Consider the following 72089-nt stretch of genomic DNA (forward strand, 5'->3'; position numbering starts at 1 on the left):
CCATACTCATGAGATGACAGGGAATATCAGGCGTCAGAAGTTGCCGAATAAGAGAATATGTACAGCCTGAGAGGTATATAATTACCATCAGAGGAATCTTTCGTTACCCATGTATGCCTTTTTTGTAACTAACGTCATTAATGAGGCGGTTAGAAGAATATGCTGTAATAAAGTATCGGATAACAGATAGTGTAGAGCAACATTAAGAAAGGTTCCATTGAATGATCATGTTATCATTGAGGAATATTCTCTGACACACGGTTGTTATTCTTTGACAGATTATTGTGATTCTCTGACAATATTGTTCCCTAGATGCTTCTCGGCTGGGAGAGTTTAGCCAACCGACCACCTAATCGAGCGGCAAATCAATGTATAACAGTCACTAATTTGTGTAAGAATGCATTGTCTTGAAGACTGCTCGAGTATATGTCGTAGGATGCTTGAGACAATTGAAATAGTAGAGAAACGAGTCCCTTAGGTGCAGGCAGTTCTATAACTATACGACCATATGCAGCGATGCTTGCTTTTGGAAAGTAGGAAACTGAGCCCTTAAAAGACTCGACTAGTTATTTTAGCCAATCGTCTTTCCGTATAGAGACTGGTCTTCTGGCCACTTGGAGTGATATCTTGAGCTATAAGAATTTGGTCGAGTTTCTTAAAGTTACCTAACATGCTCAGTGAGGCTAAGGATATCGAGTTTTGTGACTAGTTACCTTTTTTACCTTGTTGACTGTATATAGGAAGGCGGGAGAACGAACAGTAAAGCCAACATGCTTGATAAGTCATACATGAAGTTGTATCCGGAGTAAGACCGAATCATGGAAATCTACTCGAGCATGTTCCCGGTCGTCTTTTAAGTCGGCCAACCTTTTTTTCTACCTAGATGGATAATGAGCGTTGGATATAGAAGGACTGACTGTCTATTGGGCTGATCCTCTTTGAATTAGGAGCCTTAAAACTAGGTGGAGGACTAGGCCCGGCTCAGGGGTGACCCTTTGACTGCAACCTTTCCTTGACTTTATTTTTTCATGTCCGCTTGGAGTCTATATCTAACACCCTATATTACCCCACCTAAGTATTTAGCTAATGAAAAATTTCCCTCAAGGTTCTTTTTTATTTTTATTTTTTGTCCTTCACTATAAATTTGAAGTAATTTGCCAAGATACTAATTCTCTAATGAAAACAATTCTTATTAAATTCTAAATTTAACTCGCTTAATACTTCACTATTGCTAAACAAAACAATTGTTAATAGATTGTCGTTATTCATGTGAAAAGGAATAATTAATAGTCATACTCCATCAACAACAATCATACATACCCGGTGCAGTGGTAAGGCGCTTGGCAGATTCTCAAGAGCACCACGATTCGATTTTCGGGTGCTTGGCGGATTCTCAAGAGCACCACGATTCGATTTTCAATTGGAGCATGCACATTCTTCATTTGGAAGAAAAAACCGTGAGACACAACACGAAGTACGATTACTTGGGTAGGGTCGAGTGGTCCTCATCTAGCGGTGCGGCTGTGTTGCAACTCATGGTTCTAGTACTCAAGTGGAGAATGACTATCTACAGCAATAGATCAACTGTAGAAGTCAGCTATCAACGATCTTTAACGCGAGCACTTCTAAATTTACCCTGATAACTAGTGAGAAACTTCGATGGGGCCACCTCAATCGCCTCCAAAATTAGTCAGTTCGAAAAATAAAACACCTGAATTACCAAATAAAAACATACGGGTATAACCAACTAATGACCATACTCATATGTTTCATTATTGGACGTAGCGCAAACAGTGGGCGCATAACATCTCTAGCATAATGGTCAAAGTTCGATTCTCATGAACTGATGACCTGGGATTTATCCCACCATACATCTAACGCCTGTGTATCTACATTTACCTCCCTCCATATCCATGGGACGGTAACGAATCTACAATTTTTTTCATATGCTTCATTACTCTATAAATGTTTCTTCCCAACATCACCACAAAAATCAAATGCATAAATCAACTGATAACCTTAATCTCTAGAGTCCACAACAACATTTCATCAATGAAATTAAATAGTGCCTAAGTCCCCTTCACTTGTAGCAAATCAGGGAAAACAAAGATCTCAATGAAATAGTGCCCAAGTTCTCTCCATCACTTGTAGTATATTAGAGCATACAGAGTTCTAGTGTGGAAGTGAACACTTGCTATTATTCTTGGCAGCAGTAGGCGAAAGGCTGAACATCCAGCTATACCTTCACAGCTACAAAAAGAACAGGCGATCTCATGGTGCTGAAAGTATCCATTAGACAACTTCATCATCTTGAGCTGTTCTTGCCAGGAAGAACATTCTCTACAAAAGGGGCACAGACGCAACAAGATACCATCTCTTCGTCATGTTCCTCAGCAGAGTCACACGTTAGGCTTTTGATTGCTGCATACTCCAATTCCTCATGCAAAAATGATTTTGCAAATCGCACATTTCTGTCTACTGGAGTCATCCCAATTAAAGTGCCCAGCGTGATGCTATGATCTTGGAAGAAGGATTTTGTTGACTGAATTCAAAATACATGAAATGATTAATAATGCAGTGGTGTCATAATCATTGAGCTTATCGTAGTATCATGTAAGAATTATTAAATAAATAAACAAAATGATAATAGGACATACGATAGTATCAAGTTCAGAAGAAGAATAGGAGGGAAAACTATCTGAATGTCTGTTAAGTGAATTTGTTGCGATTGTGGGAGCTTGTAAGCACTCCATATTCCTCAGTCTGAAGGTCAAGCTCTCAAGTCCGAAAGGCCAACCACCAAGTGCATTTTCAACCTGAAAAACATTCATCTGAATACATCAGTTTCTTTAGTTCAAAGTGAGATTTTTATTGGACAAGTGAGGCAAAATGCAGCCATCAAATCAACGTACACAACAAGGTTACAATTGCACGACATCGTTTTGTGTTACAATTGTACGACATAGTTTTGTAATTACATTGTGAGCTACGTGCAACACCTATATAAGTGCCTCCATTTGACTTGGTCTGAAGAATGCAAAATGTTATTTGAACTAGAGGAATAAATTAAGATCGGGATCAGTTGATGGTTTTATTGGAAGCTAAAGGAAGATACTGGAGTACACGACGTGTCTTGAATTTGATGATTTTATTGGAAAGCTAAAGGAAGAAACACTGGAGTACAGGACGTGTTCTTGAATGCAATGCCATGATGATTGCATGATGTTTAACTTTGCGGAAAAAGCCTCCATGAGAGTACTACCTATACTGAGGAGGCGAAGATACTATAAGACAATATGAAGGAGCATTGCTCCCATGAGAATGCTCCCAAATTCCACAAGAATAAAACCATTATCGCCACTCTAACACAAAAGAGAATGATGATGGTAAATTATTATTCTGAGTTACAGGAGTTGTGTGACATGTTAGAGAACTACTCCAATATCCCAACTTGTATATGTGAATTTGCTACCATGGTTTAAAATCTCATGAGGTACCAAGCGGCATAGATAAGACATGTTGTTCCGCTTGCTAGCCGACATAGACAGCACACCCTGTAGCCGCCGCGGAGGAGTCGTGTGAGCCCCATGACCACCGCGGAGGTGTCGCGGGCGCCCCGCAAGGCCCACGACCGCTGCGGAGGCATCGCGAGAGCCCAGTGAGCCCCTCAACCGACGCGGAGGCATTGCACGTGCCCTGCGGCCACTGTGGAGGCGTCGCAAGGCCCTCCATCGCCGTCGAGGCATCACACGATCCTCGCGACTGTCGTGGAGGTGTCGCGCGAGCCCCGCGACCACCGTGGAGGTGTACGCGAGCCCTGTGGGGCTTGCAAAGGAGTTATTTTTTCAATTTAATTTTTTTCTACAATTTTTTTCAATTTTATTTTTTTAAGTAATATTTTTTTTTATTTTTAAATGATTAATTCTTTATCCTTCTTCCCTATATTTTATTTTTTATTTAGATAAAATTGTCTTTTTGATTTTTTTTTTTCTTATTCCTTTTTCTCATTAAATATCTAGGAAACAATTTCCAAGCATTAATTAAAATAAATTAAATGCAAATTTAAATTAAATTTGATCCTAATTATTATGTCTAGATTTTAATTAATTTTTACTCAATTCTCATTTTTAAAATATTAGTTTAACCTAATAGTAAGTTGTTTTGGTCATTAGTGTAGGATCGAGTCACGGGTCGAGATCTGGATCCAGACTTGGTCATGCAACATGCAAGGGGAAGGGAGGGGGAAAAGACTCGTCCTAGACAAAGTCCAATTACTCAATTTTTCTTCCTCTCTATATTAATAATAACACTCCTTATATAAGGAGTCAAATATGACACGATTCAGAAAAAACCAACTCATAAAGGAAACAAGTAATCAAAAATAGAAAAGCTAATTAGGTCATTATTTGTTTATACTATAGCAATAGTTAAATAAAGTCATTATTTGTTTCTAGTAATTAGGCAATAACTAATTTATTTCTAATAGTATGGAGGGAAATTTCCGGGTCCATTTCCCCCCTCTTCCTCACCTTCTCTGTCATCATCAGGCACTTCAATCCAAAACATGCGCTTACACTTGTGACTCATGGAGTAACACTCATCACAATTAAAACAAAGGCCCTTGGCTCTCCGTTCTACCATCTCAGCGCGGGTCGGACGCCGGGTGAAGTCTCCTTGCTGACGTCCCCCGTTGTATTGGTCTTCACCAAAGGAAGGACTTCACTGCTGGTGTTGAGTTTGGTTGTGGTCCCTGATATGCGTAGATTATATATACTTTTATGCATGTTTGGACGCACATCTACTTATATTTCATGAGCATAATCTATGTTTATTGCACCCTATTTCATTTTAATGTCATACTTCCATTATATTCTGTTCGGAGATCTGCTCTTTACATATTTTGATTGACAGGACGCGTACTGGAGTGAAAATGGAACAAAAACGCACATGAGAACAACTTTGGAAGAAATCAAGCCAAGGTCGTGTGACCCACACGGTTGTGCTCCCCCACCAGAGGCAAATCAAGCCACGGCCGTGTGAGCCACACGACCGTGTCAATATCCTGTGGCTAAGCAGCACATGGTCGTGCCAAATGGCACGGCCGTGCCAACTTTCCAGAGGCGAAGAAGGTCACGGTCGTATGAATCCACACGATCGTGTGACTTTGGCAGAGAAGAAGGTCACGGCCGTGCCACGGAGTTGTGCCACGCCAAAACAGAGCTATGCTGAATTCTGGGCAGATTGCAAACCGATCGTAAAACGGCCATAACTTTGCGCTCGGTTGGAGTTTGGGATTGTTCTTTATACTAAAACGTAGTTAACTTCAAGGTCTACAACTTTGCTTCAGATCCAACGGAGAGATAGCATTGTCTACCCGTGCTAAATGGCATGGCCGTGCCTCCCAACCGCGGGTTCATCTGGACCTCCGCCCAGACTGTAGACCAAACTTTCAACCACTATAACTTTAAGCTCGGTTGGAACCAAGACTTGATCCAAATATCGGATTGTAGATAAGTTCAAGAGATACAACTTTGGTTCAAGGCAAATCATGAGAAAACCTGATTTAATGGGTGAAAACCCGGTTTACCGGATCCTTGTAATCCTGGTTTTTCTGGGCAATTTGGAGGAGGTATAAAAAGGTCAAGAATCTCATTCTTTGACTCATCTTGGGTTTGGGACTTCGTCCCTTTCCTTGGGGAAGGGTTCTCCCCTAAGGGGAAACCCTAGAGCTTCATTCACCTCCATCCCTTGACCATTCGTCCATCTTCGAAGCAAGGAGGCATCCCCAAGACATCGGAAACATCGGCAAGCATCTCTTCTTCCCCTTCTTCTCACATCTAGGATTGTAAGTATGCTTTACTTTATGTTTTGGGGTTGTTCTTCCTTTGCAATGGAGTAGATCTCCTTTCTAGGATTAGGGAGTATTTGTGGTGTGATGGAGATGTAAAACTATGTGGATTTGTCATGTTTTTATTTAATGACTTGTTAATGCCTTATTCATGTTTGATGAAATGTGTGTGAAGCTTATATATATCTTTTGCATGTTTTATCAAATGGTTGTGTAGAATTGTTAATCCTGTAGAGGGGATACCTTAGATCGTATGACCGAGGGGCGCTAGTGACAGATTGCCCTGCTAAAGTATGTCTAGTGTATCACCTTGAAAGGAGAAGCAAATCTCCACAAGGAAGTAGGGGATCGGGCATAATCACTATTTCTATTTCTATGTTATTGTGTTAGTGTGTTTCTGTGTTATATGACCGAGGGACGTTAGTGACAGGTTGCCCCGCTGACGGACTTCATAGGAATCACTTCCATTTAGTAGCATAGGACATGGAGTATGAGATCATTCCGGCTTATCCACTGCAGGGGAGAGTCGGTAATGCATTTGACTTCCTACAAGAGCATGAACATAGAGGATAGGAACTAAGCAATCTATGTAACATCGCCTAGTATCACAAGGAAACCAAAATCCTAGAATCACACCTTAAACTATCTCTCACATCCTCTTAGCTCAACCCTTCTCAAGATCCACCATCTCTTCTCTCTTCTCTTTCTCTCTTTTCCAATCAATCTTACGTTTGTCTAGATAATTCACCGTGCGAAGTTAACTAGTGTTTAATCAACAGTTCCTGTGGGATCGATAATCTTTTTATTATTGACGACGAAACCGTGCACTTGCGGTTACGTAACAGTCCCGCCCCAATTCGTGTGCAGTGGTCCCCTACCTCGATGGAAGCACTGCTTTCGTTCTAATACCCTAGCCATATTCATTGCAATGCCCAGGTTTCCAGGCTTCTGCAGTTCGATGTTGATACGGAGATCTTCAACTAGCTCCGCAATAAACAAGTCGCTTTGTTGTCATGGTCGGAGGTCTGAGGTCTGAGTTCTGGGCAAGGTGGGACTAGAACTACCGCTAGTAGTCTTCTACCGAGCCTGCTTCAGATTTGCTAGCTCTCTTAAAGGGTTGTTGCTCATAGGCGGCCCAAAGGGGATATGACAATGGTTTTTGAATTCCATCTGATCAAACCAAAGTTAGGCTTCCCCTACCAAGTGGAAGGCAGCAAGGCCAACCTTGCCGACTTTTATGGTCTTTTGGTTGGCAAAGAATTTTTTGTACCTTTTAACCTAGCCCAGTGGATCCCCTTCTCCAGAATAGGCAGGGAACTCCATCTTCGAGTACCACGGAACCATGATGCCACTGGTTGGCGGTTCAAGTCTGACCTCCAAGGCTTTGGAAGGGTCACATTCCACGCTGGTAGGATTGTTTACTGTGGGCACCGGCCGTCGTCTTGTCTCTTGAACAATACAAGATAACTCGACCATTTGCTCCTCTAGTCCTCGCTGGCAGGTGATCTGGTCCAAAAAAACTTGTTGTGAGGTCAATCTTTCCCTGAAGGCAACAAGTTTAGATGCGATAGGATTCGTGTCACCCATGACCGACTTTGATACCAAGTTGTTATGGTTCCAAGTGCAGGATCGAGTCACAGGTCGAGATTCGGATCCAAACTTGGTCATGCAACACACAAGGGGGAAGGGAGGGGGAAAAGACTCATCCTAGACCGAGTCCAATTACTCAATTTTTCTTCCTCTTTTTATTAATAATAACACTCCTTACATAAGAAGCCAAACATGACACGATTCAAGAAAGACTAACCCATAAAGGAAACAATCAAAAATAGAAAATCTAATTAGACCATTATATGTTTCTACTATAGCAGTAGTTAAATTAGGCAATTATTTGTTTCTACTAATTAGATATTAGCTAATTTATCTCTACTATAGCAGTAGCTAATTTGTTTTATTTACTTCCGACTATAGCAGTGCCCAACAAAGGTGTCCATCTCGGCATCCACATCATAAGTATTTATAATAATTAAGTATTATAATAATATTTTTTTAATTAAAATATTGTATATTTAAAAATTTATTGAAATCATATAGGCACAGTATGATACTATATGAAACTATGATGTGGCTCAAAATTTTAAACCATGTCTGCTACTTAGTAAGTTAAGGAGCGTGAGATGAAGTAGCTGCAACAACTTTTGATGGGTTTGAACATGGAGGCATTTAGGATAGTGTGTTCTCAAATTCTTAACTTAGATTGCAATGTATTCAAGTAGAAACACACCAAATGGAAGGGTGGAGAGGAAAGCACCATTTTAAATGTTGCCCAAGTTGTAATGTTTCAAGCAAATCTTCCAATAAAATATTGCGGAGTGTATTTGAGTAGCAACACACTTAATTACTCAAACTCTAACAAATACTTAAGTGGAAAAAGTCCCTACGAGATCCTTTTAAAAAATGCTAACATACAATCTCTTAAAGTATTTGAGTATTGGTGTTATATCCAATGCATCTAAAAAGTGGGAATAAGTTTGATAATAGGTGAAGTAAATTTGTTTTTAGGGTATCCTCGGGACCAAAAGCGATGCAAGTGCTTAGGCTTAAAAACTATGAGATCTTTGTATGTAACGGTGTTTTTAGAGAGCTTGAGTTTTATTTTGCTTAAAATAATACTTTGTTGTTGAGACACAATATGTAGATAAATAAAAATGAGGTTCAACAAGTGAAGAGGAATAAAGAATTAAATGATGAGTGGAGAGGAATATAGACACGAAGGAAGATAAGTAAGAAGAGAAGTCAATACAATTTGGAAGTGAAGGAACATAAAGTGGCAATGGAAGAGATGGTGATAAACAAGTAGGGGAATCCATGCTCTCCGTGATGAGCATGGAGACCACCTTAATATCTTAAACACTATGTACGCCACGTGACCACCCTTTCTCGGCATCCAAGTATCCATGTTTACTTTATTCTATAAGACAAATATCTCTTTTAATAAAGTAATGCCTTCTCACAAAGCTTATGTAGTTGTTATCAACTTGGATAAAAAGCCAACATCCTTTTTCGTTGTGGTCCAACATTCACAATGGAGAGAATCAATTTTGATAGAGATACAAGCCCTAGGTGGAACATGGACAATTAAAGACCTATTAATTGGAAAGAAAATTATAATCAATGGGTATAAAAAATCAAGAGGGTACAAATTTGCAAAAATATTTTGCTATACTTTCTAACATGGTTGGAATCTACACTAATTAGATGTCAACAATGCATTATTACATAGAGGATTGAACAAGGAGGCTTATATAAAGTTGTTGCTAAAATTCCAATCTATTGGTTAAAGAAAAGTATGTTGGCTGCAAAAGTCTCTGTATAGGTTGAAATAGTCTCCTCGAAATTGGTTTGAAAAATTCACTTCTACAGTGGAGTATAGCTTTAAGCAAATAGATTCTAGCTATTTGTTATTCTAGCTTTAAGCAAAAAAATTAATTAATTATTTAATTAATTATTAATCTAAATAATATATATTTTAAATAGTAAAAAATATTAATTAAACAGTAAAATAGTAAAAAATATAAAATTATCATAATATAAATCTAATTTATTAAAAAAATTAGAATTTTTTAAAATTTTTAAATGAAATTTAAATTAATAAAAAAACATCAGAATTATTATAATTTTTTTTAATTTTTAAATGGAATTTAAAACATTAAAATATAAATTTTCCGAATATTAATTAATAATTTTTATTTTTTTTATTTAAAATATATTTTTTATATATTTTATTGAGATGATTTAATTAGGGTTTACAAAAGTCTGTTCGAAATATTATACATGGGAATTGTTTAAATTAATTAAATAAAAAAATTAATTTGTTGTGCAAATCACTGCGGGGAATCGTGGGGGCGTCCAATGGCGCTGGAAGCGTTGCGGGATGTTTTCGACAGTGTCAAAAGCATCACAGGAAGCTTCCGATGCCGCTGGACACCCCGCGATCTCCCGCAATCGTCTGCGCTATGCGAACTTCAGCGCGTGAGATGTCGGTTTAGAACCACTCGGCACGGAACGACATTTCACACCATAACTGCAATCTTAAAGGTCTAAGACATATTTACTTCCCACAATTGGACAACTTCAAGAAGATAGTGCATATCCGTGTTGGCAAAGTTAAAGGAACACATGCATTAAACAGCATTGCAGTATTCATAATGAAATGGTAGTACTCAAAGAAGAGTCTCAATCCTAGTCATTCTTCAGCATGTTGGACAATTTGATAAGAAAGCTGCAAATTGTTTAACAAAATAGCTTCAATTTTTATTATGAATCTATGAATTCTTACAACAATCCATATCAACCTACTTTCTAGAATCTTCTATATTAAACTACAGTAAAACGGAAGAGTTTGCAACCCTATTTGTGCTTTGTCAGGTAGGCAAAAGGTTGCCAATTTTTTTAATTAAATGTTTTTTTCCACGACTAGTTGCTTTTCATAGTTGATTTCAATTTCACACTGCTTCCCCTTCTATAATTTTACAAACAAGCCACTTAGGGTTCATGGTCACCACTAACTGTGGTCACTCCTGCCATATCTCCAATACAGCATTTCTTTAGCGTGCATGTGTTTTCTTTAGCATCAGCACAAGAAAGTACAGAAGAGGAAGCAATAGAATCATATTCATGAACACATAGATGCTCTTCACTACAAGCAAGGACAACTGCCTCCTAATTTCCTCCTCCCACAATTGTCGATGCCATCTCACCCTGAGCAATGCTGCTGGTGGACTCAATTCTGCTCCATTGTGTTAATGGTTACTGTCTGTTTTCTCAAACGGTGAGTGATTTTTGGAGAAATATTGGTTCCTTCTCAAGCACCAGAAGACAGACCTCATCAGAACACTGAGCAACCATGGATTTCCATAGCATGGCAAGGGACAACTTCAAGCCCTTTGTAGTAGAATTATATCATCAAAGAAATTTCCAGCCATGATTCCCCTAATCTTCTCTTCTCATGGTGTCTCTTCTCACCTCTGAGCATTGATACCAGCAATGGATCCTCTTATAGTGGAATCAAAGAGAAATCCAACTGTGTTATAATATGTTTAGCTGGTTAATCAAGCACAGCTTGATGACAATGATACAGTCAGAGATTGTAACATAAAAAAGTACTTCCAATATACTTTCTCTCAAGGGTAAACTTATTGCTTTGTGCATTCAGAACAATATCTCATTAAAGCTGCTAAAAAAACTCCTAGCAGCTTGAACTACACAAAGTGGAACAGAGATGGGAAAGTGATGGAATGTGGTGATGACCAGGGATGGGACAGATCTGTGTGCTTCTATTTGTGATCCTGATGTTGCGTGCCTCGTTAGATCATCTCGCGGGAAGAAAATGACTGGGGAAATCAAAACTTTTAGAAATGGAATGACTGGCACAAGACGTTGAGACTCTCTTTTATAGAAACAAGAATGGCTCAAGTTGCCTAAAAACATGATCCAGTCTTTACTAGGTTTGGTAGGTCTGGTTGATAGGATCTTTTTATGAGATTTTTTCCCAAAAAAAAAATAGTAATAATCTTATTCATTTTAATTTCAATCTGCATCATTCTCCTTCATTAAGAACTTAAATGAATTGTTGTTATCTTTCTTAGGTTGTTCCATCCAATAAGAAAAGGTTGAATCGTCATCTTATATGTGGTCTTTCAAAATCAAAACAAGGTTTCGTTATTTGCTTCATTCACTGTTTTTCAGATGGACAAGTAAAAGCTGCATCTTCATCTTCATTGTGATCTTCATGAAATTGAGCATTGACTTTATCATTAGCTTCTTCACTGTTTCTTCCAATAAGTTAGGAAATGCAACAAGTTGCTACAAGGCAGAAACATTATCTATGTCCCATAGTGTCCTCAATGACAGACGAGAACAATAACACAGGCTGGGTGGGTGCGACCAATGAAGAGACCTAATAACATGGATGGAGGTTTCAATGCCTCCCAGTAAGGTAGTAAAAATAAATAAATAAATAAAAGGTTTTAGAGGAAGTATAAAGGCATAATATGTATTATGCACTTGTCTATAAGGTGCACCGACACGTAATCATCACCCAGTGCAAATTCAGTACTAATATCAACACATGAATCTCTTACCTATTTAGTATAACTCTCAATCGGGTGAAAACAACACTACACTAAAAGATCAATCTGCCAATGCAATCCTTGAGTTTTATAGTGTCGATCGCACAGCCAGATTTGTCAGTTTTTCTGATGCAGAGTTGCCAACTCATCTGCCACATCAATTAAATTTCCACAGCTAGATGGTTATTATAACTTCCATCAATTGTGTGGGTGATCATCTCTGCCAGTTTCCGCATGTTTGCTCCAGTTAGCACTTTGATTGCAGCTCCTGATCTCTGTTGAATCTCATTCCATCTCCGCTCTTAGCTGTGACTACCAAACTCCAACTCAAAATTGAAAGGAGAGAAACTCCTCGTCAAATTGATTCTTTGAAGACCTAATCGCAACATAGATCTCTTTGAAGCCCTAATTGTAGTTTTCTATCTTCCTAGGCTTCCAATTGATCATCTTTGAAGCTCTAATCAACGGACTTTACCTTGCTGCATCTCTTCCCTCAACTGCTGCACCTTATTTGCTGAACAGTTATGTGATAGTGTTGAGATATATATAATTAGGAATTGGGATTTTTGACGTCTGCAAATTTAATTAATTTGCTCATGCAGGTAAGAAGAAAAAAAAAGACTAATATCTCAATAATAATAATAATAATGTTATTCTCAAAACATTGAACTTGGTGAATTTCGTGGTGAATGTAACCTCCTAAAACATATAACTTGCATCAACAGACTCTCAAGTTGCAGTAAAATCTTTCTTGAACCTCTTTCTATTGATGTAAAATTTTGATATCTAGGAGGTATATAAATGCAACATATTTTGTCTTCTGAATGAAAAAAGATCCTCATTCCTCACATCCTCAATCTCTTCAAAAGTTATATCTGTAAGTCTTTGTATCTTTGAGCTCAAATCGTCCATGCATATTCTTATTTACCACACTCATAATTCAGGTTACCTCACCTATAATTTTTGGAGATCCGATCGCCTAGCTAGAGGTAAATAACGGACATCCCTGTTTCTACAGATTTCACATGCTCGTTTGAAGACTAGTTTGGTTAGTTGAGAAAAACATAGAGGAAATGAAGAAATTAAATTCAACAAATCAAATACCTACTTGATTCACAGCCCTCCACGAGTTGCCATGTCCACAGCCTATATCATCGAATCAGTCACTAAACTTTTCTCCTTCTCAGTGAAGTCAATGGTTGCTCGATGGCCATCAATTGAATGTCAAGTTTCTATCAATCGGCAGATCTGATCCTTGTTGTTACATCATTGGCTTATGACAATCTAAGGGGGGTGTTTGGTTGATAGGTTTGGGAATGGGGGACTAGAATGATAGAAAAAGATAGTGTTTGGATTGTGGGTTTGAAAATGACAATTTAGGAATTATTTCCAAATTTATTGGAATCAATGAAACTCATATAACTAGGTGGGTTTCATTTCCATTCTTATTCTCATTCTACATTACTATCAAATTCATACTCATAGTCATTCCCATCATTTAAACAAACGCCACCTAAATATTATAGTAGCAGTCGATGGAAATTTTCTAGCAGTTGAGCAATCCATGATCAATTGACTCACCAGTTGACTCGCCCGTGAATAGAAACATTTTGTTCACTTGTCATCCAGCCCCAATGGACTACATCAGTCAATTGGACAAGTAATCGACTGATAAATCCTTATTAGTTGATTGGAATACTACAAATCCACCTTAACCTCAAAGCTTCCTCATTTGGGATTTGGATTTTATCAATCCACTAAATCTAGTCCCATCAATCATCTAAACCAAACTACCACAAGCATAGAAGTTGTTCTATTTAACCGTTGTGCACCCAACTCAACCTTTAGTCAACATGTATATGATGAGCGTATTTCATATAGGATTTTTATCGTAGTTTGACGCACATCTTGTCCCATTTTATATGCATGTATTTCATGTTTTCCTATCTTTATGTTTCATTTCGTTACTTTTACTCTTTTAGTTCGGAGAACTGCTTTTTACTTGTTTTCATTGATAGGACATGATTTCTGGAGCATAAATCCCTTCGAATGTGAAGTTGGAGCAAGGAACATGCTCTGCCCGTGTCCCATGACATGGGTGTGCTCCTATGGCCAAGAAAGATGAAGAATTAGGTGGAAAAAGGCTCAACACAGGCTAACCATACCTCATCATCGAGTCTCATTATCATTTCGAACACACGAAGCATCCACAAAGAAAAAAGATTAAAAAGACCATCAAAATGAAGTTTTAATCAAGGAACATGCTCCGGCAATGTCCCATAACACAAGTGTGTTCGTACAGATGAAATTAGGGGCAAATCAGTACTGAAATGACCATAAACACCTTCCACTACAATCACTCGTGTTTGTGGGCACCACCCGTATCAATTTTGGCCATTTTCGTGAGACTAACATGGGCACCCGTGCCAACTAGTATGGGTCATGTCAGCCTCTAACCCAAACTGCAGACCAAACTTCGAATAGTCATAACTTTAAACTCGGTTATAGTTACAGGTCAAACCACCTATCAAAATATAGATAATCTCATGCTCTACAAGTTTGCTTCAGGGCCCAACTAGAGAAAAATCCATTTTGGCGGAGCCTTGTAAATCCGTCAGATCTTTGACAGTTTGGGGAGGATATAAAAAAGTCAAGGAAACCCTTCTTTGGATAATCTTGGACTAGGGGCTCCATCCCCTTCCTTTGGAGAGAGTTTTCCTCTCTCGGGGAAACCCTAGAGCAACCATCTTCATCTGTTTTGATGATTCGTCCACCTCCAGAGTAAGGAACCATACCGAAGACACTGACAATCTTCTCGCTAAGCATTTCTTCCTCTATTCTCTGTTTTGGATTGCATGAATGTTTCTCTCAGTGTTATTGGTTTGCAATTCCCTTGCTATGGAGTAGTTCTCTTGATTCGAGAATTAGGAATTAGCCCTTTGATATGTAAACACTATTTTGTTTAATCTATTAATTTTGCATGTTTCTTGTTGGATGAAATGTGTATTTATGGTCCGAGCCTACTATGTACACACGATCTCGATGCCAAAAGCACGAGATTCATATCCCACGAGGATTTGGGGATGAACTGAAAGGAGAACTCAATCCTCTGACCCGTAGAAACCCGAGACGTGGAGAGTCGACTACGAAAGCAGATCGATATGTCACGATAAGCAATAGATTATCATAGAACTTAATGGATTTGTACCAATTCGTCGCCACCCAATAGGAGTAGGTATCTCAGGGGTTGTGGGTGTTAGGATCTTTGTTGCGTAAAACAACACAAGCATAACGGAATATATACAAGGTCCATGCGAAGGAAACCATATACTAATTGTGATGAGAGTTATACCTTTGTTGCGTAAACAAGAACTCCCGACAGCAACTTTATCCTCGTTGGATCTCAACACGATCAAGTGTTTGCGCTTCTTTTGGTATCCACACGAACACGTTCCGTCCGTCTCATGAACTCACAAACTCAGAGAAGAAAAACAACCTAAGGTTGTAAAGAGAGAAGAAGAAGAAGAAGAGCAAGAACACACGTGTATTTATGAAATGAATCAAAACCCCTTTTGTACTCATTCGATCGAATGCCTTAATATCAATTGTCTTAATTGACATTAATATTTATCTTCATCCAATGCATGATCAATTCGAAATTGACCACCTTTTTGCTCTTCATCCAATGCATGATCAATTCTAAATTGAACACTCCTCTAAATCAATGAGTATAACTCATTAATCCTCATCAATCCGAATTGACTCAATGAGTCTAATTCGAATTAAACTCAATCCAATAGTTGGATTTAATTGAGTCTAACTCAATGAGTCTAATTCGGATTAGACTTAATCCAACGATCCATCATATGAAATCATCTCTAAATTAACATGTTCTTTGTGTGTGAGATCTCGTAACGTTGGCCATGTCTCTAAAACCATTTTAGATACATAAGCAATGAGTGATATATAGCAAGACATCACTAATACTCAAGTGATGAGAATGTCGATATCTGACCTAATCTTTCTGTGTCTATTATCTTGTATGACTCAATCCTTCTATCCTTGATATCTTAATTGATCAATGAGGCATAGACCGTGTCATCCTCTTATCAATTTTGTGTTTCTTGATATCTAAATAGACACACTCAATCAAATAAGCTCAATATTGCATATTGACTCATAATCAAGGGGCTCACAGATATCGCTTTCGTCATATGGAAGAGATAAATCTCATCTACATCACTCACATCCTTTCGCATAACTTATTGCATACCTAGTGATCGACTTTATAGTCCACCTTATTACAGGTGACGTTTGCCGATACCAAAATACACATCTCCTTATGTAGGGAACTGTAATGACTTCAGGTCTAAGGACTATTCATACTAATAGTCAAGAATGTTTATGACACTCATATAACGATCCGTGAAGCATTTTCATGGCGGGTCATTCAGTACATATTCTCTAATATATACCCATGTATCAACCTGATATCTCATATCTATGACTTGTGAGATTAAGTCATCCGTTGACCTACATGCTAGTTTCAACGCATTAATATTGTCCTTGTATATTAATGCTTGACTAGGAATAGTTAAGAGTAGCATTTTATATATATCTACAATATCCTACTATCAATTCAACCAATTGATATGTTGTAGACCAGAACCTACTACCCTAGGACATTATTGAACTTATTCATTCGGCACTAAAATGAAGAAATATAATAACCAACTTTGCCTTTTATTAATTAATGAAATATGATTCAAAAAATATTATTGTCAATCATCTTATAATTGGTACTAGGGCTAATACTAACAATGGGATCACGTGACAGAGATCTCCTTAGTAAAGCAATCCCCAAGCTCTATCGCTCTGGAAGTAGACGATGAATTAGAACGGATACACCGGTGTAGTCTTAAAAGTTCACATCGGATATATAAAATAGTCTACCTACAAAAATAACCAGAGGATGGGAAACCGAATATAGATTAGGTGCTTATAATCATTTGGGTGAAACCGAAGTCCGAGAATCGCTTTCCCCCTTCGATCACTTCCTCTCTCTCTCTCAATTGCTCTCAACCTCACAACTCTCTCTCTCTCTCTCTCTCTCAATTCTCTCTCGCTCTCAGCTCACCCTTGTTCTATTAAGTTCTCTTGTTAACTCAACCCCCCCCTTGATTCTCTAGATAACCTATTTTGCCATTTTGATTAGTACTTGATTTATAGTGTTCGTGGGATCGATATCTTTTTATAACTTGACGACATTTCCGTGCACTTGCGGATTTATCACCATCAATATACTAGTCGATTGGTGCATTTGACTTAACCACTCTAAGATTGAGTCCACCTATATTAGATATTACCCTCGCCCTAGTATATAATCTCTCAAAACCCAACTCCCTCAGGTTTACCTTAACCTCGAACTCATCTTCCTTCGGCCCCACGTCCTTCAGATGCACCTGAGGCCACAACCCTTCTCTGTGTCATCCTTCACGTCTTTGCTTTGAATTCTACTTCCCTAGCTCTACTCCAATACTCTTTATCCTTCAATCTCTCAAATGTTGTACGTTATCGTTTACTGATCTACACAGCACCACCAGATATCCAACCAACTTGACCGTGTTGAGTCATCTCCGTGTATATTCTAACAAATCCTGCAAGACTCAAATACATACTACCAAAGTAGTAGGCAAATTTAACTTAAACTCTTTTCTAACACATCAAAACCTATGATCATACTCAATCATCAAGGAGGTTGACAGCACTAATAATCTCCTATTTTTTGATGTGTACAAACACATTTAAGTTAGGAGAAAAACATAATGATCCTTTTATGTCTACGCAAGCAACTAGAGGTATATCAAAAAAAAAAAAAAAAGTCTTATCTCACATTTATATATTACATTAAATGCCCATTTGTTGTTTAGATGTAGAATGGTTATAAGATAGTAAAATTGCTTAATAGCATTAATTGGTTTGTCTATAAATTAATTTTATATAAAATTATTAAAATAGTTTGAATTTGTTATAAATGATATTTTTCCCATGTAGAGGATTTTAAATTATTTGTGAACCTTTAAGATTTTGATGTGGACGCTATAATCGGAAGCAAATTACCAACTTGGAATAAATCTACTTTACCTAATTAGCTACTGGGATAAATCTGCTACTACCTAAATTGTCAGTTTAGAATAAATCTGCTACAACCTAATTAGCTGCTGGAATAAATTTGCTACTGCCCAAATTCTGCTACTGCCAAAATTTACTATTGCTATAAGTAGAAATAAATAAAGGGTCTTTCTATTTTTGATTCCTTGTTTCCTTTAGCGATTGGTCTTTTCCTTTTTTCGTTGAATAGTCCATGTAATTGACTCCTTATATAAGGAGTATTATTATCAATGAAGAGAGGAAGAAAAATTGAGTAATTTGGACTCTGTCTAGGACGAGTCTTTTCCCTTCGAGTAATTTAGGCTCTGTCTAGAACGAGTATTTCCCCCCCATTCCCCCTTACGTATTGCATGACCAAGTACAGATCCTGATCTCGACTTCGATCTTGCACTCAGATCAACTTGGCATTAGAGTCGATCATAGGTGACACGGATCCTATCACATCCAAACTCGATGCCTTCATGGAAAGATTGATCTCGCAACAGCAAGTTTTCATGGAGCAAATCACCTTCCGCGGACTAGAGAAGCAAATGACCGAGTTATCCTATACTGTTCAAGAGACAAGACAGCAGTCGGTGCCCATCGCAAACAGCCCTACTAGCGTGGAGTGTGGCCCTTCCAAAGCCTCGGAGGTCAGACTTGAACCACTAATTAGTGGCACCCTGGTTCCACGGTACTCGAAGATGGAGTTCCCCACCTATTCTAGAGAAGAGGATCCACTAGGCTAGATTAAAAGGTGCGAAAAATTCGTTGTCAACCAAAGGACCACAGAAACCGACAAGGTTGGCATTGCTGCCTTCCACTTGGTAGGGGAAGCCCAACTTTGGTTTGATCAAATGGAACAGGAAGAACCTAATATGACTTGGAAGCAATTCAAAAACATTGTCATATCCGCTTTGGGGCGCCTATGAGCAACAATCCTCTGGGAGAGCTAACAAATCTGAAGCAGACAGTCTTAGACCACTAGCAGCAATTCCAGTCCCACCTCGCTCGGACCTCGGACCTCGGACCACAGTAACAAGGTTGACTTATTTACTGCAGGGCTAGTCAAAGATCTCCGTATCGACATCGAACTGCAGAAGCCTGAAAACCTAGGCATTACAATGAATATGGTCAGGGCATTAGAACGGAAGTAGTACTTCCATCAAGGCGAGTGGCTGCTGCGCACGAATTGGGATAGGACCACAACCAAGCTCAACACCAGCAGTGGAGGCCCTCCTTTAGCGAAGACCAAGACAACAGAGGACATCAGCAAGGATACTCCACCTGCTTCATTCTTCAAGCATTTGACCCGTGTCGAGATGGCAAAACGGAGAGCCAAGGACCTCTGTTTTAACTGTGATGAGTCCTATTCCACGGGTCACAAGTGTAAACGTTTGTTTTGGATTAAAGTGTCTGATGATGATAGGGAAGGTGAGGAAGAGGTGGAAGTGGATTCGGAAATTTCCCTCCATGCTATTAGTGGCGTTATACCCCGCTTTCCAGCTTGAGGACAAGCTCAGCATCGAGGAGGGGAGTGATGATGTGGACGTCGTTATTGGATGCCACTATAATCGGAAGCAAATTATCAACTTGGAATAAATCTGCTAATACCTAATTAGCTACTGAAATAAATCTGTTACTACCTAAATTGTCAGTTTGGAATAAATCTACTACTACCTAATTTGCTGCTGGAATAAATTTGCTACTGCCCAAATTCTACTACTGCCAAAATTTACTACTGCTATAAGTAGAAATAAATAAAGGGTCTTTCTATTTTTTTATTCCTTGTTTCCTTTAGCGATTGGTCTTTTACTTTTTTCCTTGAATAGTCCATGTAATTGACTTCTTATATTAGGAGTATTATTATCAATGAAGAGAGGAAGAAAAATTAAGTAATTTGGATTCTGTCTAGAACGAGTCTTTTCCCCTGAGTAATTTGGACTCTGTCTAGGACGAGGCCCCCCCCCCCCCCCCCCCTTCCCTTTCTCCTTACATGTTGCATGACCAAGTACGGATTCGGATCTCGACCTGTGACTCGATCCTGCACTCAGGACCATAACAGATTTATGAAGTTCATTGAATTTTTATGTATTTCCAAATTTAAAATTTAAAATTCAATTTTGTCAATGCTAGGCTACTAGAAGTGAACTAGGCAACTTAATTTAACACACAACAAAGTATCAACCTTCACAAAATCCTAGTTTTAGGCGCTTACTCATAATCTAGTCAACTAAATAAACAAACAAAAAGTTAAAACTAATCAACTAGATCTCCACTTAGCGACTAGAGTTTGCACAAATTAATCAGGAGTAAAACTTAGGCAACTAATGCTTCATTAGTTAATTAAAACTTAGGTTGACTAGGTGAGTAAAAGTTTCACTACGCAACTAATTCAACGTTAACTATAAATTCAAACATACAATTAGTCAATTTATTGTCCGCCAATTTAACTCCTATTTTGGTCTTCTATATTTCTCTTCTACTCCAAATTATTTCTCTAATATTCCAAAAGATATGACACTATTGTTTCTTGAATTTTAACAAAGTTTGAAATCTCAAGTTGTACCAATATTTCAATTTTTTATTGGAACGATACTATTTCGGGCATTTTATGTATGATGCTGGTGATAAATTGGAGGTGGAAGGAGGAAAAAGATGAAGAAGAAAAAGATATGAAAATTATAGTTAAGCTCAATCTTTACTTTCCATTTAGAATGCTACAATTTGGATATCATCTTGTGTGGAGACAAACTATAAAAAAAAAAAAAAACATATCAATTTTAACATGCCAAGGGATCTCAAGGGTTAACATGGAATTATAACTTGTTGACACGATTGACACAACGACACATGAAATATTCATAGCAAAAGGTGAAACCGTCACCTCCGCGGCCCCCCAAGGGAGGTAAATCGTAAGAGCTTTTGCCCAACAACAGCAGTGCATGCAAGAAGGAGTTAAGGCAACCAACGGGGCATTCCGCACCACTAGGAATCAGCTCTAGGCCTATTAGCAGTAACACCTTGCATGAACCAACTACGTCAACCAATGAGGGCAATGACACATGAAATATTGTCTCAATGCCAAGTAGTATCGAGTTTCGTTAATTTATCGGAATATACACTTTGACTGTTTCATTCGACACAGTACGAGATTCCAAACCATGATTTTAACCATAAGGGGGCATGGTATCTCTTTTATCTCCTAAAACTCTAAAAAAACATAAATTGATATTTTGTTTCTTTCTAACTTGAGTATTTTTTTTTAACTTTATTACAACTTATATAACATGCGGCTAATTCATCTCATACATATGCCATTGAAATCTCACAAAAATCATATTTTTGTTACATATACTAGATTCCTAAAATAAGGTGAAAATTTTTCTATTAAAAGGGAGTTAAGCCATATTTCTCAAAGTTATATTTCTCTAACTAGGTCTACCATCAAATCTAGATATAAGATATCCACATTCATCTCATTGTAGCCAAGTTATATGTCATATAGATTATTTTTTCATTAGATGTTATGCTAACTATGCCCTCAAATCATTGAATAGATTAGCATATTGTGATAGTTTGTTTCTTAGCAAGAGGAGTGAAGATCCTTTATCGTCATCTAGAACCCAAGGAGAACAATGAAGCCACTATCTACATGCTAAGGAAGGATATCACTATCTTACCTTCAATTCTAAATAAATTCCTTGGAACCCTAAATTCTGAGAAAAAATTGAGTATCCTAAGTTCAACATGAGCAACTCCCTTGCTCCAATGGTTACACTAAATAAGATGTTCAAATAATTCTATAAAAACACCCTTGTGTACATATAGTAGATCTATGACATAAACATAGATTGCTGTCGTACGAGTGCATGGTTGTATATTGAAAACCACTTCAAGCAAGTTTTTATGTTGTAGTGTTGTATCATCAAGCAAGCTTTTTATGTTGTACTAATATATCATCACAACATTTCTTTATATCCACAAAAACACCTACCAGAGTGATACAAAGGAAAGCTTGGAGTGGTAAACATAAACCTCAAGGGCATATTGTGTCTATAAACTCCATAATCTGGAAAGATAACGTGCCCCAACCAATTGGAGAAGAGAGGGGCAGAGGATGAACAAGGAGAAGCATTAGCAGAAGAAAAAGAGGAACCGCATGGACCGCCAAGAAGCTTAGATGAGAAAATAACATATTAACCACTTAATTTCAAGAATTTGACAAGCACATAGATAGGCAATTTTACACAAATAAGCCAACCAAGCAAAATTGAGAGTAAAATATCAAGAAATCTTTAAATATTTTTGTATGTGGAACAAGGAAGGTCCTTTCTTATAAGAAGACTCGTTTTATTTTAGTAGCATTTGAATATTTAGCACATGCTGAGATTATCACATAACTCAGGAAACATTTAGCTTTCATAATTGTACATTAGATATTTATGCACATAGTCTACTTGACTTGATTATGTATTTTTGGCATTTATGAACTTAATGAATTTAATGTGATTGTTTATCTATTTAAAATGTTTTGGAAACTTAATGCTACTCATGCGATATGTGTGAAATATCTTATTTATTTTGTGTATAGTTCCATAAAATTTTCTATTTTCTGCATACAACAACAACTAAGTCTACTAGATGGGATCAACTATATGGATCCTCCTATATCATTGAGTTATATTCCCTTTTATATCATTATCTATATTTAAATAAATATTATCATATTTTATCATTGTTAGACCAAGTCTTCTTTAGTCTTCCTCCTCCTTATTTAATGTGCGTATTTGTCATAGTTTTACATCGCCTAACTAGAGCATTTATTTGTCGTCTAAGCGTTCGTGTCATCTTAAATGCGTCGCTAGAAATTTGTCTTCAATAGGCATAACCCGACTTTCTCTCTAATATTCTCATTTATTATCCTCTCCATCCTCGTATATCTGCACGTCCATCTTAACATCCTCATATCTGCAACTCTCTTCTGCTTGTATACTTGAGTTATTACCCAACATTCAGCTCCCTATAACATAACAATCTAACCGTCATTTTGTAGAACTTCACTTCCTTAAAGGTATTTTACGATTAAAAAAACACTTATCGATGTTCTCCTCCATTTTAACCACCATGTTTGTATTCCATACAAGTCTCTCCATCCTTTTACAAAAACAATCCTAAATATTTAAATCTCTCAATTACAGCTAACTCGTCATCTCCTATCTTAACTATTATTTTATTACGTTTAATATTGCTAACTTAAATTTCATATTTTGTTTTTTCTCTACTAAGTCTATCTTTCACTTCAAATATTTCTCATCAAGATTCAAACTTAGTATTTACTCCTTCATGTGTTTCATCTACTAAAATAATATCACCTGCAAACAACATATACTATGGTAATGTGTCTTGGATGTGTACAGTGAATTAATCCGTGATTAATGTAAGAAAATAAGGGCTTAGAGTTTATCCTAAATGTAACCCTATCGTTCGGTTAATCTATTTAGAGTCTTCACTCTTATCATTACATCCTCGTACATATTTTTAATTATTTCAATATATGCTCCGCTAAGTGGGAGAGATAAAGGTTTAAATTTATCAAGTTTTCATTATTTTAATAACATGATCTATGCTCACTTGTGATTTTATTATTTTGATATTAGAACCTATGTTTATTTGATTATTTTAATATCATATGCCTATTTGTTTGACATTATGCTCATATATTTTCATCAATTATACTTGATACATGTGTTTAGCATATGTTTAGCATTTATACTTGATACATGTTATGTGATATTTGTATGATCATGATCATGTTCAAACTGAAACTCTACCCATTTTTCATCTAAGGTAGAAGATAGGCTTTATAGATAACAGACCCATAAATCAAAAGTGTTGCATTTCTAGCGGATGCTTGTATTAGGGGAGGTTAAAGGGGAGCCTTGGCGCAACGGTAAAATTGTTGCCATGTGACCAAAAGGTTACGGGTTCGAATCCTGGAAACAGCCTCTTGTAAAAAGCAGGGAAAAGCTGCGTACAATGGATCCTTCCGCGGAACCCCGCATGGAGGGAGCTTCGTGTACCAGACTGCCCTTTTTTTTTTTTTTTTTTTTTTTTTTTTTGCTTGTATTGAGGGAGGTTGTCTAATTGGGGTGGGGGATCTAGCTTTTTAGATTAAAAATTGGAAGACTTGATCTCATGTATTTTAACTACTTGTTTTAATTCATAAAATATTATTTTCAACTACAAATTAAGCATATTATTAAATAATAAAAAGGAAAAGATTGTTGAATAATTTTGGTTCCTCTATTAGATCAATCAGCCGACCCCACCTGGTGGGATAAGGTTTGGTTGTTATATTACATCGATCATGTGATTTTAATATTTAATAACAATTTTAATTTGATTCTGATTGTCGATTTACAGTTCTAATATCCATTATAGGTCATGATAACTAAAATTGAATAAATTAAATTAGAGACAAATAATCAAGTGAAGCTTTCATCTTGTATATATATTAGGGATGACAATGGGGCTGGTTTAAATCCAACCCGTTTGGGGCGGGTTTAAACCCGGTCAAACGAGTTACAGGGCGGGTATAAACCCATTGACCGAATTTAGAAGCGGGTTACAGATTTCAATGAATCTGCCCCGAACCCCGTATATATATATATATATATATATATATATATATATATATATATATATATATATATATATACACACACAATAATAATAACTTATTGTTGAATTGTATTTTTTTTTAAACTTAGCGGGTTGGTGTGTCCAACCCGCTATAGACCTGTCAAGTTTTGAGCGGGGTTGGAGTGGGTTGAAAAACTAACGGGTCAGGTCCGAATTCGGATCCATTTTTTTTTCTAGCAGGGCGGGTTCTGGGATTTGCCAAATCCGGCCCGAACCCGCCCCGTTGTCATCCCTAATCTATATCAAGCATGAAGACAACATTGAAAGTATGTGAAGTATATTTTTTTCATTAGTAGATCTAGATCTTATATAAATAGCATAAGGATATGCTATTTAGGTAATTCCAATTTACTTGAAGATCTTGTTTTCATATAGTTCAAAATTTTAGCAAGGTACTTGGGTCAAATTCTTTTTTTATTCCTATATTACGTATCGAGATTATCTATGTTCAATTTAGAGAGTTCTAGATAAGTGTTAAGTACAAACAAATATTCTAGGTGTTGAGACATCATAAATTGGTTTAAGAATCTTGAAAATGTTTCACTCCCCTAGTTAATTTTGGCCTCCAATTATAAGATGGTTATCAAATTGGCAGTGCCATTGGTTGTGATTTCTCATTTGACATATATTGTTTATTTAAGCTATCTGTTCTAATCATGCACACCAAATGAAGTTGTCTCCTACTGGACTAAAATCATGAGGGATGATCATGAGAGTCATCAGGTTGGAGGTAGAAGTGTCATGTCCCATAATCAACTAGGTTTGACTCACAGCTTGCAAGTTTATGTAAGGGAATAGGTTGCTAAACACGCAAACGCGCAGCGGAAAAACCTATTTCCTCCCGAAGGGAAACATAATCTTATACTAAGTTAGATCTAAAGACATGATAGAGTTATACCTTTGAAGCGTGATCACGATCTCCCGACAGCTCGGATCACAGCACGATCAATTGTTCGCACCTCTACGGTATCCACACGAACAAGTCTTGCCTTCGTTTGTCTCACAAACTCAACAAGATGGAGAAGAACGCACAAGGTTGTGCTAGCAACCCTTGATGTGTTTCGGCCAAGCAAGGAAAGGAGGAAAAAGAAGAAGTAAAGAGACCTTTCACCTTCTCATCTAATGAAATCTTATCAAAAATATCATTCAAAATGATATTTATATCCATCTTATGGAATACCAAGAGTTTTAACCTTTCATCTTCTAATCCAATGGCTCAAAATTAACCATTCAATCTAATAGTTCAATTTTGACCATTCAACTTCCTTGGTGAACTCAAGTTCACCCAATGAGTCTAACCCATTGATTCCCATGCAATTCGACTCAATCCAACAATTGGATCCACTTGAGTCTAACTCAACAAGCCCAATTCGGATTACACTTAATCCAATGATCCATCATATGAACCTCTCCATTTCTAGTTGTTCTTTGTGTGTGACCCTATAGGCTCTCGTAACGTTGGCAATGTATCCAAATCAACATTTGCGATACATAAACAATGAGTGGCATCTAGCAAGGCATCATTACTACCCAAGTGACGAGAAAGTTGTGATCCGACCTAACCTTTCCGTGGCTATCATATTACATGACTTGGTCCCTCTATCCTTGATATCTAAATTGATCAATGAGGCATAGACCATGTCATTCTCTTATCAATCTTTGTGTTTCTTGGTCTCCAAGTAGACACACTCAATCAAATAAGCTCAATATCTCATATTAACTCATTTGCGCATGACCATGCTTTCTTGTGTCCTACTAATCAAGGGGCCCACAGATATCACTTCCGTCATATGGAAGGGATAGACCCCATCTACATCACTCACATCCCTCCGCATAATTTATTGCATACCCAGTGATCGACTTTATAGTCCACCCTGTTACGGGTGACGTTTGACGATACCAAAGTATACAACTCCTTATATAGGGAATCGTAGTGACTTCAGGTCTAAGGACTATTCATACCAATAGTCACATGAGAATGTTTATGACACTCATACGACGATCCATGAAACATTCTCATGGCGGGTCATTCAGTATATATTCTCTAATATATATCCATGTGTCAACCTGATATCTTATATCCATGACTTGTGAGATCAAGACATCCGTTGACCTACATGTTAGTCTTAACGCATTAATATTTTTCTTGTATGTTAATGCTCGACTAGGAATAGTTAAGAGTAGTGTTCTCTACAATATCTCACTATCAATTCAACCAATTGATTATTGTAGATAAGAACCTACTACCAAGGACATTATTATATTTGTTCAATCGGCACTGAACTGCAATAAATATAATAACCATAACCTTTGCCTCTTAATTAATAGTGATATATGATACAACATGAGCCCTTTATAATCATCTCATAATTGGTACTAGGGCTAATACTAATAGTTTATTAGAGTGGTTCGAGCTTATACTTTTTCCCACCTCAATAGCATTTATATTGGCAATTGCTGAATAATCCTTCTCTCTCTTATTTTTTGCTTCTTATTTGTTGATTTATTGTATATTTTCCAGTTCCCTAGTATGATACGGTTCATTGCAGTGATCACACCATTAAAGGGATTCACCTCATGTTTAAAGTTAACAGCATAAATTGGGAGTGTATTGAGGGGCTGAACATGATCCTTTTTGGTGTCTCTTCAAATCCAGCACAGACTTCAAGGAGAGAGAAGAGAATTGGTGCCTAGAAAACAATTATGGACTTTATCAAGATCAGCATTAATTCTTTAAAGGAAGTCAAAGATGCTGGTGCAATGATGTTCTATGCAGTCGACTTCGACTAGATTGTTTTGATGCAATTGATAAAGGATTTAAATTACGCATTGTATATGCACCAAGAGGTCATGGTTGATCAAGAACTTGGCAGGTTGCACATAGAACTTGAAAAACTCATAAATTGAGATAGTGGAGTTAGAAGATTATTGGATGAAGAGGTTGAGGTTAACCAGGAGCTTGGTATGTTGCTAATGGAGTAGGAAAGACCATAACTTGACAGAATCGAGTGGTGATCCCATGGTCAAGTTGGTTGTTGATTCAATGGTTTGAAGGCCCAGAACAAAGTGAACTTGAAAGTAAGGAGAAGGATGACATAAAACAACCATGCAAGACTTAGAGAATCTAAGGGACCGAAGGTCATATATGGACAAGAAGCATCGCATTGAATCTTTGAAGATACGTAAAATGTGAGAAATTACAAGGGAATGCACTTTTTTATGTGTTTTTAGGTAATCTACTTAGTGGCTTGTACAGCCAAAGAATAGTGGGTCATAGTCAACATTTCTACCTGATCTCGAATTAAATTGGGATCTTGGAACAGATAAAGTCAACTGGAGATTATTTTCAATTAACTAAAGTTGAGTCTACTCAGGAGTTGATTGAAACTAGACAACTAAATCTGTTGAGACTACCAGCTATTCGATTGTTTCAAAATAGTTTGCTCTCTATTAGGATTGAGTCAATTGGAGAGATATTTAGCCAATTGAAAACCTATCTATTGGAGGTAAACTAGTCATTAAAGTCAATTGAAAATGGTTTAAATTGACTGGTAGACTAGCCATTGGTGGATATTTTTTGTTGTCTTAGCCTTTTTTTCATATATATAAAGAGATCTCAAGGATCACAAAATCATTACAACTCTAGAGGTTTATGAAATGAAATGAAAGATGCCATCGCAAAGCTACTACACTCTAGACATGCAAACTGACAGGCAACATCGAGCAGCTACTAGTACTCTAGGAATCAATGGAACCAACCTTGTACCTTGTCCCAAAGCTCCCTCACAACTGGGCACTGGAAACATAAGTGGGAATTGGACTCCTCTTGTTGTCTTAGCCATTTGAGTTAATTAAACTTGGTTTGAGTCAACTATACATTGATGTTGTTGAATAAAGTGGTGTTTAAGTCAACTAGCATTTAGCCGTTAGTTCATAAGGTTTCTATACATACATCTAATTAATTAGAGATGATTTAAGTTAATGGAACTATTGAAGTCTAGCAAAAATAGTCATTTGAGTTGCCTTATTTGAAATTATAAGGTTGGGTTACGTAATTAAACTTTTATCTTACTAAGTGGGGTCAACTATATGGATCCTCTTACGTCATTAGATTACATATATAAATATGAATAGAGGAGGCCTTAACATGACACAAAAATTACAATAAACTTCTCCTTGTCCCTAAAACACTTCCAACACCTCCAGAAGCTAGAAATCAACTAGGTTTCATCTCTTGCAAAGTTTTGGTTTTTAATTTAGACCGCCAATAGCCTACTTTGGACCATGAAAGAGATCCATTTCTATAATACTCTGGTACAAATTGCCTTCTTGTGTTGTGTGGATTCAAAGTGAACCTTGAAACACGAAGATGTGTTTTATGATTGGAATACTTTTCTTGGATAACCTTCCAAATCTTTTAAGAAGTTTTAAAAAAGAGGAAGGCTCAACAAATCTTTGACTTCCTTGAATTAATCAACCATGCCATGACAACGAAGTTCTTTGCTTCTTATGCTCAGGAAGTTGGTGCGTTAACAAACGGAGGTTAGCAACTTCTAGAAAGATAGCCATACTTCCCGTTGCCTCTAATTACGAGAAGGACCAGGCTAACCATTCCTCATAATTTTTAGGTTCAGTCTATGTTGGAAATCTACAAAGAACGATTAACAAAGGATAAAGACAGTGGAGGGTTATGTAGGAGATTTGCAGATGGTGTGCCTGAAGAAGCTCCAGGATCTGTTATCGTTTGGGCTACTGTTTCAGCGGTAGGTACAAGCAAAAGGGTCAGATCTTTTTCTGATAAAATGAAAGGAAAATATAGTTGAAATGACTTGGCTATCAATTCTACTATTCTAAGGGTATAAATACAAGTGTTTTGGTCCTTAATTAAGCAATAGAAAGGATCCTTAAACTAGAGGTAGATCCCATAATTATTGGAGAATATAATAGCTATGATGGTAAAAAAAAAATAACATCTAAATAGAAAAAAAAAACAAAAATGACCACCCTACTAATCCGGTATTTCTGCTACAAACTCTGAGACAATGTATGTAGTACACATGCATGCAATGTATATACACAAACACATACATATATGTCACCGTCCTTGTTAGTTCTGTATTATTGGCTTATTGTTGTTGTCAATGGTTTGGGTTTTTGTACGCCCACCCTTATTGTTGGTGTCAGTCATTGAGCTAGGGCCCTAGTTTACGCTTCGGGTTAAGCCTTCAGTTCAGTAGGGTTTAACCCCATCAAGAAGAAAAAGATAGAACACCTAACTGGGTAGCCGAATACTTCGCCTCCGGAGCCTAAAGATATTCCAAACATCGAAAAAGAATATATCTTATGGTTGCCAAAAGGAAATGTATTCCTCCTAAAATTAACCAGAGAAGCACCCAAATCAAACATGGATTTACTTACAAATACGCAGACAAAAAAAATGGAAAAAGCAGCAAAAAAAAAATGAAATTGACGGAGATAAGACGCACTAACTTGTGCAGCCATGGATGAAGGCAAGTGCTGTAAGGAATCGATGAAAGAGGAGGTTGAAATCCTTGAGTTCCAGTGGCAGCTCCTCCTCCGGGTCCATGGCGCAAAGACTTAAATCCCGATCTAGGAAACAAGATTCCAAAAAGACAGAGTGGTCGTCGGCGACAAAGAGAGTAGAAGTAGGTGGCGAGCCGATTAAAATGAGGGGGTGAATAATTAATGCCATTTTGAGCGAAACCAAGTAACTGACCTCGACATCACCAAGCGTCCGACGGTCTTCCGTCGAAGAAGCCGCAGCGTTGAATCATTGATGATGCGGCGCCGGAGCGGGCCACGGCCAACCATTTGTTTAAGGGAAAAATCTCCATGTCCCGTCTTTTCACCAACAAACCCAATATTATTCGGCTGTTTCACCGAACTAGATAAGTTTTTAAAATACTTTTACCATAATTTTAAAATTATTAAATTATATATTCATTTTCTATTTTATTCTAATTAATTCTATTTTACTCTAATCTTCAAATCAATTCGATTAATTTTTTTCATCAAATTGATTTAAAAATAAAGATAAAATAAAAAAGTCAACTATAATACATAATTTTAATATTTTAAAAACTTATTTACTGAATAAAAATTTGATTATTATTTGTTAGTGCCAAAATAAATTGATTTTTTCCACGGTCTAATTTAACTTAATACTACAAAAAAAACCCAACATAAATGTTATTACGAGAGTATATTTTATTTCAACTAGTAGCTACTAGCTACAATATATAGCAGTTATCGACTAATTTATAATATTATTCTTTATTTTCAATATTATTATAGCAATAATTATTATTTATTCTACACTTTATAATTGTTACAATGTGTAACACCTAATATAACTATGTAACAACTACTTAAATAATTATTGTAACAGGATTAAAGTAATTTTAATTAATTTAAAATATTTTTGATAAACTTTAAATGATTTTAATTAGGTTTGTAAAGAGTTTTTTTTTATATAATAGTATTGAATTTAGGATTTAGGGTTTAAGACATTAAAATTTAGAATTTAGCTATAATTATGTAGTGGTTATAGGTAGCTACAACAGCACATAGTAGCTACCGAATAACTATTATAACGTAAAAATATTTTAATTAAAATTATTATACACAGAGTTATATTATAGTTCAATCCTAAATTCTAAAATTTTTAACCCTAAATCATAAATTCTAAATATAATTAAATCAAAATACTCTTTATTAACTGGGTCAAAGTTATTTAAACTTATTTGAAATAATTTTAAATGGATTAAAATCACTTTAAAATAATTGTAGCAACTATCTAAATAACTAATACAAAGTTATTGAAGCTACTAGGTAGATGTTATAATACTAGAACAATATATATTGTTAAAAATGTGAATGGAAAAGAGATGAATGGAAGGAGACTCCGTTGTAAAAGAGATTTCAGTTCAAGTTTTGTGGCTTTGTGATTAGTTTATAATGAATCACAACAATGAGAGTTGTAAACATCCATAGGGAGAGACTCTTTCTCATGCCTGAAGCTGAAGAGGTACACGTACCTAAAAACCTAGACAGATTAACTCAAAAACCCAAGCTTCCATAAGTTTCCTCCCTACCACAGTGTTCTAGGTATATAGTCCGCTGTTGATAAGGGTTCTTGTGTTGGAAATGGGGATAGTGGGGAACGTGGCCCATGTTCCCCACTACACATAATGGAAAAGTCCATTATGCCCCTAGTGTATTTCCCTATATAAAGGGGGTCCGTCCAAGGCTCAGGGTGTGTGAAATTGCGAGTGTGCAACGAGAGTAAGAGGAGAACGTCCAAGGCGGCGGGATTTGGTTTGTGGAATTGCGGAGGGCTTTCCGATTCTGTGATTGCTCTTCCGATAGCAAGTTTCGTCATTGCCGATTGCAGATCTGCGGGAGATCGCTGTAAATTTTTACCGCATTTAATTAATTCGTCTATCATGCATTTAGAACATATTTTCTACATTGGTATCAAAGCGCGTAGTTATTTCTAAAATGCTTATAGACGAATTATGAAATTACCGTTTGAATGTTTCCTCGTTTTGTCATTTCCTGGCGCTGTTTTGCACGACTAGTGTGTCGTAGCATACACGTTGTACCAAATTTACAAAATCAAGACCGCTGGATTTGCCGATGACGGCAGTTTGTGGTCGTCGATGACGTCTTGGCTGACCGACTATGTGTTAGTAGTTAGGACGGGCAGAACCACAGTCGGTGATCTCGTCGGGCCTGAAAGGACCGGCTGCCACCAGCAGAAGGCTGGCATGGACGACGATTGTGTTTGTCGCAGTTGCGGTGTGGGCAGCGTGATCGAACTGGGCGGCTTGATGGCGTGCACAACATACACGGCGTGCACAGTGTGTGTGGCGTGCATGCATGGGATCGTGGCGGTGAATAAAACGGAAAAAGCTAAACATGAAGTTTTCTATTTTGAATTTTTTCTCAAAATAAAAAATGAAAAAAAAACAAGGCAGTAGGGGTCATAGCGGCGAAGAAAACGGCAAAAGATAAACATGAGGTTTCTGTTTTGAATTTTTCTCAAAACAAAAGCGAAAATAAAAAAAAAGAAAACAAGGCAGTACTGTGATATGTTCACAGAATTACCGCATGCAATTAATTCCTTTTTTTTCATGCATTTTTTTTTAAAACACAATGTTAAAAAAAATATATATGCATGTTGGAATTAATTAATTAAAATTAAGTTTATTGGTTAATTTTAATTAATCAGGTGAGTTTAAACTGATTGGTCCAATTAGACCCGGTTTAGATTAAACCATTGGGTTTAATTAAACCAATTTGATCCAACCCCAAATTAATTTGGGTTGATTAATTAGACTTGGACCAAATATGATCAAATGACCAGATTTGTTCTATTAGGCTAGATTTGATCAAAACAATTAGATTTGTTATAATTGGTCGGACTTAAACCAATGGGCATTAGTTTGATCAAACGGACCTGAGTTTGATCAATAAGTCTGAAATTGGTTGAAATGGACTTAGAGAAAAAGTAACAGAACATAGGTACAAAAATCCCTGTCCAATTAGATTAGTTCTAATTATGGACAATGAACCAAGTTTAGGATCTGGATCCCTAATCAACCGATCCAATGGGTCTGACCAATTAGATTAGTTCTAATTGTCGACTTAAACTCCTGAAAATCGAGAAGATTTGTTTTTCTTGATTTATTATGTTGGTACTATGCCTGTATAAATTGAAATAAGCCGGTTTTGTACTGGTTAGTCGGTTTTGTACTGACTTATTTATTTTCAATTTTTCAGATGACTAGTCGTGATTTATGACAACATGAGCTTTGGGAGGAGATTAAGGAGCTTGATTTTGACCCTGTTCAAGGACTCAGATGGCTTATTGGTCGGCTCGATCGGTTGTTCTGGAAACTCGAGCGAGAAGAATTTCCAGTTGAAGACACACACAGAAGATTTGCTCTAGTCTATTAATTGCCAGAAAACCTTAGGCAGATAGCATTCCAACTTTGGGATGATTATGATGGACACATCTCGTATTCAGAGATGTGCAGACAGTTGCTTCATCTCTATTGGGGTCCTGAAGACCCAGAGGAGGATCCAAATGAATCTGAAGAGGATTCAGAAGATCCTGAAGATCCTCCAGAGGAGGATCCAGAAGAATCTGAAGAGCATTCAGAAGAGCCTGAAGATCCAGAGGATCTGGGAGAGTGTGTGTGGGAACCAATTGAAAATCTTGAAGCTGTCCTGCCTGGGATTACCCCAAATGAGTCCAGGCTGAGAGGGATTATTTTAGCCACTGCACTGGTGTCTGTCCTAGTGGGAGTGGTAGTTGCCTATCTAGTTTATTAGAGTTCTGTTATTTTTTATTGTCGTTTTGTATGAACAATAGTTAGTCCATTTCATTCATGTCAGTTGGTTATATGTTAACAATTTGCAGCATAATTTTATATTAATGATATGTTCATTTATTTATGCTGTTTGCTTGACATGATGCATGATTAGTTCATGATGTATTAAATGATTAGTTCATTTAATTAAAAAAACATGATATATTAAATGATTAGTTCATTTAATTAATGAATTCATGATATTATAAATGATTAGTTCATTTGTTGGGATGTATGTAATAGAATTGATTAATATTAATTTGATTGGTCATACGGATGATGAGTGAAAACATAGTTGTCACTTGATTTTGTAAACCAACTCAAAGTAATATTAAGTCAATCATAAATTGCATACATATGATATATACTGAATACTAAATAATTTGTTTATTTATGATAGATTATGGCAACCAAAAACATAATAGCTGAACTCAACAAAGGTGAAAAACTTAATGGGGATAACTATAAGATCTGCACCTCAAGATACAATATGTACTTGAGGAATAAGAAGTTCTAGAGGCAGTAAATCAGGTTATGGAAGTACCTGGTCCCACTGCACAACACAGACGAGATCTTGATGCCTATAAGGCATGGAAGAAAAAGGACTCCATTGCAAAGGGTATATTGATTAGTTCAATGGTAGACGACCTAGCTTTTGAATATGAGTCATATCTTACGGCTCATGAAGTCTGGGTTGCCCTTAAAGAAAAATACAGCGGAGTAAGTCTGAGCAAGCTTCGACAGCTGACAATTAAATTTGACAGCTACAAAAAGCGTCCGAATATGTCAATGGTTCAACACCTCAGGGAGATGTCGAACATGATTCGGGAGCTTAAAACTGCTGGTCATGAGTTGACTGATGAACAACAGGTTCAAGCAGTTATTCGTTCACTTCCAGATTCTTGGGAGACCATGAAGCAGACCTTAACTCACAGTGAGAGTATCAAGACTTTCACTGATGTCTCACGCCATGTAGAATTGGAGGCGGAGAGAGTTGAATCCACAAGGATTTCTGGACAAGCCTATATGGCTGTAAGTTCTGCTGGATCATATGGATCCAAGAAAAAGAAATGGTTCAAGAAAGGGAAGGGAAAGAAGAGGGAAGCTACTGTTGTGGGACAAGGCCCAATCAAGAAGATAGTCAAGAAAACTGGAAAGAAACCTAAAAACAAGGGCCACTTTGCTCGGGAGTGCACTGAGCCGAAAAAGGTAAATCCAAGTGTGTCTTCTTTTCAAGAGCATTTTGTTGCTAGTTCAGTGTTGTTAGCTGATTCTTATCCTTTGTGGATTATAGATTCGGGAGCAACCAACCATGTAGCTCGGGAACGAGTTACATTTGTTGAGTACCGTCGGGTACCAGCTGGCAACAAGTGGATCTATGTGGGAAATAATGCAAGAGTTGAAGTCAAAGGAGTCGGCACTTGCAAACTCAACCTACGTGGTGGTAGAGTTTTATTTCTACATGATGTCCTGTATACTCCTGAAATTCGACGGAATCTTGTTTTCGTTACATGTCTTCTTGATTTAGGGTATTATATTAATTTTTACAGTCGGTCTGTTGAACTTAAGATTGACTCAGTGTCAATCGGATATGGTTTTTTAACAAATGATTTTATGGTTCTTGATGTAGAACCAGATGTCAATTATGCTATTGATGGTTGTTTTTCAAACATTGCTTTAACTAGTGATGCAGATATAACTGATGAAGTTTGGCATGCTAGATTAGGACACATAGGACAAGAACGTATGAATCGATTAACTAGAGAGGGTCTATTGGGCACTCGAGCTAAGATTCAATTGTCTATATGTGAGCATTGTCTTGCTGGAAAAACAACTAGGAAACCATTTGGTAAGGCTATTAGATCTGAATCGACATTGCAGTTAATTCATTCGGACATTTGTGGTCCAATGAATGTGAAGGCTAGACATGGAGCTTCCTATTTCATTACATTTATTGATGATTTCTCTAGGTTCGGTCATGTGTATTTGATTTCTCACAAATCTGAAGCATTAGATTGCTTCATTCGTTATATGAACGAAGTAGAGAATCAAACAGAACGTAAAGTTAAGGCTTTACGCACTGACCGTGGAGGGGAGTATTTGTCTGATATGTTCAAGACAATATGTAATGATAGAGGGATTATTAGATAGTTAACAATCCCTGGAACTCCACAGCAAAATAGGGTAGCTGAAAGAAGAAATATGACTCTTCTTGAAATGGTTAGGTCTATGATGGCGCAAGCTAATTTGCCAATCTCCTATTGGGGAGATGCAATATTAACTGCAGCCTATATACTTAACAAAGTGCCTTCAAAGTCAGTTTCATCTACCCCATATGAACGTTGGACAGGCAGAAAATCAGATTTGAGTAATCTGAGACCCTGGGGGTCAGCTGCTTATGTTCATGATAGTTCTCACAAGTATGGAAAACTAGGGTCTAGAGGTAAGAAATGTATCTTTATAAGATATCATGAGACCTCCAAAGGTTATGTTTTCATAGGTGAGCAACTAGATGGAACCATCTCCGAAATAGACTCGAGAGATGCGACTTTTCTCGAAATAGAGTTCCCAATCAGAGGTGATGTTGATAAAAATGTTCCTCTATTTGAGGAGGATGAGATATTATCAACAAGAGAGGTGTCAAAAGGGATACCTGAGTCTAGTCAACCGAGTGGGAGTGATATGCCGAGTCATGAGTTGACTTCTCAACAACCCAACATACGGAGAAGTGTTCGTAAGATCAAACCTAAGAAGAGGTTTGATATTGAGAATGAGGCATTGGTTACACTTCTAATTGACGACGACGAGCCTCAATCCATTGAGGAAGCATTGGGATGTAGAGTTAGAGAAAAATGGAAAGCTGCAATGGTTGAAGAGATGGAGTCCATGATTCAAAATCATGTTTGGGACTTAGTTGATCTTCCTCCGGGCCGAAGGGCTATTGGGAATAAATGGATTCTCAAAATAAAGAGGAAAGCAGATGGATCGATTAACAGATACAAAGCTCGTTTAGTTGCAAAAGGATATACTCAAATGGAGGGTATTGACTTTGAAGAGACATTTTCTCCCGTAGTGAAATTTGTATCAATAAGAGTTATTTTGGCCTTTGTGGCACATTATGACTTAGAATTACATCAAATGGATGTAAAAACCGCTTTCCTTAACGGTGATCTTGACGAAGAAATCTATATGGTTCAACCAGATGGTTTCATTGCTGAAGGCTAAGAGCAAAAAGTATGTAGACTTAGAAAGTCTATATATGGGCTAAAGCAAGCGTCAAGACAATGGAACATAAGATATAATGAAGTCGTTTTATCTTATGGTTTCGAGATGATCAATGAGGATCATTGTGTTTTCCTGAAAAGGGAAAAAGGAAAATATGTCATTTTATCATTATATGTTGATGATATGCTGATAGCTGGAAATGACATAGGATATGTGAATGAAGTCAAGAAGTGCCTGTCATCATAATTTGATACAACAGATATGGGAGAAGCTGAATACATCTTAGGGGTGAAGATCATAAGAGATCGTCCTAAAAGACTTTTAGGTCTGTCACAAGAGTCTTATATAAATAAGATGTTACATCATTTCAGCATGTCTAATTGCAACATAGAACATACACCTATTGTGAAAGGTACTGTGTTGAGCAAGAGTATGTGTCCTAAAACTCCAGAGGAAATAGCTGAGATGAATAAAAAACCATATGCCAGTGCTATTGGTAGTTTGATGTACAATATGTTGTGTACACGTCCCGATGTCAGCTATGTTGTGGGCTTGGTCAGTCGCTTCCAGTCAAACCCAGGACCGAGACACTGGAAGGCGGTAAAAAGGATATTCAGATATCTGAAGGCGACAACATATTATTGTCTCTGTTTTTAAGGATCAAAAATTAGTCTGAAAGGTTATTCAGATGCAGGGAACCGGATGATAGAAAATCCACATCGGGCATTCTTGTTGAATGGTGGCGCCATCTCCTGGAACGAAGAAACAAGCTTGTGTAGCTTTGTCGACTATGGAAGCCGAATATGTGGCATGTTCAAGCATTTGCAAGAAGCCTGGTTGAGAAGGTTTCAAGCATCCGAAAATCTTGAGGATAGTGGAGTCCAGAATCGCTCATTGTGATAGTCAAGCTGCAATAGCTTTTTCCAAGGATCCCAAATATCATAGCAAAGGTAAGCATATAGAAATTAAATATAATTTTGTAAGGGATATTGTGGCTAAAAGAAAAGTCATTCTTGAGTATGTCCCTACACGTGTTATGCTTGCAGATCCTTTTACTAAGCCAATGACTAAAGAGTCATTTAAAGAACATGTAAAGTCTTTGGGACTTCGTAGAATGTAACAATATTAAAATAACAATCAAACTTTGTGTTATGATTGTGTAATTTGTCATAATTTATTCAGTGTATATGTTGTATTTGTTACATTCATGTAAGATCTCGGTGAGCATGTTGGCAGGTGGAGATTGATCCACTTACATGGACAATCATCTCTGTTTGTTAAGTACAAATAGGGGTAAGACCGTTACTTATGAAACAGCTTACGTAGCTGAAATTATGAAATTAGAGACAGATTCATAAGTTGAGGTCGCCTTGATAATTGTGTCAAGATGAGATCATTTATGTATAAATAATGATCGAAGTAAATGAACCCACCATTTACTGAACCTGTTGAAAGCCAGATTAGAATTCATATGTTGAATTCAGGATTAGACGTTAGGTATGTCTAGATCGAAATCTGTACGATGTTAAATTTGAAGACAACATGCACTCTTTTTAGTAAAGAAAATAACATCGTAGCATGTGATTCATACCACATGTGCTATTGCGACAATAAAGGTAGTAGGAGAATGAATCCCCGTTTCTCTACTATGTGAGACCTTTGAGATTATATGTTAATCTCAATTTTTGCCTTAGTGACTATTTAGCTGTCTACTTGAAGTTTTAATCAGTGTCTGCTACTTTAGCGTGTATCCTATGGCTATGGATGATTCGGTCTATGGAGCATAACTAGGAAAGCGACTGATTAAAATGAATTGATTCTAGCTAAAAAGGAAGATTAAATATATTTACATCTTTTGTTGTTATTCACTGGTCGACCCATTTCTGTTATGTATGGAAATGAATGTGAATATTGGATATGGAACATGCTCATGACATAATGGTCATTATAAGGGATTAGAGATGTTCATATCGATGTAAATAGAAATTATTTAATCTGGGTAAATAGTAAGACATGGATATCTTCAAGATAATGGCTGTGTGTCACTTAAAGATTGGATGGATTCTGGATAAAGGCTATGTGTCACCAGGAAAGAGGCTATGTGCCATGAAGAGTGTGTCTCTAATTTATTTGAGCAGCTAAGTAAAGTGTAACAACTTTATTAGCATTGATTGCTCAAAGAGCGGCTAAGTCAAGGTGTAACAATCTTCTTAGCAACTATCGCTCAGTGTGCTTGCTGTCGCACGAACCATTTTCTTTAAGTATGGATTGGATGTTCTCATATGGTCTATGTGACCAAACTCTCTAATAGTCTATGTGACTTATTAAGTCTTTGTGACTTATCTGAATGAACTAGTCTTAGTGACTTACCTTGGACGAGTGGGAGATGTTGGAAATGGGGATAGTGGGGAACGTGGCCCATGTTCCCCACTACACATAATGGAAAAGTCCATTATGCCCCTAGTGTATTTCCCTATATAAAGGGGGTCCGTCCAAGGCTCAGGGTGTGTGAAATTGCGAGTGTGCAACGAGAGTAAGAGGAGAACATCCAAGGCGGCGGGATTTGATTTGTGGAATTGCGGAGGGCTTTCCGATCCTGTGATCGCTCTTCCGATAGCAAGTTTCGTCATTGCCGATTGTAGATCTGCGGGAGATCGCTGTAAGTTTTTACCGCATTTAATTAATTCGTCTATCATGCATTTAAAACATATTTTCTACATCTTGAAGGTAAACTTAGATCCATGATATGAGATCTCATGATATTTAAGATTTTGCGTCACCGCCGCTATATGTTGAGTAACTAGGACTTGCATATGTAAATCATCAATCTCATCTTGGGTGCTACAATCACAGTACGAGACTCCCTTAATCGGAACCTACCTAGTACCTAGCACGACTATGACTATGACCACGATGACCTTCTATTGGATATGATGCTCAACTTCATCAATCAAAACTTGTCAGCTATAATATCAATTGACACCGGGCAAGATAGTGATATCCTATGAATTGACAAAAAGAGAAGTTTGATGAGAAGGCAAGAAGAGAAAATCACCATCCTCTAATTTTTTCTAAAAAAAAGAAAATATTATTTAATAATCAAGGATAATTCTTTAAGTAACTAAACACATGTTTATATAAACTTTAAGACAAAAAAAAAAGAAATCCTAACTTATAAACTCTCATTCCTAACTTGTAAAGAAAGAAAAAAAATTTTAATAAAAAAAAACTCACAACCCTAAAATTTCTACACATACTTAAAATTCAAAAAATATATAAAACAAAATTACCAAAAATATACTAAAAACCCCCCCAAAAAATAAATATTATATAAAATAATAATTTCCTAAAAATAATAAATTGCATCACATTCAAATTAATCCTACTTCAATGCTTTCACTCGGTGAAACTGCGCCATTTACATTATATGTGAAATATTAACTCTTCATATATATATATATATATATATATATATATATATATATATATATATATATATATATATATATATATACACCACTGATTATTAAGATAAATTAGGAAGTAGTCATGAAGGTACATCTAGATGGGACCAGTTCTCCTGGTCTATATTTTTATGGATCAAGAGATGGACCACATGGAATTACGGTCGGATCGTGGCGGCGATTCAACCGTAATGGATTACGATCTCTCTCTATGTTCATCATCCCCTTGGTTATAGTTTGAGTTGGGGTGGGTGGTCGGAGGTCACTCGAAAGCCGCCAATGGTGGGCAAGTGATCAGGTTGCTAGTCACCGAGCGGGGGGTGACATTCGACCACACGTCATCCGCCTCGACTCAAATTATAACCTGGAGGGACGGTGAACCCAAGGAGAGATCGCAATCAATTGTGGTTAGATTGCTGTCATGATCCACCCGTAATTCTATGTGGTATACCCCCTGGTATATATTATTGTGGATCAGGAGATCTCCTCCCATCTAGATGATCAATTTTTTTAGATTTACTTGTTATTAAAAAGAAAATATCTTAATATCATAGCTGATATTCAAATTTTAAATTTTTTAATATCTATTGAAAGGTCTAACTATTTACCATTCTCACATGGGGAAGGAGAGGATATTTATAGGGCAGATAGTAGAGTATGATAGTCAAATGAAAGGCATCCATATGGTTGCTCAAGATCCTGAATTGACATCCCCATCTGAAAAACAAATGAATTTGTTTATCACAAAAACATAATTTTAGAATAGGATAAGGTTACAATGTTATACAATTTGTTTAGTTATCACAAACTCTCAGTCAAAGCTTAGCATTATAAGAACATTGACTGATTCCAAGTCAATTCATTGACTGTGATTACAAGTCAATTCATGCCCTGTGATTATAAATTCATATGGCAATAACTTATTTGAGCAGTTTGGTAGTAAAAAAAATCAATTTCATAGAATATGGTATAGCCACATTAACGGCGCTAAAGTCAGTGCTATGTATATAAAGAAAAAAGATAAATATAACGGCCCCTAAAGTCCGTCCTATGTATATAAAGAAAAAAAAGATAAATATAGATACAAGTAAAAACATGCCATGAAAAAAAAAAAACAATTTCATACTTAGCATTGCTCACTTCAGCCCCAATGCCGACCATTCTGTTGTGCCTTTTCATCGCCACTCTCCTCCTCCTTTCTATCGGCGATGACACCTTAACCAACACACAGGCTCTCGGCGATGACACCTTAACCAACACACAGGCTCTCGATGACCACCGGTGGTAGCTTCGCGTTAGGCTTCTTCTCCTCTACCGGCATCAAAAATTTTGTAATAATTTTCACATAAAGTGTTGAATCTTTTAAGAGCATGAAACAAAACAAAATTAAAACGATAATCACTCACAGTGATCTCTCGAAAAAATCATTGAAGAACCACCGGAGAAGTCGCTGCTGCTGTCGCCAAGAAGATCACCACTCGAAACCCTCTCGAACTTTTCCACGAACCAAATCTCAGCCTCTGGACATTCTCTAGCGCTCTCTGATCACCTCACACAATTTCGCTTGCGCTCTCTGATCACCTTCGCAAACCTTCTGCTACGATAATCTGATCTCTTCTCAGCGGCTTGGACGCACCTTTATAAGACTAAGGAAGATGAAGGGGAAAGGACGCCCCTTTGTCTCCTTAGCATTTGCAGCAACGAGATGTTTGCACCAATGAGAGAGATAAACCTCTTCGTCTCCTGTAATGCCCAACATCTTCCACTTGTCCAAGTTAATCCATAAGGTTATATGGTCATATAGACCATGTCAACCACATAGATTTCAAGATGATCATGTCACGAAGGCTAGAGCAAAATTAATCACAAAGACCAAATAAGTCACGTAGACTTTATGAGGATCAAGTCACAAAAACTAGAGCATAAAATTAGTCACAAAGACTATATAAGAACATCCATTCCATACATTAGGGAAAATGGTTCATGCGACAGCAAGCACACTGAGCATTTAACTGCTAAGAAAATTGTCACATCTTACTTAGCTGCTCCATATAATGAATCAGAGACATAAATGTCCATAGAACGAATCAGAGACATAAATGGCTTGCCTTTACCCCAGATTAAATTATTTACATCATTATGAACATCTCTAATCCCTCATATTGACTATATGTCAAGAGCATGTTCAACATCTCTAATCAAACAAATTATTCACAATTACATTTTATGTACTGAATTAAAAATGTAATTGGTACAAGTGAATAAATGTCACAGATGTAAATCAATCTTAATCTTCCAAAACTTCAAGTAGACAGCTAAATAGTCACTTAGGGTAATGATCCTGTCCGAACTATGAGTTGATGAAAGCTGGGGATGTGGCACTCTCTGCTGGCTCCGCGTAGACGCTGGGATGAGGTGGACCTTCGACGAACCTGAAACAAAGCCGGGCCGGGAAGGGGTTCCCGGCGACGACCCTCCGACGCTCATGTCAGGCGAGAAGAAAGCTGAAGCAAGATAAGGAGAACTGTAGCTACAGTATAGTTGATTGCATACCTCCGTCGAAGTCTGGGGGTCCTTATATAGGCCCCCGGGGAGGCGCATGCATGCTCCTCAACGCGTGAGCACTTCCCCAAACATACCTCAAAATGGATGTGTCAAAAAAGCACGTCTGACGCCATACCGCAACCGTCCGAGCATATCTCTGACATGACAGTGGAAACTTCCACCGTACGATTTTCTGTCTGGTCCAGCTGCCGACTATGCTGTCTGTCGACGGCACATATCTCGAGAAGGATATCTCTGGCCGTTCCCTTTGTACTCTTTTGCACCTTCTGTCTTTTATCGGGCCGAGCAGGAGAGACGCTCAGTCCTATTGGTCGGGTCGAGCGGGACCGCGCCTCGACCAGACTGGTCGTCCGGGGGGACGCAAGCCGGGCCAAGCGAGTGGGCCGTTCGGTCATATGCTCTGATGAATAGCGCCTATGTTGGCCTACGGCCCAGCTGAGCGCCCGTTCGGCTCAATCAATTGTCGTATGTGGATTCCTGAGCGTCGGAAACTCGAACCTTAGCCGAGTTATCTCCTTGCCGACCTGGCCTTCTGCCGCGGCCAATCGGCAAGGTGGCCTCCCGCTCGGCTCACCTTTTACGTCGATCGTCTCGACCTTGACCTCCACACGTCATTAACCTCTGTGCGTACGGGACCCCTCCTTTGCTACCGGATCACATGCCTCCCCCTCAAGTCTAGTCAAAGGAGGCTGCAAGTCCGACTGACTGGACTATCGGCCTAGCGACATGACGGTCGTTCTGTATCTGATGAGAATGCCGCTCGTCATGGAACCTACTGACACTTGGAGAGTTCGACTTGCCGGTGGTTGTCTTGCCGACCCAACGTCGGTCAACGCTGACGTCCTCCGAATTTCCTCGGAATTCGTGCAAATCCCCGCCATTAAGGCCGAGCATGCGCCCTTGTCTGCGGAATGGGGGTCATTAAATGCGCCCAATGGGGTGATGCCACGTGTCCAGGCGGCCGTCATCGCCTACTCGAGCTGTCAGGCTCGATGTGACCCCTGGCGCTTTGAATTCAACGGGCGGATGCGCTCCTTGGATCCTGTGCCCTGGATCGGGCGGTCCCTGCAGCTCGAGCCCAACCTTTATAAGGCCGCCTCCTCTTCTTCCGCCGCTTCCGCTTTATCGCGCCCGTGTTCTTTGAAGGTTCCTGCTCTATTCTCCGGCGAACCAATTCTCCGCATTTCGGCCATTAGCCCTCTCCTCCGACAATCCTTTTCTATGTAAGAACTCTTTGCCCGCTCCTTTTTTGTTTTCTTCGCATTCCGGTGGTGTCTGTGCTCAGTGGGCACGGTTTCGCTCACCGCCTCCGTTGCCTTCTGCTTTTCCTTTGCTTCGCCCTCCGGCTGTAATGGCTAGTTCTTCTTGTTGGTTGCTACATGGAAAGCCTAGAGGTTCCACTGTACAAAAATTTTGTACAAAGGTCTGAACCTTTTCCTAGCTACCATGTGTTCTTTTAAATTAAATTTTGGATCGCCTGCGGAACTTAACACGTTTGATCCAAAACTTAATCTATTTGTTCTTTTAGGTTTTGACTTGGATCTCCTGCGGAACTTAACACGTTCGACCCAAATCACCTTAAGTTATTAATTCCATTAAATATTAATTTCCATAATTGGTTCCCAGTACTGACACGGCGAGGCACATGACCTTCTTGGATATGGGAGCAACCACCACCGACTAGACAAAATCTTTTATAGAAATCTAATATTTAATTTCCTAAAATAACTTTAGGTTAACCGAAAAGAACAATCAAATCACAAGAAAAAAAACAAAACAAAAGAACACAACTTCGAAAAATATATTCGAAATACTAGAACGTAAGCCTCTTGTATTTGGTATTATTTCCATAAATAACTAGTATGATGCGGAAAGAAAAATTACTAGTTATACCTTGTAGAAAAACCTCTTGATCTTCTACCGTATTCCTCTTCTAACCTCGGACGTTGTGTGGGCAACGATCTTCCGAGATGAGAAACCACCAACCACCTTCTTCTCCTCCTAGCTAGGTTCGGCCACAAAGAAGCTTTACCAAGGATGAAGAACGAAACACCAACCAAGCTCCAAGAGATGCAAGCTTTCTCTCCTTCTTCTTTTTCTTCTTCTCCAAGTAGTATCCGGCCGCCACAAGAGCTCCAAGCCTTTGAGAGATTCGGCCACCACTGTCACGCCCCAGAGGAGTCCCTGTCCGAGAAAATTTCGGCAGCATCTCCCCTGTACGGTGGACAATCTGAAACTTTTCTACATCTCACAAATACCTCAGCCACAGGCGGCTGGAATAATAACAACAAAATAAAACATCACCACGCAGTTATATATAATCTATTCAACCTCTGGCTGTCACAACCACGCAGTTAAGATAATTAAACAGTAAAATAATACTCTGACTCGAAAACCACCCTACTCAACTACACTCGTAAAGCTCAAAAACCGATGAACTCACCTCTTCTGCCGTCTAGGCAGGCATGTAGTAGAATAAAATCCAAATCCAAATCCAAATCCATCGACATAATAAAATCCGTACCATGTCCATAAGTAGATTAATCCAAAAACAAAACAAGTTCAAAACATAGTCTATGAAAGAAAAAAACCAAAAGACTAACCATATCCTCGAGGTCTGCAGGGACCAGCAACTGGAACTCTCTCCTGACAGCATCAACCTGAAAATATCAACAATGGAGGCGGGGTGAGTCCAACACTCAGCAGGTACAACTGATATACAAAGTAGGGAAACAACACCTAGCATTAATCATGCGTACAGTCTCCTGATAAGAAAGATAAAAATGCATCTGAAGTAAACAGGAGAATACTGTACTAACCAGGTCCTGAGTATAAGGTCAAACAGTCTGAGGGATAAGGAAATCCTGTATGCATGTCAAACATAGGTATCCAAACAATATGCAGCATATAAATGCAGCAAACACAATAAATGCATCATGCATATGATGCCAATGATGCGTCCTGGTCACCCCTGACGCCAGTCGATCATCTCACAGAATAGTGAGGCCGAGTGGGTAGGGCTGTGACAACCGTGCACTCTGTCGTCACTACTCCTGATGAGTGACCGAGTGGACGGGATGCTGTCGGAGTACACCTATCCTCCTACCCCAAATCATAAATGGGGGAGTGCAATGCTCTCAACTCCCGGTACACGATGACGGGGAGGAATCCCTGCCGAATAACACGTTGTGTCACACTACCCATGAGCGGACCAACGGTGCCTAACAGAGTCCCTGCTGCAACACACTCTGCCTGAATCGACCACTAACCCATGAGTGGTGGTGTGTGCAGATCCATGTAACTGGCGATGTGCTCAACAATAATGGAGCGGACTATCGCACAACATGCAATCATGCAAATGATGCATGGCAATATCCATATAAACATCCTGACCTAATCCATATATATAGAAAAATGCACCCTAGGTCAACGAATCATATCGAATCAAAGGTACACAGAAGGTATAAAAACCTAGGTTCTGAACATAGTGAAGCATGGTATATCACTACCCCCTATAAGCATGTATAAACAGGTAAAATATACATGAGATGCAAATCAATCAATCAATCAAGCACGTACCAAGATTCGGGTAGTGATTAACCGAAACAGATAAAAAACACAATTGATGCAATATGTTAATTTCATTACTAGGCATATCAAAGACAAAAAGTCAAAAGTACCCGCCTTCAATAGAAATGTCCAAATTCGACATCGAGATACTCGTCTTGCGTCAAAGTCCTGTATCAATCAATGTGAAATTTTATTTAGCTAAAATCCAAAGAAATGGCTAAATAAAATCCTCAAGCCTGAATTAGGGTAAACCCTAATCAACCTAACCATCTAGTATAATTCACCCACAACCAAAATAACCATACCTAACCAATATCAAGTTCAAAATATGAACTATAAGTTATCATATATCAAAACGTACTTAAAATCACCCATAATAAATTACATTTATGTAACAATTTGTACCTATAACAACATGTATCAAGAACGTGCCAACTCAACCACACTCCAAACCCTTACATTAGGGTTGCTGGACCAAAGATTCTGTTGGAGACAAAGGTTGCTGCTCAAGCAGGAAACTCCACCGACTGTCCAAGCAAGAATCAAGATCTGTGATCAGCCACATAAAAATCAAATCACAACCCTAATTCCCAAACCAACCTGAGCACTTACGTAATTTTCCTCTTTTCAACGATGGCAGCAGATCCAATCAAATGGTGGGTGGTGACATTAGGTCAAGTTGCTGCCCAATAAATCAACATTTCTAAAATCAGACACCTAACATAGTTAAATGCCTAAATCCACAATAAATTCCTCAACTAAATAAGATTAAATCAATGTTTACCCTAAACTTGTGTCGGTAGCTTTCTTCCTGCCGGCATCTGATGACGAAGAAGGATGACCCGATAGAGAGGTCTCAGACACGGCTTGAAGGGCTTCGACAGAACTAGGGCAGATTAGAAGGGCTCTGCCCCACAGCAAAGAACTAAGCAGTGGTAACTGCGGCGGCGCTGAAATCTCCACAGCAAGGGGTGACGGGCGCCGGTGACTAGCTAGGCACGAGCACAGAGGAAGATGACCGGCGCTGCTCCGTGCGTCGCCGGCGGCAGTGGCGACGGCGGTGCGGCCCGTCGCTAGGGCACAAGAGAAGAAAGTCTCGGCCGAGGAAAAGTAGGCGGACGGCGGCGCTGGCTCCGTGCGTCGCCGGCGGTTAGGGCACCGAGACGGTGTCGCTGTGGTGGCGGCACTAGAAGAGAAGCCTAGGGCACAGCCGCAACTGGTGACGGACCTGGTGGTCGGCGCTCCTTTGCTGAGGACAGGTGGTCGGTGGTGTGCGGTCAGCACTAGGGCTCGGCACAGAGAGGAGGTGACCGTCAGCACTTCTCCGGGCGGCGTCGGCTGTGGCAGTGGAGATGGGCGTCGCGAGGAAGGAGACAGATTCGGCGAGGATAAAGAAGAGGGGAAACCGCTCGGGATCAGGGGGAGGAAATTAGGGCTCGCGGGGAAAGAATAAGAGAAAAAGAAAAAAAAGAAAAGAAAAGAAAAAGGAAAAGAAAATAAATCTTTTCCTCATTAAAACAGGGTAGCCTAAACAAGCTTTTTTTCCCGGATCCCGTTTTTATCCCCGTGAACTTATCCATAGGAGCTCCGAAAAATTCCCGAAAAATTTCCAAAAATTCCGGAAAAATCCCTTATTAATATTCCTTATTTCTCTGGTATTTTACATTCTCCCCCACTAATAAAAATTTGGTCCCCAAATTTCAGTATCTACCATTAGCAAGTACTAATAACAGGTATAAAGTATAAATGCTGAACGGTAAATTAAATCACATATCTCAAGTGAAAAGATGAGGATATCGAGCTCGGATAGTATCCTCGAGATCCCAAGTAGCCTCCTCGTCCGAATGATGCTGCCATCCGACTTTAACCAGCCGGATAGTCTCGTTCCGTAACTGACGCTCCTTCTGGTCCAGAATCCGTACCGGAATCTCCTCATAAGTAATGTCAGACTGTACCTGAACTGGAATATTTGTCAGCACATGAGTCGGTCAGGTACGTATCTCCTCAGCGTAGATACGTGGAATACTGCGTGAACGCTTGCCAAGGACGGCAATAGTGCCAACCGATAAGCTACTGCTCCAATCCTTTCCGAGATCTGGAAAGGTCCAATGTATCGCGGAGCTAGCTTACCTCTGAGGCCAATCTCTTCACCCCTTTCGTGGGTGAAACTCGCAGAAATACCTTGTCGCAAATGGAGAACTCTAAGGGTCTCCGACTCCGGTCAGCATAACACTTCAGGCAGTCTTATGCCTCTGACATCCTGTATATGATAATATGGACCACTTTGCCTCACGTTGAGCTCTATGAGGTCTCAACAACTGGGTCTCTCGGATTCTCGTTCTGATCGACGACTAAGCAACCATCGTAACAAGACTACCCTGCTCGGTCTGTCCCTGCTCCTCAAGGTCTAACTCGGAGAAACCCTGAATCAAGTCTGTGACCACAACTCGGTGGCAAGCTAAAGTCCCTCTGGACTTCTAGCTAAATGCATCGGCAACCACATTAGCTCTCCCCGGGTGATAGCTAATGGTACAATCATAATCCTTCAGGAACTTCATCCATCTCCTCCGTCGGAGATTAAGTTCCTTCCAAGTAAACAGATATTTGAGACTCTTATGGTCAGTGAGAATCTCAAATGTAATGCCATATAACTAATATCGCCAAATTTTCATGGCAAAAATAATGACGACTTGCTCCAGATCATGTACAGGGTAGTTCTTCTCATGTTCCTTCAATCGACGAGAAGCATAGAAGACTACCATATCGTGCTACATCAGAACAGCGCTCAACCCTGAATAGATGCGTCGGTGTAGAGGACATATCCGTCCTCTCCAGAAGGTAACACCAAAATCGGAGCCGACACTAGTCTCCGCTTCAACTCCTAGAAGCTGGTCTTGTCATCCTTAGTCCAAGTGAACTTCACGCCTTTCCAGGTCAGACGTGTCAGTGACATAGCTATCCGAGAGAAACCCTCAACATATCTCCGGAAATATCGAGTCAAACAAAGGAAGTTGCGAGCCTCTTCTATAGACTCCGTCTACTTCCAACGGTAACAACCTCAATCACCTGTGAAACCACGGTATACTCCTACTGGTGACCGTGTGTCTCAAACATCTCACAGAAGACAATCAAAATACGCACTACTGATCTTCACATCTAGACGTTTCCATCGAAACATCTCTAGAACTATGCAAAGATGATGTGCGTGACTCACCGTGGATCCAAAATAAATCACAACATTGTCAACAAAGACAATGGAAACCGATCCAAACATCCTGGGAATACCAAAATCATCTAGTCTCAGAAAATATCTAAGGTTCTGCAAGCCTTAATGATAAAACCAAGATACATAATGTCTGTATCACAAACCTTCCTAACCATAACATCCCTGACAATAAATCTGCAATATAATCATCAACAATACAAATCACCAAGAATAGATCCACCCGTGTGAGAGCAACGCTCCATCACAGAAAACACCACATATGTGGGAGCAACGCTCTACCACAAGAAATCCTCAATATGTAGGAGTAACACTCCACTACAAATAATCTATAACATGTATCTGCAATAGATATGGGAGCAATGCTCCGCTACAAGCAATCCGAAATATGTATATGTGGGAGCTCCGCTCCACCACAAACGATCCATAAGTGTCCAAGGCACCTAACTATCCAACTAGAGGCTGCACGAGATCACTCAACCACAGATCAATGTAAGTAGCCTAGGGTATAACAACCTAGTAAACAAATCAAATCCATAGTCAACTCTATCATCATCCTAGTGGGTTGGTCACCCACTAATAGGAGAATTAGTTGATAGGGTTATACAACCAATAACATAATGTAGACACTCAACATTCTACATTCAACATAGGTAGAATCATCATGCTGCTACCAACAATACACCTGGCACACTTGCTCACACAACATATGTATGATCGACATAATCCTCCAATTTGTACATACCAAACACACTCATAACACAGGTATAAATGAGTGTGATACCTCCAACAATACCTATCGAACCCGTGTGCATATATCAACATAGGTATAATCAACAATACACCTCAACAACACTCGCATGACATATGAACACCTATGCCAAGAGTATAATCAACGTAATACTTCCAACAAATCATAATCGACATGAGTATACTCTCAAAACAATCATATAATAAACAAGATACCTCAAATATTACACCCAACACATCTGCACATATCACAACTCAGATTAGATCGATAAGATACATCCAATAAATCACTCAAACATATGTGCACATTCCACAACATAGTTTTTTTAATTGACAAATACCTCCAATAAACAATCAGACATGTATGCCTAACCACTCGGGTATAATCTACTAGAAACCCATAATAATCATATGTATAAATGTGTACGACCCAAAAGATAAAGTCAGAATTCAAGAACATCAAGACACTCTCATTTTTATCCTTAAAAATATCAGCCCACATAATATCAGATGAATCAGTCTCTACTCCCCATGAGAGCAAGTTAACATTCAAAACATAAAATCATTATTTATCCACATAGTCCAATATCAGAGGAAGCAATTATCAATTTTTATCATCCTGTTAACTAACCACAACTAACCAGATTTATTAAAATCTCATAGGCACACTCAACCGTAAGCTCTCTAGCACCCGATTTATAATCTGATCACCAACTATAATCATCAAACCTATGAATAATATACATGACACTCACTATGTCACCATCAACAACAACCCAAATAATAGATCATCAAAATAGTTATCCACTAATAGATCATCAAACAACCACATAACATTTACTCTCATAAATCATTAGAAATCAACACATCACAATATCTGATCTCCCAATATCCCTCAACCGCAAATCATTCTCAACAATGATCAAACATGATAACTCTCCAATGACCAATTTTCATCGTATCGGATACCCTAATATCCAAAAGATACGAGTATAAAAACTCTACTGGCTAAGTCCACAGGAATATATAGGTATCATCCATTACCCAGCTAACAATAGCAGAGGCTGATATGTGCCTCCATCTCCTAATAGTAGTAACAGAAGCTAAAACTACTGATGGTATGATATGAAAAATCACCAGAGACTATAATCCTTGATCTCTATTAGGGTCGACCAAGATCAGTGGCTAACCCATCACATGTAATATGGCTACAACAACCAGACAGGTAATAAAGATAAAGTGCTAATAGATGTCCTAACTATCATAAAATAAACATCATACCTATTTGTCGTCTGGAGACATTCCATCGCTGTCCAGTCCCCAACTTCTGACCTCAAAATTCCGAACGAGAAAATCGCCGGAAATCCATATAAATCCGAAATGGAAGTCCGAAACATAACCATAACGGAAATCTGTACAAACCGAAATAGACATCCAAAAAATCTAGAACACCAAAAACAGGTATCCATAACCTGCTCTAATACCAATAAATTGGTATCAGATAAATCTCAAAAATCCAAAATACAAAAATCCAACCAGTATCGCCAAACTTGGCGCTCTGATACCAAGTAAATAAATTGGTATAAGGTTATCCCAAACATCAAAAATACGAAAACAAAAGATCGTATACCTGTGCTCTGATACCACTAAATTGTCACGCCCTAGAGGAGTCCCTGTCCGAGAAAATTTCGGCAGCATCTCCCCTGTACGGTGGACAATCTGAAACTTTTCTACATCTCACAAATACTTCAGCCACAGGCGGCTGGAATAATAACAACAAAATAAAACATCACCACGCAGTTATATATAATCTATTCAGCCTCTGGCTGTCACAACCACGCAGTTAAGATAATTAAACAGTAAAATAATACTCTGACTCGAAAACCACCCTACTCAACTACACTCGTAAAGCTCAAAAACCGATGAACTCACCTCTTCTGCCGTCTAGGCAGGCATGTAGTAGAATAAAATCCAAATCCAAATCCATCGACATAATAAAATCCGTACCATGTCCATAAGTAGATTAATCCAAAAACAAAACAAGTTCAAAACATAGTCTATGAAAGAAAAAAACCAAAAGACTAATCATATCCTCGAGGTCTGCAGGGACCAGCAACTGGAACTCTCTCCTGACAGCATCAACCTGAAAATATCAACAATGGAGGCGGGGTGAGTCCAACACTCAGCAGGTACAACTGATATACAAAGTAGGGAAACAACACCTAGCATTAATCATGCGTACAGTCTCCTGATAAGAAAGATAAAAATGCATCTGAAGTAAACAGGAGAATACTGTACTAACCAGGTCCTGAGTATAAGGTCAAACAGTCCGAGTGGTATAGGAAATCCTGTATGCATGTCAAACATAGGTATCCAAACAATATGCAGCATATAAATGCAGCAAACACAAACACAAGCAATAAATGCATCATGCATATGATGCCAATGATGCGTCCTGGTCACCCCTGACGCCAGTCGATCATCTCACACACATAGTGAGGCCGAGTAGGGTTGTGACAACCGTGCACTCCGTCGTCTACTCCCGATGAGTGACCGAGTGGACGGATGCTGTCGAGTACACCTATCCTCCTACCCCAAATCATAAATGGGAGCGCAATGCTCTCAACTCCCGGTACACGATGACGGAATCCCTGCCGGATAACACGTTGTGTCACACTACCCATGAGCGGACCAACAGAGTCCCTACTGCAACACACTCTGCTCAATCGACCACTAACCCATGAGTGGTGGTGTGTGAATCATGGTCATGTGCTCAACAATAATGGAGCGGACTATCGCACAACATGCAATCATGCAAATGATGCATGGCAATATCCATATAAACATCCTGACCTAATCCATATATATAGAAAAATGCACCCTAGGTCAACGAATCATATCGAATCAAAGGTACACAGAAGGTATAAAAATCTAGGTCCTGAACATGGTGAAGCATGGTATATCACTACCCCCTATAAGCATGTATAAACAGGTAAAATATACATGAGATGCAAATCAATCAATCAATCAAGCACGTACCAAGATTCGGGTAGTGATTAACCGAAATAGATAAGAAACACAATTGATGCAATATGTTAATTTCATTACTAGGCATATCAAAGACAAAAAGTCAAAAGTACCCGCCTCCAATAGAAATGTCCAAATCCGACATCGAGATACTCGTCTTGCGTCAAAGTCCTGTATCAATCAATGTGAAATTTTATTTAGCTAAAATCCAAAGAAATGGCTAAATAAAATCCTCAAGCCTGAATTAGGGTAAACCCTAATCAACCTAACCATCTAGTATAATTCACCCACAACCAAAATAACCATACCTAACCAATATCAAGTTCAAAATATGAACTATAAGTTATCATATATCAAAACGTACTTAAAATCACCCATAATAAATTACATTTATGTAACAATTTGTACCTATAACAACATGTATCAAGAACGTGCCAACTCAACCACACTCCAAACCCTTACATTAGGGTTGCTGGACCAAAGATTCTGTTGGAGATAAAGGTTGCTGCTCAAGCAGGAAACTCCACTGACTGTCCAAGCAAGAATCAAGATCTGTGATCAGCCACATAAAAATCAAACCACAACCCTAATTCCCAAACCAACCTGAGCACTTACGTAATTTTCCTCTTTTCAACGATGGCAGCAGATCCAATCAAATGGTGGGTGGTGACATTAGGTCAAGTTGCTGCCCAACAAATCAACATTTCTAAAATCAGACACCTAACATAGTTAAATGCCTAAATCCACAATAAATTCCTCAACTAAATAAGATTAAATCAATGTTTACCCTAAACTTGTGTCGGTAGCTTTCTTCCTGCCGGCATCTGATGACGAAGAAGGATGACCCGATAGAGAGGTCTTAGACACGGCTTGAAGGGCTTCGACAGAACTAGGGCAGATTAGAAGGGCTCTGCCCCACAGCAAAGAACTAAGCAGTGGTAACTACGGCGGCGCTGAAATCTCCACGGCAAGGGGTGACGGGCGGCGGTGACTAGCTAGGCACGAGCACAGAGGAAGATGACCGGCGCTGCTCCGTGCGTCGCCGGCGGCAGTGCGGCCCGGCGCTAGGGCACAGGAGAAGAAAGTCTCGGCCGAGTAAAAGTAGGCGGACGGCGGTGCTGGCTCCGTGCGTCGGTGTCGCTGTGGTGGCGGCACTAGAAGAGAAGCCTAGGGCACAGCCGCAACTGGTGACGGACCTGGTGGTCGGCGCTCCTTTGCTGAGGACAGGTGGTCGGTGGTGTGCGGTCAGCACTAGGGCTCGGCACAGAGAGGAGGTGACCATCAGCACTTCTCTGGGCGGCGTCGGCTGTGGCAGTGGAGATGGGCGTCGCGAGGAAGGAGACAGATTCGGCGAGGATAAAGAAGAGGGGAAACCGCTCGGGATCAGGGGGAGGAAATTAGGGCTCGCGGGGAAAGAATAAGAGAAAAAGAAAAAAAAGAAAAGAAAAGAAAAAGGAAAAGAAAATAAATCTTTTCCTCATTAAAACAGGGTAGCCTAAACAGGCTTTTTTTCCCGGACCCCGTTTTTATCCCCGTGAACTTATCCATACGAGCTTCGAAAAATTTCCGAAAAATTTCCAAAAATTCCGAAAAAATCCCTTATTAATATTCCCTATTTCTCCGGTATTTTACAACCACAAAGAGGGAGAGAGGAAGAGGATGGTCGGCCACTCCAAGGAATAAAAGAGGGAGAGAAATAATAAAGGTTAACTCTCATGAAGGCACCCTCACCCCTTCTTTTATATTCCTTGGCCTAGGCAAATTAGGAAATTTAATTACAATAAAATTTCCTTAATTCCCTTGACATGATTTAATTGAGAAAAATAAAATAAAATTTCCCCAATTAATCTCTAATGGCCGGCCACATCAAAAGAGATAAATTAGACAAGTTTTAATCAACAATTAAAACTTCCTAATTTGTTTCCGGAAATTTTAAAATTAAAATTTCTCTTTAAAAATCTCTTCATGGTTGATAAAAAGAAATTTCTATAATTTTAATTTTATCAACATGTGGATAATTTTAAAGAGAAAATAAAATATCTCACCAATCTACAAATAAGGAAAGAGATCTAATCTCTTTCTTTAGATCTTTTACAAGAGAGATATTTTAATTTTAATTCTCTTTAATAAATTATTTCTTCCACATAATAAAAATTAAAATTAAAATTCCTTTTTAATTTAATTTGGCCGGCCCCCACTAGCTTGGGTTCAATCTAGGGCCACAATCAATCCTAGGCCGACCCTAGCGTGGTTCACAAGCTAGCTTGACCGGCCCCCTTATCATGGGTATGAAGGTGGGTATAGGTGGGTATAGTACTCTATAAATAAGAGGCTACGATAGGGACCGAGAGGAGGAATTGGTTTTGGTCTCCCGATAAAATTAAGCATCCCGTGTTCGCCCCGAACACACAACTTAATTTTATCAATAATAATTCATTCCACTAGAAAACTATTATTGAACTACCGCACCAATCCCAAATTACATTTTTGGGCTCCTTCTTATTATGAGTGTGTTAGTCTCCCTGTGTTTAAGATATCGAATGTCCACTAATTAAGTGAGTTACTGACAACTCATTTAATTAATATCTAAGTTCAAGAGTAGTACCACTCAACCTTATTGTCATGTCGGACTAGGTCCACCTGTAGGGTTTAACATGACAATCCTTATGAGCTCCTCTTGAGGACATTATCAACCTAATATCTCTAGGACACAGTTTCCTTCTATAATCAACAACACACACTATAAGTAATACCATTTCCCAACTTATCGGGCTTATTGATTCATCGAACTAAATCTCACCCATTGATAAATTAAAGAAATAAATATCAAATATATGTGCTTGTTATTATATTAGGATTAAGAGCACACACTTCCATAATAACCGAGGTCTTTGTTCCTTTATAAAGTCAGTATAAAAGAAACGACCTCAAATGGTCCTACTCAATACACTCTGAATGTACTAGTGTAATTATATAGTCAAGATAAACTAATACCTAATTACAGTACGACCTTCTAATGGTTTGTTCCTTTCCATTTTGGTCGTGAGCTACTGTTTATAATTTATAAGGTACTGATAACATCATCTTCTGCATGTGACACCACATACTATGTTATCTACAATATAAATTAAATGAACAACTACAAACAAATGTAGACAATTTGACCAAATGTGATTCTTTATTCATAATGAATATTTACAAAGCTTAGGCTTTCAGTATACACTCCAACAATCTCCCACTTATACTAATGACTAAGCTGTCATATCTTCTACCATATATCTGATTCCCATTCCCTCCACATGCCGATCGAAAGCTTTCGCCGAAAGGCCTTAGTGAAAGGATCGCCGTGTTATCTGTTGATGCAATCTTGGCGATGACAACTTCTCCTCGCTCACGATATCTCGTATCAGGTGGTACTTAGCCTATATGTTTACTTGCCTTATGAGCTCGTGGTTCCTTCGAGTTTGCAATTCCACTATTATCACAATAAATTGTGATGATTTTGGGCAAACCAGAATCACATCTAAGTCCATTAGAAAGTTCCCGAGTCATACTGCTTCTTTCAGAGGCTGCTACATACTCGCTTCCATGGTTGAGTCCGAAACGCATCTTAACACTCCTCCATGAAATGGCTCCACCTCCTAAAGTAAACACATAGCCGATGTAGACTTATCGTTGTCCCTATCTGATTGGAAATCTAAATCCGTACCATAGGGAGCAGATTCTGCCTTGTAAACTAGCATATAATCTCTAGTCCTTCTCGTACTTTAATATATGCTTACCGCAGTCCAATGTCCTTGTCAGGTTACTCGATATCTCACGACCATGCCCACGAAAATGATATCGTCTCGTACATATATCGCATACATTAGGCTTCCTACAACAAGCATAAGGAACCGCTTTCATGTCCTCTATCTCTTTCGACGTCTTCTGAGACATCTCTTTAAATAGAGCTACTCCATGCCTAAAAGGTAAGAAACCTTTCTTGGAATCCTGCATGCTAAAACGAGCAAGGATTGTATCTATATATAAGCTTGGGACACAACATTCTTTTTTTACGATCCCTTATAACTTTGATCCCAAGAATGTGTGCACAATCTCCTAAGTCCTTCATATCAAATTGTTTGGACAACCATACCCTTACGTCTGATAATACCTTGACATTGTTGCCAATTAACAAAATATCATCTACGTATAGTACAAGAAATACCACCACGTTTCCGTTACACTTCTTATATACACAAGACTCATCCGGACTTTGAATAAATCCATATGACTGGATTACTTCATTAAACTGGATGTTCCAAGATCTTGAAGCTTGCTTTAGTCCATAAATGGACCGATTAAGCTTGCACACTAGATGCTCTTTGCCTTTTTCAATGAACCCTTCTGGTTGCTTCATATGGATGTTCTCTTCAAGACTTCCATTAAGGAAAGCTGTCTTGACATCCATTTGCCAAATCTCATAATCCATATAAGCAGCAATGGATAAGAGTATCCGGATAGACTTAAGCATGGCTATCGGTCAAAAGGTTTCCTCATAATCGATTCCCTCTTTCTGAGTATACCTTTTCGCAACAAGCCTAGCTTTGAAAGTTTCTACCTTCCCGTCCGTCCCTCTTTTCCTTTTGTAGATCCACTTGCATCCAACGGCTTTTACACCATCAGGTGGTTCTACAAGCTCCCAGATCTTATTAGAGTACATAGACTCTATTTCAGAATTCATCGCCTTTTGCCAAGATGCTGCATCTATATCTTGGAGTGCTTCATCATATGTTCGGGGATCAGGTTCATGTTTACCCGGGATCAAGTCCGAAGACTCTCCCAAAAACATGCATCTCTCAGGCTGCCTTACAACCCTCCCACTACGACGAGGCACTGTCTGTGGTTGTGTATCATGTGTGACACGTGTTGCAGTCTCTTGTGGTACTTCATCTTGTACTGTAGGTACTAAAGTAGACATGTCCTCTCTTAGTTCTTCTAAAACAACTTTACTACTGAGCTTGTGATCCATTATATAGTATTCTTCTAAAAACTGGGCATTGGTGCTAACAATGACCTTCTGGTCTTTAGGACTATAAAATAAACCACCTTTTGTTCCTTTGGGATATCCTACAAACACGCGAACTTCTGTACGAGATTCTAACTTATCAGCATATGGTTTCAGCACATGTGCTGGACTACCCCAAATCCGAATATGTCTTAGACTAGGTTTTCGCCCATTCCACAATTCTATGGGAGTAGAATAAACTGATTTAGAAGGTACTAAGTTCAGAATATACACTGTTGTTTCCAGAGCATATCCCCAAAACAAATTTGGTAATTCTGAATAACTCATCATCGATCTAACCATCTCCATAAGAGTCCTATTCCTTCGTTCTGCCACACCATTCTTGTAACAGCCCACACTTTGAATCCCGGCCTCTGATAAGTAATTCCTAAACTCTCCTAAGAGGTATTCGCCACCACGATCTGACCGTAGTGTCTTGATACTTTTACCTAGTCGTTTCTCCACATCAGCCTTGTACTCTTTGAACTTATCAAAGCACTCGGACTTGCGGCGCATTAGGTAAATGTATCCATATCTTGAATAATCGTCTATGAAAGAGACAAAATATTCAAAACCTCCTCTTGCCTGGACAGACATAGGACCACACAAATCAGAGTGAACGAACTCTAACACTTCTTTGGCTCTATACCCCTTGGCCTTGAACGACCTCTTGGTCATTTTACCTTCCAAGCAGGATTCACAAGTTGGAAAATTTTCCAACTCTAATGAACCCAAAACTCCATCGGCTATAAGCCTTTGAATCCTACTTAAGTTAATATGACCAAGCCTTAGATGCCAAAGATATGCTTGGTTCATTCCCGAAGGTTCTTTTCTTTTATGTGAGTTAGAAGATGAGTTATAAAATTTCATTTTTTGCTTTATGGAAGAAATTGGATTTAAAGTATACAAATTGTCAACTAATGTACCAGAACAGATAATCACTTTATTTCTCTTAATAACTACATCGTTACTGAAAGAAACTGAATATCCATCTAAAAACAGTTTAGAAACTGAAATTAAATTCTTTTTAAAACTGGGTACATAATGACAATTTCTTAAAACCAAATTTTTATTTCTACTAAAAGATAAGTAGACGTCTCCCACTGCAACAGCTGCCACCTTAGTAGCATTGCCCATGTAGACGGTAATTTCTCCTTCATATAGTCGTCGGGTTTCCTGGAACCCCTACAAGGAATTACAGACATGATCAGTGGCTCCTGTATCTACACACCAGGTGTTGGTAGATAACACCGCTAAACATGTTTCAACAACTAGAGCATGAGATATACCTTTGTTTTGGTTCCTACGCGGACAGTCCGCCTTCCAATGTCCCTATAGGTGGAGCGCTTCCCCTTCTTCTTCACCCACTTCAAATCGTTAACACTGAGACTTATTCACTTTCTTTGTTGAACCGACTTGTTTCTTCTTCTTCTTCCTCTCGGCTTAGAAGTAGAACCATTTTCAAGATAGTGAATTTGAGCATTGTGACTAAATAATCCTTCTGCTGCTGAAGTTCTGTCAGGAGTTCCGCCAATGAATATACCCTTTTATTCATATTGTAATTGAGGCGTAATAAACTTTTAAGTAGTGTTTGGAGGATCATATCGATCCGGTTTCCCCATCAATTTCTCCTCCAAGGATCAGTATCTCTTCGGATAAGCCATCATCTTTAGGATATGATCCCTCATGAGTACCCTCTTGCATTGTGGCTGTCATTATCTTTCTCATGGCTTCTTGTTTAGAAGCTCTATCCGATGACCAAAGAGTTCCTTGAGATTGTTCATAATATCATAGGTTGGTAAATCTTGATGTTGATGTTGCAATACATTTGACATTGAAGCCAAAATGTAACATTGTTGGTTCTACTCGGAAAATCTAGAGGTTCCACTGCATAAAAATTTTGTACAAAGGTCGAACCTTTCCTAGCTACCATGTGTTCTTTTAAATTAAATTTTGGATCGCTAACTTAACACGCTTGATCCAAAACTTAATCTATTCGTTCTTTTAGGTTTTGACTTGGGTCTCCTGCGGAACTTAACACGTTGATCCAAATCACAAGTTATTTATTCCATTAAATATTAATTTCCATAATTGGTTCCCAAGATCGACGTGGCGAGGCACACGACCTTCTTGGATATGGGAGCAACCACCACCGACTAGACAAAACCTTTATGGAAAGATAATATTTAATTTCCTAAAATAACTTTAGGTTAACCGAAAAGAACAATCAAATCACAAGGGAAAGAAAACAAAAGAACACTATATCGAAAACAAATTCAAACTCTAGAATCGTATGCCTCTTGTATTTAGTATTATTTCCAAAATAACTAGTATGATGCGGAAACAAAATTACTAGTTATACCTTTTAGAAAGACCTCTTGATCTTCTACCGTATTCCTCTTCTAACCTCGGACGTTGTGTGGGCAACGATCTTCCGAGATGAGAACCACCAAGCACCTTCTTCTTCCTTACAAGTTTCACCATCAAAACTTCTCCTAGGATGAAGAGGTTCGCCACCACCACCATGCTCCAAGGGATGCTAGAAAAGAGGCTTCTTCTCCTTCTTCTCCTTCTTAGATCCGCCACCAAAGTTATCTCCACCATGAGAAGGTTTCGCCACACAAAGGAGAGGAGAGGAAAGAAAGGGCCACACCCAAGGAGAAAAGAGAGAAAATAGAATAGAGTCGTTAGCCTCAAGTCTCCTCTACCCCTCTTTTATAATCCTTGATCTTGGCAAATAAGGAAAATTTAATAAAACTTCCTTAATTCTTTTGCCATTGAAAAGAAAATTTTATTTAATTAAAATAATTTTCTCTTTCAAATTATAATGGCCGGCCACTCTTCTCCTCAAAAGAAGGAGAGTTTTAATTAAAACAAAATTAAAACTTCCTAATTTGTTTCTAGAAATTTATAAAAATTTCTCCAATAATTTTAATCCTTCATGATTGGTTAATAAAAGAAATTTTATAAATTAAAATCTTCTTTTAAACATGTGGATAATTTCCAAAAGGAAAGTTATCTCTAAAAATTAAAATCTCCTTTCAATCTACAAATAAGGAAAGATATTAAATCTTTTCTTAATCTTTTGTAGAAACTAATAAAAGAGAATTTTAATTTTTAAACTTTCTTTAAATCATGAATATAATTAAAAGGAAAGTTTTTACCAAAATTAAAATCAACCTTTAATCTACAAATAAGGAAAGAGATTTTAACTCTTCTCTTAATCTTTGTAGAATCTTATAAAAGGAAGGATTTAAAATTTTAAACTCTCTTTTAAATTATATTATCCACATAAGAAAAATTTTAAAATTAAAATTCCTTTTATTTTAATAGGGACAGCCACATGAATTCACCCATGAGTGCTAGCTTGGTCTCCAAGCTAGCTCGGCCGGCCCCTATAGGATGGGTAAGAAGGTGGGTATAGGTGGGTATAGTACTCTATAATTAAGAGGCTACGATAGGGACCGAGAGGAGGAATTGGTTTTGTCTCTCGATGAAATTAAGCATCCCGTGTTCGCCCCACATAACTTAATTTCATCAATAATAATTCATTCCACTAAAGAACTATTATTGAACTACGCACCAATCCCAAATTACATTTTGGGCTCCTTCTTATTATGAGTGTGTTAGTCTCCGTGTTTAAGATAACAAATGTCCACTAATTAAGTAAGTTACCGACAACTCACTTAATTAATATCTAGCTCCAAGAGTAGTACCACTCAACTTCATCGCCATGTCGGACTAAGTCCACCTGCAGGGTTTAACATGACAATCCTTATGAGCTCCTTGGGGACATTCTCAACCTAGATCACTAGGACACGCTTCCTTCTATAATCAACAACACACACTATAAGTGATATCATTTCCCAACTTATCGGGCTTATTGATTCATCGAACTAAATCTCACCCATTGATAAATTAAAGAAATAAATATCAAATATATGTGCTTGTTATTATATTAGGATTAAGAGCACACACTTCCATAATAACTGAGGTCTTTGTTCCTTTATAAAGTCAGTATAAAAGGAACGACCTCAAATGGTCCTACTCAATACACTCTAAGTGTACTAGTGTAATTATATAGTTAAGATAAACTAATACCTAATTACACTACGACCTTCCAATGGTTTGTTCCTTTCCATCTTGGTCGTGAGCTACTATTTATAATTTATAAGGAACTGATAACATGATCTTCTGTGTGTGGCACCACACACCATGTTATCTAAAATATAAATTAATTGAGCAACTACATTTATCATAAATGTAGACATTTGACCAATGTGATTCTTATTTCTATATAAATGTTTATACCAAAAGCTAGGCTTTTAGTATACACTCTAACAAACACCGCGCCATCTCATCTGCTTTTACCCATTTCCTATGATATTCAATATTCTCTTGGGTAAATTCACCAGTAGGTGCTTCAGGACAAGGCTCAGTCAGTACAAATTTATAGCTTTCAGCAGTAAGAACAATGTCCAGGTTCCTTTTCCAATCTATGTAATTAGGTCCAGTAAGTCTATTCTGTTGAAGTATGATGGACAGCGGGTTGAAAGTCATCCTAAGAATCACAAATAACTTTTGGTCAGAACTCTAAATTTAGAATAATATTGATTCCTCAAACAATACTATTTTAAATTAACCAACACCTCAAAACACCGTGAATTTTGTATGCCACGTTAGTGTGGACGTATACAAATTCATCATTTGTAAAAGGAGGGTTTTAACCCATTAATTTTATTATCTTGTCAACACAACTTTTTGACAAATAAAATTAATAGTTGGTGTCTTTTGGTCACACAAATAATAGCAGTGACTCCGATGGGGAGGATACTATTAGATGTGTCTAAGTGTATACCATTACTAGACACTAAGTCCATTAATAAGATTATGCTCCTTCCGTTGGGGAAGATCACACGCTCTTAATTAACTTCCTATAGTCATCCAAAAATGGAAGTCTGTTCTAGTGATCCACAAACAAGCTCATCCGTTATGGAGGAAGGCACTCAGAGCCAACGCGCAAGCTTGTTCGCATCACTTACAAACCGGAATGGAGACCATGGGATTTATTTAAAATCCTCTCCCACTTAGTTATTTATAAACGAGGAATTTTAACTATGCTAGCCTATTGGTCATGTATACTAACATGCACACAGACAATATAAAAGCAATAAATAGAAAATCTAATTTTCAACTATTATGGCTTTTATCTATAGTCGTTCATCCCCTATCTGCTGTCATATTTAGCCACCGCCATCGGGTCTAGCTCGCATCCATCTTGCTCCTAGTTCCGCCGCGCCTCTGAAGGTTCCACGCTCTGCAAGATTCGATCCGCGACATAAATAGAATTTTACATTTGATCCTATATTCCATAAAGGAATGTACATGTATCTAGATCAAAATAAAATCCTAATAAAACTAAATTAGGACCGTATTTAAATACAATCATGCACACACATATAAATGCCCTTGACATGTCCAAGGGTCCAATCACACACATAATAACTAAAAGCCATAATAGTTAGATCCTGCATCCACAAAGTTAGCACATCCTACTATTAACCTGCCTAAATTATATATGACATGTGCATAATTAACCTAATACCAAATACACAGAGGCAAAACCCTATCTCTGATACCAATTGTTGGTTGCTACTCAGAAAGCCTAGAGGTTCCACTGTACAAAAATTTTGTACAAAGGTCAGAACCTTTTCCTAGCTACCATGTGTTCTTTTAAATTAAATTTTGGATCGCCTGCGGAACTTAACACGTTTGATCCAAAACTTAATCTATTTGTTCTTTTAGGTTTTGACTTGGATCTCCTGCGGAACTTAACACGTTCGACCCAAATCACCTTAAGTTATTAATTCCATTAAATATTAATTTCCATAATTGGTTCCCAGTACTGACGTGGCGAGGCACATGACCTTCTTGGATATGGGAGCAACCACCACCGACTAGACAAAACCTTTTATAGAAATCTAATATTTAATTTCCTAAAATAACTTTAGGTTAACCGAAAAGAACAATCAAATCACAAGAAAAAAAACAAAACAAAAGAACATATATTCGAAATACTAGAACGTAAGCCTCTTGTATTTGGTATTATTTTCATAAATAACTAGTATGATGCGGAAAGAAAAATTACTAGTTATACCTTGTAGAAAAACCTCTTGATCTTCTACCGTATTCCTCTTCTAACCTCGGACGTTGTGTGGGCAACGATCTTCCGAGATGAGAAACCACCAACCACCTTCTTCTCCTCCTAGCTAGGTTCGGCCACAAAGAAGCTTTACCAAGGATGAAGAACAAAACACCAACCAAGCTCCAAGAGATGCAAGCTTTCTCTCCTTCTTCTTCTTCTTCTTCTCCAAATAGTATCCGGCCGCCACAAGAGCTCCAAGCCTTTGAGAGATTCGGCCACCACAAAGAGGGAGAGAGGAAGAAGATGGCCGGCCACTCCAAGGAATAAAAGAGGGAGAGAAATAATAAATGTTATCTCTCATGAAGGCACCCTCACCCCTTCTTTTATATTCCTTGGCCTAGGCAAATTAGGAAATTTAATTACAATAAAATTTCCTTAATTCCCTTGACATGATTTAATTGAAAAAAATAAAATAAAATTTCCCCAATTAATCTCTAATGGCTGGCCACATCAAAAGAGATAAATTAGACAAGTTTTAATCAACAATTAAAACTTCCTAATTTGTTTCTGGAAATTTTAAAATTAAAATTTCTCTTTAAAAATCTCTTCATGGTTGATAAAAAAAATTTTTTATAATTTTAATTTTATCAACATGTGGATAATTTTAAAGAGAAAATAAAATATCTCACTAATCTACAAATAAGGAAAGAGATCTAATATCTTTCTTTAATCTTTTGTAGATCTTTTACAAGAGAGATATTTTAATTTTAATTCTCTTTAATAAATTATTTCTTCCACATAATAAAAATTAAAATTAAAATTCCTTTTTAATTTAATTTGGCCGGCCCCCACTAGCTTGGGTTCAAGCTAGGGCCGGCCACCCAAATTTATACCTAGGCCGGCCCTAGCTTGGTTCCCAAGCTAGCTTGGCCGGTCCCCTATTGGTGGGTATAGGTGGGTATAGTACTCTATAAATAAGAGGCTACGATAGGGACCAAGAGGAGGAATTGGTTTTGGTCTCCCGATAAAATTAAGCATCCCGTGTTCGCCCCAAACACACAACTTAATTTTATCAATAATAATTCATTCCACTAGAGAACTATTATTGAACTACCGCACCAATCCCAAATTACATTTTTGAGCTCCTTCTTATTATGAGTGTGTTAGTCTCCCTGTGTTTAAGATATCGAATGTCCACTAATTAAGTGAGTTACTGACAACTCATTTAATTAATATCTAAGTCCAAGAGTAGTACCACTCAACCTTATTGTCATGTCGGACTAGGTCCACCTGCAGGGTTTAACATGACAATCCTTATGAGCTCCTCTTGAGGACATTATCAACCTAATATCTCTAGGACACAGTTTCCTTCTATAATCAACAACACACACTATAAGTGATATCATTTCCCAACTTATCGGGCTTATTGATTCATCGAACTAAATCTCACCCATTGATAAATTAAAGAAATAAATATCAAATATATGTGCTTGTTATTATATTAGGATTAAGAGCACACACTTCCATAATAACTGAGGTCTTTGTTCCTTTATAAAGTCAGTATAAAAGAAACGACCTCAAATAGTCCTACTCAATACACTCTGAGTGCACTAGTGTAATTATATAGTCAAGATAAACTAATACCTAATTATAGTACGACCTTCTAATGGTTTGTTCCTTTCCATTTTGGTCGTGAGCTACTGTTTATAATTTATAAGGTACTGATAACATCATCTTCTGCATGTGACACCACATATTATGTTATCTACAATATAAATTAAATGAACAACTACAAACAAATGTAGACAATTTGACCAAATGTGATTCTTTATTCATAATGAATGTTTACAAAGCTTAGGCTTTCAGTATACACTTCAACACTTCTACCCCCTCTCCCGGTCTTTGGTATCAAACCATAGAGAGTAGGTTTGATTCGGGAGATGCCTTCAAATTACTCAATACCTATGAAATCCCTGATGACCATAAACTGATTCTAGCCGAGTCATCTGACCGGCCCCATGACCCGCCGACTGACACTGTTACCTTCTTCCGTGACAAGTTCGTAGGTGGCCTTAGGTTTCTGGTCCACCCATTTATCTTAGAAGTTTGCAACCATTTTTGTATTCCGCTCGGCCAGCTCGTGCCAAATTCCTTTAGGCTGCTGTGCGGCGTAGTTGTGCTCTTCCGGGTGCACAATATTCCCCTTAAGCCCCAAATCTTCCATTATTTTTACTACCCAAGCAGTCCGAGCTGGACACCTTTTTGTTTCAAGCTCGGATCGGTCTAGTTTTCTTTGATAAAATGTCTACCTCCAATAAGCATTGGAAAGAGCATTTTTTCTTCCTGCGTTTTCCCGAGCCACCATCCTTCCGGACTAAATGGCAAACTTCATTGTCGACTCCTCCCGACCTAAAAAGGTACCGGACTGAGCCCGCTTTTTTGCACGCGACGAACTTACTGGTCAGGCTGAAGCTGTACATACACAAGCTGCTGCCCGAAGGGATGATGTACCTATTCGGATTAAGCCCGATCCGAACGAGGCTTCTGAACGACCCGGGTAAGGAATAACCTTCTCTCCTTTTCTTGGCATCTAACTAATTTCTTTTCTTTTTCTTGCAGCCGAGACTATGATGAAATCGGTGGTGCTCGGCATGCTGAAACGCAAGGCTGCCGAGATAGAGGCGGCTGCAGCATAGGAGGCGGAGCAACTCGGCCTCACCCCGATCGGCTCTCACGAAGGTGAGAGTGAAGAGGTTCAGACGGCGGGCGAGGCGTCTACCGCTCAGACGGCCACCACTGATGCAGCTGAGGAGACCGCTCCACCAAGTGCGCAACCGGCCATTCGGCCCGAGGAAGTTGACTCTACTGAAGATGAAATTCCATTGGCTGGGCACAAACGCCGCCGCACGGGCACCCCCACCCGCTCGGCCACTTCTGCTGTTCACGTGTCCGAACAGGAGGGCAATCTTCCTGCTACTGCGTCTGTGGAAGCGCTGTCGTCTGACCGGAACTTGTCTCAAGGAGACTGGCCTTCCGACCCCGTCGTCGCTCAGCCTCTTAGCTCGCTCCCTCCAGCTCACCAGATAATCAAGCGCTCTCTCATCTGCTCTGAGTCGGTCGGACAGACTTCTGCTCCTTCCGCGTCCGCTCAGTCCACTTCGGGCCGGCACAAGACTATCAAGGCTCTGCTCCACCTGCCGACAGAGGAATATTTGCAGAAGGCTGACCAGCCATCGAGCCCCGAACACTTGATAACAATTCGGGGGCCCCTCGCAAAAGTCTGGGAGGACGCCCGAGCGCACGTGGGCATGATGCCACCTGGGTTGCTTGGCAACAGCTATCTGCAGCGAACTACCGGGGTAACTCTTAGAAGTCTTTTCTTCTTATCCCCCGCTCGATATTGACTATCCTTTACATTTTTAACCGAATCACAGCATTGGGTGGAGAGTATAGCGGTCTGCCACGGATTAGCTTTCCTCGAAGAGGAATTCAAGAAGCTCAAGGTCTCTAGTGGGACTCCCCTCCAAGGCCCTTCTTATACTGAGCTGAAGGTCAATCTGGAGAAGGCCAACAAATTGCTAGAAGCCGAACGACATAAATCTTCGGGCTTACAAACCATGGTAGACCCGCTCGAGACCCAAGTCAATACCTACGATAAGAAGATTACTTTGGCCACTAACAGGAAGAATCAGGCCGTCACTGACCTAGAGGCGAAGAATGCTGAAGCCCGGGCTCTTGAGGTCAAAGTCAATGAGTTGACCGACTTGTTGGCTGCCGAGAAGAATGGTCGTTTGGCGGAGGTGGCCGCCCTTTAGACTGACCTGAAGACACTCCAAGAGGGCTGGATGTCTCTCGCGCTGCCTTCACAAAATATCAGGATGCCGAGCCGAGTCGAGTCGCTGTCATGCAAAAGAATTACATCCGCTCGGAGAAGTTTGTGCAGAAGGCCTGCGCTTGGCTCGTCCACGCTTTCGAGCTAGCTATCACCACAACGGCTGACTATCTGAAGAAAAAGGGTCAGCTGCCTGAATACTTTACTATTCCCGTCCGCGACCATGCCGACCTTCTGACCACGATTCCGGACGAGATTTTTAATTATTTAGAGTGAAGTCCTGAAATTATGTTGGTTGTCTGGCCTATATCACCCTTTTGTAATTGTCGTTCGGCTAGTTTTGTTGAATGAATCTTTCTATGCCCATTTTCTTGTTTAATCATGCGCATTTGGACCGCTTGGTTTGTGAGCCCGTGCCTCTCGATATTCACGTTACCGTTCGGCAGTCTAATGCCATATCACCTTCATAAGTTTCCTTGGGCTTTGGTGATGCCAAGGCTGGATCCTCTAATTGTCGTTCGTCAATCTATAAGTCATGTTTTCAATCGCCGCTCGATGGTCTTCCGGGAGGGATATTTATGGTCGTCGTTTCGATCCTAAAGTTTAACGTCACCGCTCGACGGTCTTCAGGCCGGGGGGTTTATAGTCGCCGGTCCGACTCTAGAGTTTAACGTCGTCGCTCAACAGTCTTTCGAGCGGGATATTTATGGTCGCCGCTTCGACCCTAGAGTTTAACGTTGCCGCTCGACGGTCTTCAGGCCGGGGGGTTTATAGTCGCAGGTCCGACTCTAGAGTTTAACGTCACCGCTCGACGGTCTTCCGAGCGGGATATTTATGGTTGCTGCTTCGACCCTAGAGTTTAACGTCGCCACTCGACGGTCTTCAGGTCGGGGGGTTTATAGTCGTCGGTCCGACTCTAGAGTTTAACGTCGCCGCTCGAAGATCTTCCGAGCGGGATATTTATGGTCGTCGCTTCAACCCTAGAGTTTAACGTCGCCGCTCGACGGTCTTCAGGCCGGGGGGATTACAGTCGCCAGTCCGACTCTAAAGTTTAACGTCGTCGCTCGGCGGTCTTCAGGCCGGGGGGTTTATAGTCGCCGGTCCAACTCTAGAGTTTAACGTCGCCGCTCGACGGTTTTCCGAGCGGGATATTTATAGTCGCCGCTTCGACCCTAGAGTTTAACGTCGCAGCTTGACGGTCTTCAGGCCGGGGGGTTTATAGTCGTTGGTCCGACTCTAGAGTTTAACGTCGCCGCTCGACGGTTTGGAGAAGCTTGGACGTTCGACAAGCATTAGTTATGCCGTGCGTTTTCATGATCTTATTCCTGTATTCAAAGGATAGCGCAGAACGGGAATTCACGCAATTAATTACATAGGCACACCTTTTACCCAGCTCGATAAGGCTGGAGGTGGTTAGCGTTCCATGGTCGTTCCAGCCATCGTCCGTCTTGATCTTCAAGATAGTAGGCCCCCGATCGGAGCTTCTCGACGACTTTGAAGGGTCCCGCCCAGGGAGCCTCCAGCTTGCTCACATCACCAACCGGCTTCACCTTCTTCCATACTAGATCGCCGACCTGGAATGTTTTGGGGATTACTCGCCTTTTGTAATTTTACTTCATTCTCTGCCGATACGCCATTAGCCGAACAACTGATTTAGCTCGCACTTCATCTACCAAATCCAGCTCCAGTTTCCTCCGCTCGGTGTTGTCTACGTCTATTGCTGCACCCGATCGGACTCGATCCCGACCTCTACTAGTACGACCGTCTCTCCTCCGTACACCAAGTGGAACGACGTAACCCCCGTTCCTTCCTTAGGAGTCGTGCGGAGTGCCCATAGGACGCCAGGGAGTTCGTCTACCCAGCTGCCCCCAAGGTGGTTGAGTCGAACCCTTAGAATTCGAAGAATTTCCCGGTTGGCGACTTCAGCTTGTCTGTTACTCTACGGATATGCCACAGAGGTGAAGTATTGCTCGATGTCGTACCCGTCGCACCATTCTTGGAGCTCCTGTCCGGCGAACTGTCGCCCATTGTCGGACACGAGCCGCCACGGAATGCCGAACCGACATATGAGATGCTGCCAGATGAATTTTTTGATCATCTGCTCGGTGATCTTGGCCAGTGGCTCGATCTCAACCCATTTGGAGAAGTAGTCCACCGCTACCAGTAGGAACTTCCTCTGCCTGGTTTCCATAGGTAAGGGTCCCACGATGTCCATGCCCCATTGGTCGAATGGACAGGATACCATGAATGTCTTCATCTCTTCCGTCGGTCGATGGGAGAAGCTGTGGTATTTCTGGCAGGAAAGACAAGTGGCCACTGTTCGAGCGACGTCTTCCTGTAGAGTTGGCCAGAAGTACCCGGCTAACAGGATCTTCCTAGCTAATGATCGACTGCCTGGGTGTCCCCCATAAGATCCTTGATGCACTTCCTTCAATATATATTTCGCGTCCTCCGAGCTGACGCACTTTAAAAGTGGCCGGGAAAAAGCTTTCTTGTAAAGCTAGTCCTCGATGAGGGTGAATCGACCGGCTCTCCTTCTCAGAAGCTGGACTTCATCCCGGTCGGACGGAGTGGCACCCGACCGCAGAAACTCTAGTATAGCTGTCCTCCAGTCGTTGGGGAACGTTATGTTAGAGTGTATACTAAAAGTCTAGCTTTTGGTATAAACATTTATCTAGAAATAAGAATCACATTGGTCAAATGTCTACATTTATGATAAATGTAGTTGTTCAATTAATTTATATTGTAGATAACATGGTGTGTGGTGTCACACACAGAGGATCATGTTATCAGTACCTTATAAATTATAAACAGTAACTCACGACCATAATGGAAAGGAACAAACCATTGGAAGGTCGTAGTGTAATTAGGTATTAGTTTATCTTAACTATATAATTACACTAGTACACTTAGAGTGTATTGAGTAGGACCATTAGAGGTCGTTTCTTTTATACTGACTTTATAAAGAAACAAAGACCTCAGTTATTATGGAAGTGTGTGCTCTTA

The 72089-nt window shown here is 39.0% G+C and overlaps 1 protein-coding gene across 3 annotated transcripts; it reads right to left on the reverse strand.

Annotated features, from left to right (window-relative positions):
- Nucleotides 1-1983: 1983 nt before the first annotated feature.
- On the reverse strand, nucleotides 1984-30708 carry LOC122010375. Of its 3 annotated transcripts, none has more exons than XM_042566886.1 (4): nucleotides 30572-30708; nucleotides 30325-30444; nucleotides 2658-2816; nucleotides 1984-2542 (listed from the first exon to the last, which is right to left on the reverse strand). In XM_042566886.1, the coding sequence occupies exons 2-4, from the start codon at nucleotides 30334-30336 to the stop codon at nucleotides 2306-2308; spliced, it is 408 nt and encodes a 135-aa protein (XP_042422820.1). In that variant the 5' UTR covers nucleotides 30337-30444; nucleotides 30572-30708; the 3' UTR covers nucleotides 1984-2305. The 3 variants fall into 3 exon arrangements, with proteins under 3 accessions (XP_042422820.1, XP_042422819.1, XP_042422821.1); XM_042566885.1 differs by having other exon boundaries at nucleotides 30321-30444; XM_042566887.1 differs by having other exon boundaries at nucleotides 30325-30431; nucleotides 30572-30661.
- Nucleotides 30709-72089: the final 41381 nt, after the last annotated feature.

This window comes from Zingiber officinale, chromosome 8A (genome assembly GCF_018446385.1).
Source record: "Zingiber officinale cultivar Zhangliang chromosome 8A, Zo_v1.1, whole genome shotgun sequence".
In the NCBI taxonomy this organism is placed as follows: Eukaryota; Viridiplantae; Streptophyta; class Magnoliopsida; order Zingiberales; family Zingiberaceae; genus Zingiber; species Zingiber officinale.

Bases quoted from the DNA above. Each gene is read 5' to 3' on its own strand.
- LOC122010375 (XM_042566885.1), bottom strand. From the start codon at position 30,666: ATGGTTGGCCGTGGCCCGCTCCGGCGCCGCATCATCAATGATTCAACG. The intron at 30,445-30,571 runs GTCAGTTACTTG...CTTGTTTCCTAG, and splicing joins GGACGCTTGGTGATGTCGAG to ATCGGGATTTAAGTCTTTGC. The intron at 2,817-30,320 runs GTGCGTCTTATC...AATGTTTTTCAG, and splicing joins ATCCATGGCTGCACAAGTTA to GTTGAAAATGCACTTGGTGG.